The 72089-nt window shown below is 43.3% G+C and overlaps 1 protein-coding gene across 2 annotated transcripts; it reads right to left on the bottom strand.

Moving 5' to 3' along the window:
* Nucleotides 1-34574: 34574 nt before the first annotated feature.
* SLBP (stem-loop histone mRNA binding protein) lies at nt 34575-58596 on the bottom strand. Of its 2 annotated transcripts, none has more exons than XM_073610934.1 (8): nt 58208-58596; nt 50757-50885; nt 48021-48158; nt 45029-45091; nt 43903-44034; nt 40707-40856; nt 40035-40083; nt 34575-38811 (listed from the first exon to the last, which is right to left on the bottom strand). In XM_073610934.1, exons 1-8 carry the CDS (start codon nt 58243-58245, stop codon nt 38737-38739), a joined length of 774 nt encoding a protein of 257 aa, XP_073467035.1. In that variant the 5' UTR covers nt 58246-58596; the 3' UTR covers nt 34575-38736. The 2 variants fall into 2 exon arrangements, with proteins under 2 accessions (XP_073467035.1, XP_073467036.1); XM_073610935.1 differs by having other exon boundaries at nt 48021-48128; nt 58208-58592.
* Between the last annotated feature and the right edge of the window lie 13493 nt (nt 58597-72089).

Genomic DNA, 72089 nt, shown 5'->3' with positions numbered 1-72089 from the left:
CCTGACCTGGCCCCTTCTCTCCTGATTGACAGCCGCGGCAGCCAATGGCGCCGCTGCTGTGTCTCAGCCAATCAGAAGGAAGAGTCTAGGACAGCTAAGATACTTGTGGACATCGCTGGACAGAAAGGGACCTCAGGTAAGTATTAGGGGGGCTGAGGAGGGCTGCTGCTACCAACCAACAATAATTCTGGCTCCCACAGACTGGGTACAGTATGTACTCATGTGGTACACAGATTACTCCTGTCAATTGAAGAAGGTACTCCTAACGACAACTCATTATGTGTATAAAAGACACCGGTCCACAGAATCTCTTTCTTCCATTCAAACCTCACTATCATGGGCAAGACCAAAGAGCTGTCAAAGGACATTCGGGACAAAGTTGTAGACCTGCACAAGGCTGGAATGGGTTAAAAGACCATCAGCAAGAAGCTTGGTGAGAAGACAACTGTTGGAGCGATTTGCAAATGGAAGAAATATAAAATAACCAATCACCCTCAGTCTGGAGCTCCATGCTAGATTTTGCCTCATGGGGTAAGGAAGATCTTGAGAAAAGTGAGGGATCAGCCCAAAACTACAAGGGAGGAGCTTGTGAATGATCTCAAGGCAGTTGGGACCACAGTCACCAAACCTTTGACAACACAATGGAATGAAATCCTGCAGCGCCCACAAGGTCCCCCTCCTCAAGAAGGCGCATGTACAGGCCCACCCGAAGTTTGCAAATCAACATCTAAATGATTCAGAGAAGGATTGGGAGAAAGTGCTGTGGTCAGATAAGACCAAAATTGATCTCTTAACATTAAGAGGCATTAACTCGACTCACTGTGTTTGGAGGAAGAAAAATGCTGATTGTGACCCTAAGAACACCATCCCTACAATCAAGCTGCTAATGGTACTTTTCAGCATTGAGGGGCCAATGGACAGGGCCATGTATTGTAAAATCTTGGATGAGAACCTTCTTCCCTCAGCCAGAACACTGAAGATGGGTCGTGGATGGGTCTTCCAGCATGACAATGACCCAAAACCTACAGCCAAGGCAACAAAGGAGAGGCTCTAGAAGAAGCACATTAGGGTCATGGAGAGGCCTAGCTAATCTCCAGACCTTAAACCTATAGAAAATGTATGAAGGGAGCTGAAACTTCGAGTTGCCAAGCGACAGCCAAGAAACTTTAAGGATGTATAGAGGATCTGTAAAGAAGAGTGGGCCAAAATCCCTCCTGAGATGTGTGCAAACCTGGTAACAAACTACAAGAAATGTCTTACCGCTGTGCTTGCTAACAAGGGTTTCTCCACCAAGTACTAAGTCATGTTTTGCATGGGGATCAAATACTTATTTTACTCACTGAACTGCAACTCAATTTATATCATTTGTATCATGTGTTTTTATGCTGGATATTTGGTTGATATTCTATCTCTATCAATTAAAATACAGCTATGATAAACATTTAGACCCTTCATTTATTTGTAAGTGGTCAAACTCACAAAATCTGAAATAAATATACTGCTTTTTAATAACAGCAGAGTTCATTATTGGATGTGCCCTGTAGCTGGCTTTGGACTGATTTACAGACCCGCCGGGGAGAAAAAAATTCCTTCATCAAGAGGCAAATAAATTGAACCCTACAGCAATTTATTCTGTGAATTATAATTTGGCTTTGATATAAAATCTAGTCAACTACTTTATATTAAAGTTATTTTAAAGGACATAATAAAAGCCACCAGTTTGGAATGATGGAGTGACAGCAGCAGCACGCTGTGTGGATCGGGTGTCCTGGGAATTCCCGGAACAATTCTGAGAAGCTGTTTGTAGTTGGTTTATAGGCTGGTTTACAACATGGGAGAACAGAGGCCTCGGCTCCCCTGGCGTTGTCCTCCTCTAATACTTGTGTTTGTGTTCAGGCACGCCGTCCACTTGTTAGGATCCCGACTCAGCCCAGGATGTTTGGCGATGATGCTGCAAGGTTTTTCTTTAATCACAAGAAGGCTTGTTACACGTTAATCCTTTAATCCCCTGCTTGGTCTGTCAGGGCTGGGCAACATACTACGTTCCTGCAGCTCAGGGACCACTAGTCTCAGCATGCCTTGCCAACTTCTTTAAGTGCTGAATGTTCATATCAGGGCCTTCTTTGGCAGTTACTGCTTTCTGGAACCTTAACTGTTATTTTTTTAATTGCGCTGAGACATCAAAATATAATTTTTTCTAAATACAGTCCTAGTGAATACCATTTTAGCAAAACTAGAGAGCTTAAAAGTTTGATCAAAGACACCATTTGGGCTCTTATACCATATGATACACACCTGAAGTTTACACCTTGATTAAAAAACAAAAAACAAAAAAAAAAACCCCAACAACAATTTAAGCAGAACTAAAGGCAAAGCCTTTTTTCAGTTTGGATAGAATAAAGGAGGGTTATGACCCCTGTGATTTTTTTTTAGATTTTTGACAAATAGCTGGTTGCTAGGAAGCGGGCCGTGAAGCCGACCGCCACATCCGTAACAACGGATATATCATCAGCTGTCAGCAATTAAAAATGATAAAAAAAAAAAAAAAAAGAAATACAGCATGGGCATGCTACTAGAGATGGTAAGAGGCTATGGGCAAGCTAAGAGATGATCAAAAACTGCAGACTTGCTATAGGAGATGGTCAAAGACTAGGGTGGGTTTACAGAGAATGGTCCGAAAAAGAGAAAATATCCACTGAGTGGCAGTTGTGTGGAGGAAAATGCCTTGTTGATGTCAGAGGAGAATGGGCAGACTGGTTGGAGATGTTAGAAAGGCAACAGTAACCCAAATTACCACTTGTTACAACCAAGGTATGCAGAATACCATCTCTGAATGCACAACACATCGAACCAGATGGGCTACAGTAGCAGAAGACCCCACCGGGTGCCACTCCTGTCAGCTAAGAACAGGAAGCTGTGGCTACAATTCGCACAGGCTCACCAAAATTGGACAATAGAAGATTGGAAAAACATTGCCTGGTCTGATGAGTATTTCTGCTGCGACATTCAGATGGTGGGGTCAGAATTTGTCGTAAACAACATGAAAGCATGGATCCATCCTGCCTTGTATCAACGATTCAGGCTGGTGGTGTGAGCATCATTTAAACGCCACGGCCTACCTGAGTATTGTTGCTGACCATGTCCATCCCTTTAGGACTACAGTGTACCCATCTTTTTTTTTTTATTATTATTTATTTTTCATTTGCATCCATATACAAACCCACCAATGAAGTGCATAATGCAAGTAAATACAGTATACATTTTCCATCCCACTACTAAAACACATCATCACCCCCCCCCCCCTATTCCCATCCTTTGCTAAAACTAAGCTTCCTTATTTTGCCTGTTTCTCCTGGTTTAAACCATTTTTTCTTCCACTTACGACCTCCGCATATCTCCTGGTCTTCTTAAACACCTTCCAGTCTTACCATCTATCACCCCCTCTATTTCTTCCTCTCCACTATATCTCAAAAGTTCCATATTATATGTGACTTCTACCTTTCTAATCCAGTCTTTTATTGGAGGGCTTTCTATTTCTTCCCAATGTCTTGGGATCTGACTTTTAGCTGCATTTAATAGATGAGGTATCAAGGATTCCTTATAATGTTTTATTGAACCCATTGTCCCATGAAATAAGCACGTCCATGGATCTTCTGATATTTCCTTTTTAGTCATTTATTTTATTAGCTGTATTATTTCACTCCAATAATTTTTTTTATATTTTTGGGCCGTCCCACCATAAATGAGCCATTGTTCCTGCTATTTTACATCCCCTCCAACAAAATGGCGATCTCTCTATTTGATACCTGCTTACTTTGTCCGGGGTTCTACAACATCTCGATAAGCATTTATAGTTCATCTCTGCTGTGCTGGAATCTATTACAGAGGTGTGTGCCAATCTCATGATCTTTTCTAATTTAAGTTTTTTACTTCTAACTCCTAATTCTTTCTCCCATTTTTTCATATATGGCGGAGCCTCCAGCCCTTCCGAGGCCAGCAGGATTTTATAAATATGTGATATCCAATTTTTTTGTGCTTGGTGCTAAACTTAACCACTCCAGCGGTCTAAGATCTTCTCCTGATCTTATTGGTTGAGGTAACGTACTGACAAAATGTTTCAGCTGGAGGTACCGCCATTCATTAATCGTCACAATTTCTGTCTTATATTTTAATTCTTGAAATGTGTATATTTTCCCCCTTTTCCATTATATCCTTTAATTGTACATTATCGTGTTTAATCCACTCTCCAAATAGTTTCCCTTTACCAGGTAAAAAATAATTAGTTTCTTTCAGTGAAATTAGTGGTGAGTTATATGTCCATTTACTTTGTGTATTAAATCCCATATTCTAAGTACATTACATGTCATAACATGTGTATCTTCCCCCAGTGCTCTATATTATGGTGGGATCCAAATAATACTACTCAACCGTGTGTCGCTCATTGTGTTCTCAATTTGTACCCATATTTTCTCATTTGCTGCCTTAGACCATTCCATTACCCGTGAAATGAACACCGCATTGTAATATTTTTGTAGATCTGGTACTTTTAACCGCCCTTGCTCTTTATCTCTCTTTAATACCGAGAATGCAACTCTTGGTTTACTGTTCTGCCAAATAAACTTAGATATCATATTTTTTAGTATTTTAAAAAATGTCTAGGGTAGTGGGATAGGTAACATTTGGAATTTGTATATCATTTTCGGTACTGTTACCATCTTTATGGTGTTTATTCTACCTGTCCATGAGATAGACCTATTTGCCATTCTTTTTTATTTCCGTTTTTATTTCATTTAATAATGGGAGGTAGTTTGTCGGATATAGTTTCCCAGGGGACAATGTCAGTTTTATTCGTAAATATTTTATTTCTGTCCAACTAAATTGGAACTCCTGTTGTAAAAACATTTCTTCTTGGAGTGTACCCATCTTCTGATGGCTCCTTCCAGCAGGATAATGCACCATATCACAAAGCTCAAATCATCTCACCACTGGTTTCTTGAACATGACAATGAGGTCACTGTACTCCAATGGCCTACAGATCTCAATCCAGTAGAGCACCTTTGGGATGTGGTGGAAAGGGAGATTCACATCAAGGATGTGCAGCTGACAAATCTGCAGCATTTGTGTGATGCTATTGTAAGGTACCTGTGGTAGGTAGTGTCCAAAGTGGAGCTTGTATGCTGAGGATTCAGATGAAAACGTAGTCAGGCAGGTCAAGTCGGCAACAGATCAGGCAAAGCGGTACAAATTCAAAATCCAAAGAATGGTCAGACAGGCGGAGGTCATACATGGGCTGGCGGTGAAGTACCAAATCAGCAGGCTGGGGAATGGTCAAGAATTCAGGCAGAGGTTCAATACATGGTAGTCCAAATCACAGCGTTATTGTTATTATTATACAGTATTATACAGTATTTATATAGCGCCAACAGTTTACGTAGCGCTTATCAATACACCCAGGGAGCTAGTCCAAACAAACAGGCACTAAGTAACAGGAAGTGCTGCTATTTATGGTCTGCTTGATTGTACATTGTCCACAGCTGGCAGCAGGTGGGGCTAGTGAGTCCAAAGCAATGCATCAAGCTGGGAGAACATTGCAATATCTCCAGAGCTCCTCCGTGGCACAACAGGTAAGACTGCAGCTGTGGGACCAGGAACATCCCAGTTCGAAGACACCCAGGTACATGGCAGCTATCATGTCAATATGGACCAAAATCTGTGAAGAATGTTTCCAACACCTTGTTGAATCTATGCCATAAAGTATTTAGGCAGTTCTAAAGGCAAAAGGGGGTCCAATCCAGTACTAGCAAGGTGTACCTAATAAAGTGGCAGATGAGTATATATATATTTTGAATATACACAGACAAGTATAATATATGATACAATCTGTCAATAGCATTAAGCCCCCTTTCACACTTGTGCAACTTGGGAGTACAAAGTTGCATGACAAGTCATTCCCCATGATAACCAGTAATATATGTGCGACTTCAAGTTGCACCGACTTCAGAGTAGTCCCTGCACTACTTTGATGCAAGTTGAGGTCCATAGATCTCAAGTTTACACAGGCATTCCCTGAAATCGCGGTAAAATCGCCTGACTTTCAAGTCGCGGCAGTGTGAAAGGGGCCTAACACAGCAGTCATTGTATCTCTGACTCCCCCTGTTTTATTACCTGTTGATTTTGTTAGTAGGCTCTTTGATTCTCTACTACCTGTAATAAGTTGACAACGCTGTTTGCTCTGTAATTAAATCACTGCAGTGTTGTCACCTTGTGCGCATGGTAGTCTAAAATAGACATGCAGATTTAAATGGGGTTTAGGTAAGCAGCAAACAAATTACAGCCCAACTCCAGCTAACACATTTTCAGCAGTTACTGCAACACATTTTTCTATTCTTTTGAAAAAGAGGTCTTATGAATAAAAAAAATGACCATTGTAACCACCCCTAGCAATATTATATCATTTTTCCCAACCCCTGTGTACCTGAAATTATTGCTGAACAGATTGACTTGCTTTAACACTACATATATTAACCACCTAGAATTACCGGTACTAGAATACAAAAATGTTCACCTTTACGCCTTTAATCTAAATTGAACTGAAACAAAAACAAGCAGCTTTACATCATAGGGTAGTGCAATGGTCTTGATGTGATGTAGGATGAAATACGTCTTTCTCTCTTTGTGTTGAGGTCTACGTGTCATGTACATGTTAGTGGTCTCTAGACGATAAGGCCTGTGAGTTCTGCAGACCTCAGATAAGCAGACAGAACCAGCAGATTGCGCTGAATACCTAAAAATGCTTTCTCATGTCAGAAGACACCTTTTTACATATATATATTTTTATATATATGTAAATATATATATATCTATATAGATATATCTATATAGATATAGATATATAGATATATCTATATAGATATAGATATATCTATATATCTATATCTATATAGATATATATCTATATATCTATATATAGATATAGATATATATCTATATATATATAGATATATCTATATATATAGATATATCTATATATATAGATATATCTATATATATATATATATATATATTTTTTTTTTTTTTTTTGAGAGAACATGTTTTTTTTTAACCCCCAGACATTGAATAAACTGGGGAAAAGTTAAAATATCTGTCAGCATTTTCTTTTTGTCTGCAACCCCTCTAGGAAAATTTTGGCTTATTTGCTGTTGTGGCCAGGACAGGAAAGAGCAGACAGCAATAAAAACATAGAAGTATACTCACTTACTACTAAAAATGTGTGTCCCATTAAAGAGATTTCCAATTACTTCCAGGGTCACATACAGCAGTTAAAACCCCCTCTAACCCTTCTCTGCTTTATCAAAAAATACAAGAAATGTAATTTGACATTCAATTATATTTTATATTTCCCTTTAGGCTTTGTAAGATAATATTTATTGAAGTTCTCTGTTTTATGTACAAAAAACTGTTTTATAATTGTAGGAGTCCTGCTTTGTTGTATATGTGGATTGAGGTGCGATTAGCAATAAATAGCAAAGCTTCGCAACATACATCATATTACCATGCCTTGCTGTAACGTGCGCCATGACGTGGTATAGTGTAAAGGAGCCTTAAATAGCTAATACAACGAACTATGTGAGGAGTGAAGCACTAGGTCAGTGGTGTCCACTCTCTTAAAATTGTGAGCATCAAGTGAGGCCATGGCATCCCCAAAGGGCTGCATATAATATTTAGTAAAAGTAATGTTACGGAAAGATGTCAGAGACTGCAGACATGAAACAGGAGATGGCTAAAGACTATGGTTATGCTACAACAGGTGGCCAGAGACTGTGGGCATTCTACAAGAGATGGTCAGGGATTATGGGCCTGCCACAAGAAATGGTCATAGACCATGGGCATGCTACTAGAGATGGTAAGAGGCTATGGGCAAGCTAAGAGATGATGAAAAACTGCAGACTTAGGAGATGGTCAGAGGCTGTGGGCATGCTACAAGAGGTGGTCAGAGATTGTGGGAATGCTACAAGAAATGGTAAGAGGCCATGGGCATGTTAATATAGATGATCAAAGAGTGTAGACTTGCTATAGGAGATGATACGAGACTATGAGCACGGTACAAGAAGTGGTCAGAGACTTAGGGCAAACAAAAAGAGATGGTCAGAGACTGTGGGCATGCTATAAGAGGTGTTCAGAGACTGTGTGCATGCTATAAGAGGTGATCAGAGACTGTATGCATGCTACAAGAGATGGTAAGAGGCTTTTAAAGTGTTAAGAGAGATGATCAAAGACTGTAGACTTACTATAGGAGGTGATCAGAGACTATGAGCATAGTACAAGAGGTGATCATAGACTTGGGGCATACTACCAGAGATGGTCAGAGACCATTATATTTACTGTGGGCTTTGTAAGATAATATTTATTGAAGTTCACTGTTTTATGTACAAAAAAAAAAAAACTGTTTTATAATTGTAATGCCCTGTACACACGGGCGGGCTTTTCGGCAACAAAGGTCCGACAGTCTTTCCGATGGACTTTTGAACAAATGGACTTGGCTACACACGATCACACCAAAGTCCAACGGATTTGTACGTGATGACGTACGACCGGACTAAAATAAGGAAGTTGATAGCCAGTAGCCAATAGCTGCCCTAGCGTCGGTTTTCATCCCCCGGACTAGCATACAGACGAGCGGATTTTAAGATCGGACTCGAGTCCGTCGGACAAATTTGAAACATGTTCCATATCTAAAGTCCGTCAGATTTTCACACGAAAAAGTCTGCTGCAGGTCCGATGGAGCCTACACACGGTCGGATTATCCGCCGGATTTGGATTGGGGTGCGATTAGCAATGAATGTACTACAAGAGATAGTCAGAGACTGTGGGCATGCTACAAGAGGTGGTCAGAGATTGTGGGCATGCTACAAAAGATGGTAAGAGGCTATGGGCATGTTAAGAGAGATGATCAAAGAGTGTTGACTTGCTATAGGAGATGATCAGAGACTATGAGCATGGTACAAGAAGTGGTCAGAGACTGGGGGCATACAACAAGAGACGGTCAGAGACTGCGGGCATACTATAAGAAGTGATCAGAGACTGTGTGCATGCTACAAGAGCTGGTAGGAGGCTATTAGAATGTTAAGAGAGATGATCAAAGACTGTAGCCTTACTATAGGAGGTGATCAGACTATGAGCATAGTACAAGAGGTGATCATAGACTGGGGGCATTCCAAAAGAGATGGTCAGAGACTGTGTGCATGCTACAAGAGGTGATCAGAGACTGTGGGCATACTACAAGAGGTGATAAGAGACTAGGGGCATACTACAAGATGTGGTCAGAGACTGGGGGCATTCTACAAGATGTGGTCAGAGACTGTGGGCATACTACAAGAGGTGATAAGAGACTGGGGGCATACTACAAGATGTGGTCAGAGACTGTGGGCATACTACAAGAGGTGATAAGAGACTGGGGGCATACTACAAGAGGTGGTCAGAGACTGTGGGCATGCTACAAGAGATGGTAAAAGGCTATGGCCATGTTGAGAGATGATCAACGATTGTAGACTTGCTATAGGAGATGATCAAAGACTGGACACATGCTTCAGGAGACATGCATAATAGGCCTAGAGAAAGATTTCATACCTTCGCAAATCAATGCACACACATAAAGATTGGAAGAAAATGAAAACTGTTAAAAAAGTGACCATTAATAGTAAGGTAGTGTGAAAGAAGTTAACCAAACCATCTACTAGAAGCCAGTCTAAAAAATATTTTTCTTCACTTACATAATTAAACAACAAAACACAGACTACTGCCAAACAGCTGCAGTTGGCCACCTGGCCGCAAGTTGGTCACCAATGCTCTAAGTCAGGTGTCTCCAAACCCCAGCCCACAGACCAAATCCAACCCAATACTGGCTTGCATCCAGCCCACAGCTGGATTCAGGTTTCCCCTAGTGCTCTGTCACCACCTCATGACTTGGTTGCTAGGACTGCAGGTGTCCTAGCAATGGATGATGTGCTTGCTGCAGCAGGAGGATGGAGCTTCCTCCATCCATGCCTGCATCTCCTCTCCGGATCCTGTCAATACAACTTTCAGCCACAGAAGGTAAGGGCTGTAGTCATCTGATGTAAAAGGGGGACTTGGATGTAAGGGGGGACTACTAGGAAAGACTCTGATGCAAGGGGAGACTCTGATTTAAGAAGGAACTCTGATGGGGACCCTGATGTAAAAGGGGACTTTAAGTAAGGGGGACCCTGATGTAAGGAGGGGCTTTGATGGGGACTGTGATGTAAGAGGGGACTGTGATTTCGGGGGGGGGACTCTGATGGTTAAGCAAAATGTATTCATTTATTTTTTAATTCATTGATTTATAAAACTTTTAAAAAATGTTTTTCAGCCTCTGAATATTTGTAAAATATACAATGTAGTCCTTGTGCTAAAAAGTTTGGAGAGTCGTTTTCTATGAAACCCATAGGAATAGGTTCACATCTATGCGGTTTTCAGGCGCATTTTGCATATTTGAACCTGCGTTTTTGCTGAATTTTTGCATGCAGTTTTCATGCATTTTTTTTCTGTTTAACAAACTGTGAATAGCTGGTTGCTAAGGAATGGGCCAGAAAGCTGTCCGCTGCATCCTTAACAACTGATGAGTCATCAGCTCTCAGCAGGGTCACTGCTGAGAGCTGAATGTAAAAACAAGAATTGCCGGCAATAAAAAAAAAAAATCGGCAAAAAAAAATCTTGGGCCCCCCCCAATCCATACTAAGCCCCCCCCAATCCATACCAAGCCCGTCGCCCGCAGACCCCCACAAACACTAGCCAGGGTTGGGGTGAAGAGGTCCTTGTCCCCATCAGCATGGAACAAGGTACTTTGGGGGGGCAGAGGGCAAAGCAAAAAAGTCCCTGACTCTTTCCAAAAAACGCACCGGCTGAAAAACGCATAGAAGTGATCACGTACCATAGGAAACGATGTTTAATGGACTGTAGTGTGTTCCTGCAAACTGAAAAATGCACTAAAAAATGCATAGGGGTGAACCTAGACCATGGTAGACCATTCTAACTAATTTGCATGGATAATTATGGCACCTTGTTGCTTGTACTATTAACCACTTCAGCCCCGGAAGGTTTTACCCCCTTAATGACCAGGCCATTTTTTGCAATACGGCACTGCGTTACTTTAACTGACAATTCCGTGGTCGTGCGACACTGTACGCAAATAAAATTGGTGTCCTTTTTTTTCCCCAAAAATAGAGCTTTCTTTTTCTTTTTGATCACCTTTGCGGTTTTTATTTTTTGTGCAAAAAAAAAAGAGCCACAATTTTGAAAAAAAAAAAAATACTATATTTTTTACTTTCTGCTATAATGCATATCCAATAAAAAAAATGAAAAAAATCGAATTTTTTCATCATGTATTCAGCTACATGTTTTTGGTAAAAAAAATCCCAATAAGCGTATATTGATTGGTTTGCGCAAAAGTTATAGCGTCTACAAACGATGGGATTTTTTTTTTTAATTTGTTTTTTTACTAGTGGCGATCAGCGATTTTTAGCGGGACTGCAACATTGCAGTGCACAAATTGGACACTTAACTGACACTTTTTAGGGGACCAGTGACACTAATACAGTGATCAGTGCTAAAAATATGCACTGTTACTGTACTAATGACACTGGCAGGGAAGGGGTTAACATCAGGGGCGATCAAAGGGTTAACTTTGTCCCTAGGGGGTGCTTGCTAACTGTGTGGGGATTGCTCTGACTGGGTGAAGACAGAGGTTGGTGTTTCTGCTTAGCAGGAACACAAGATCTCCATCTTCTCCCCTGTCAGAACGATGATCTGCCTAGTTTACATCGCCATTCTGCCTATCTCGGGAACGATCGCAGGGGGCCGGCAGACATCGGGTCCACCAGACCCGCTGATTGGCATCCCCTGTGTCTAATCAGCACGCGATCTTGCCTCCAGTGACTATTGCACGAAATGACGTACAGGTTACATTGTTTCATACAAAAAGAGCCGACCTGCTGCAGTACATCTGTGGTAGGCAGTCGGCAAGTGTTTAACCACTTCCCTACCCGCGTATTGTAAGATGACGTCCACAGATGGGATCTCCCATCCTGGGTGGACGTCATATGACGGCCTGGACCTCCCGGCCGCCTAGGGGGCGTGCGCCCGCTGCATTGCTGGGGACCCGGTGCGTGTGCCCAGCGGCCGCGATGTCCGCCGGGCACCCGCGATTGCCTGTTAACCGGGCCGGACCGTGGATCTGTGTGTGTAAACACACAGATCCACGTCCTGTCAGTTGAGAGGAGACCGATCTGTGTTCCCAGTACAGCGGTCTCCTCCCCTTGTACATCCCCACCCCCTACAGTTAGAATCATTCCTTGGAAACATATTTAACCCCTTGTGTCCCCCTAGTGGTTAACCCCTTCACTGCCTGTCACATTTACACAGTAATCAATGCAATTTTATAGCATTGATCGCTGTATAAATGTGAATGGTCCCAAAAATGTGTCAAAAGTGTCTGATGCGTCCACCATAATGTCGCAGTCACGAAAAAAAAAATCACGATCGCCGCTATTACTAGTAAAAAAAAAATATATATATATATTTTTTTAAAAATGCCATAAATCTATCCCGTATTTTGTAGACGCTATAACTTTTCCGCAAACCAATCAATATACGCTTATTGCGATTTTTTTTTTACCAAAAATATGTAGAAGAATACGTATCGGCCGAAACTGAGGAAAAAATGTGTTTTTTTTTTTAAAAATTGGGATATTTATTATAGTAAAAAAATATTATGTTTTTTTCCAAATTGTCGCTCTTCTTTTGTTTATAGCGCAAATAATAAAAACCGCAGAAGTGATCAAATACCATCAAAAGAAAGCTCTATTTGTGGGGAAAAAAAGACGTAAATTTTTTTTGGGTACAACATCGCACGACCGCGCAATTGTCGTTTAAAGTGCGGGAAGGAAGGGGGTGAAAATGCCCTGTATTGAACCGGTTAATAAGAGTCATTGTATATAATCTAATGGAGGTGTTTTTTTCTGGAGTTTCTCGTTTATTCCCACTTTGTTTCTCACAATTGTCTATACACCAGAATTATTTCCATTTGGGGTCATCAACCAGTCAGCTGCAGACATGACCACTGCTCGGCAGGACATGTAAAGAGCCAGGCTGTATAAATAAATTGTGTCTACAATAATAGTCATGACATAGGAACTGGGCTTATGGATGAATCTCTTGCCGTGTTTGTTCTTACAACAACATTACATTATCAGATCCGGTTTCCAAATAGAGGAGAATATTATAATCCAGATTCACAAACAGGCCCACAAAGCAGAACTTTCTTCTGCCATAAAGCCTCGCCCTGTATGCAAAATGCTGTGTATTCCTTTACAGGAAAATACTTCTGGGAGTGACAAAATGAATCCAGGTTATTCAAAGTCAAATCACAATGTATGTAGAGGCATACATGCAAATACAGTAGTACCTTGGATTACGAGCATAATCCGTTCCAGAAGAATGCCTGTAATCCAAAGCACTCGTATTTCAAAGCGAGTTTCCCCATAGGAATCAATGGAAACTCAGCTAATTCATTCCACAGCCACTGCTTGTCTATGCAGTACCGCATGTGGCCAGATGTGGGGTGGCGCCGGAGATGCTTGGAAACAGAGCAGCTCCGAGTGTTTCCGAGCAGCTCCGAGTGTCTCTGAGCGTCACCAGCGCCCCCGCACCTCTGGCCAAATGCGGTACTGCACACCCCAGAGGCTTCAATCTTGCTTGTCTTGCGAGACAACGCTCGCAAACCGAGTCAGGATTGTTTTTAAAAAAAACAGCTCGTATTGCGAAACGCTCGTAAACTGCATTACTCTCAATCCAAGGTTTTACTGTATTCCAGCAGCTCTAGTCATCTACACGCTGACACAGGTAAAAAAAAGAACAACGGGTGAGCTGGACATTAACAGCACCATACAGTATATCACAAAAAACCCAATACATCAAATAAACAGAGCTTTAATATTGTCAGATTAAAAACATAGAATACACAGGCCTTATAGTGATAAACAGGTTCTCTTTATCATCCCGTGTATGTAGATGTCTGTGTCAGCGTGTAAATTTACAAAATGCAGCAGTGTGATTTGAAACTACAGCATGCATGGTGCCAACATCCCAATATTGACAAAGGTTAAAAGAGGTTGTCAACAAAGACATGAGCTCAGTTGAAAGTCAACACCACATCCCCAAAATATGAACAGACAAAACTAGAAAAAGAATCGGGACTTTTCAAGTGCTGAAACCTCCTCTCAGAATAATACTCCATACACAATCATACATTTAAAAAGTTAATTTTATTGTACAATTCATTAAAAATGTGTCTAATATTAAGAGTAGACACCCCTTAAAAAACATAAAAGTTCCTCACAACTCAATATAATACCTAGATCCCCACCCGAAGATAGTAATTCCTCCCCCAGGAAGTGTAAATATGACACTCATACATTTGAGATCACCCTGTGTTTACACAGAACACTTGGTTTGTCATATGAGGGAGAGAAAACAAAAACACTCAGCCCGACGGGTTTCGCCATGTCGGCTTCTTCAGGGACTTTAGAGGGGGGATGGTGGAATGAAGTTGAGTGAGTACACATTAATCTTAGGAGGGCCAAAAAGGCATTTCACATTTCTCCCAGAGCAGTCAGACACAACATAGGCACACAATAGTGTGTACCAGATGGACCCACAAGCCAAAAGGAGCCCCACTTGGGGGCCACCGACTCGGTCTAAAGCATAGGGATAGGCATCTCAGGTTATTGAGTCCCAGCATAGGAGTAGAAGGCACTAGATCACTTGTTCAGGATATAGAGGTCCTAATAACAATGGTGGCATACAGAATGCCTAAGTCTTATGATACCTATTGATATAGACTCCACTGCTCCACTGTTCTTCTATGACAGATATCCCACAGTCCCAAACTGGACAAATAGCTGCTGCGCACCTGTCACGTACTTTACAGCGGAGCCCGAAATGATGAGGGTGGCCTCTTGCACGGTTCCAGTCCAAGCACCCCTGGTGGTGGGTACAGGGAGTGTGAGGGCAACGAAAGGGAAAGGGTGCAGGTGCCTGCAGGCAGGAGGCTGGAACTTGGAGATACAGGAACCTCTGCTGAGGAGATGTGGAAACTGATCACTAGACTTGTTCAGCGGGAGCCAGATCAGGATCAACTGCAGAATCAGGAACAGGCAGGAATCGGCAACAGGCTGGCAGCGGGGTACAGAATCAGAAGGCAAAACCGTAGTCAGGAACAGGCAGAGGTTGGCAACAGACTGGCAGCGGGGTACAGAATCAGAAGGCAGAGCCGTAATCATAAGTCCAAGCCAAGGTCAGTATTGCAGGTAGAGGCAGGTTCAGCAGGCAGGGGAAATCCAAGAAAATGGTCAGAAGATAGCCAGGTTTTCAGGAACAAGGTCAGTCAGGCAGAGTAACAACAGGAACACAGGGACAAGCTGAAAACGATCCAGCACTGATGCTAGGCAGACTCTCTGTTTATATAAGGTGCCGTGTGCCAGGATTCGCAGCAGCGTACGTGCGTGTGCAAGTGCGCGCGTGCGCATTAGCGCATTGGCACTTGCGGGTGCGCGTTAACGCACACGCGCATTCGCATGGAGGTGCCATTGTGCATGCCTACTCTGGATCTCATTTGTCTCTAGCTAAGGTTCCGTGCATGCACATTGGCATTAGCAGAACGAGGGTTGGCAGCTGCTGCACGGAGACGGGTGCTTGCTGTGTGAGTTCTCTGACAGCACCAACGTACCTTTAACATGGCCCACAGGGCATGACAATTTTGACAAAGGTAAAAAGAGAACAGGTGAGGGGGGCTTTAACAGCGACATACTGTATATTTCACATAACCCAATACATAAAATAAACAGAGCTGTATTATCAGATTACATATTATATCATAGTGATAAACATCCTATATTGTGTGCACATGTGTGGCATAGAATGTACCAACATATTCATCCAATGCAAAGCAAGTGCTATGCCCACGAGTCCAACGCGTTTCGAGACTTGCTCTTTCTCAAGGGAAACAACGTTGGACCTGCATATTGAAAATCAGAATACAGTGAAACATAAAAAAGAAAAGAACATTTTCTATCAATGCCACACTACATTGAATATAATTGCATGGAGAATGAATAGTCCATACCACTTACAGAAATGATGGAAACTATTTTTTTTAAATAAAAAGCCTGCAAAAAAGTAAATAAAAACACAGCAATCTGTTTGTTCCTCTAACGGCCAAAGAGGGGGATTGCCTGTACACTATGCCAAAGTAACTTAGAAGAGAGTTCTGTACTATTAGACTGGAATTAACACATAAATCAGCAAAGTCAGCAATAAGCAGTGCATATAAGCAATAACTGCAATGTGAATAACAACATTGTAATTAGTCTAGAGTGCACTCTGAAAGGATGGCTAGTATATGGTGCAATTTCCCTTTAGAGGTACCTCATAGCATAAGCAATAGGTAAAGGTATCTGTGTAGCAGCTGTAAAAGGAGAAGTCTTTATTCCTAACTCTTCAGCCAGCTAGCGTTGGGGCCCAGTTGTATCGTTGGCACACATGATAACAGTCCCAGTCAAGCCTGCTGGCAGCAATAAGGCTACTAGATGGCTGTATGGTCAGTTTATAAAGGGCTCAGTCTCTCTATCTAACAGCAGTTAGTAAATATCCACAGCGGCATCTTACCAGTCCCAGCAATATTGAAGTTTACCATTCGGTCACACACAGCTATTAGTTCACTCTCTGCTCTGCACCTAAGTGATTCTGGCTGTCGCCACATCTGGACTCAGCACTCCATATCCTGCTCAGGCCGCCAATATGTAGCAGTGGTGGTGCACACTGGACAGCATCTGCACTCTCCAGGCTCCCTCATGGCAAGAGGAAGCAGTCTCCTGTACAGCCTGAGAAAATGCAGCTCTTTCCCCTCCTCCCAGCAATCTCTGGGAATGTAGTTCAAAACCTCTTGATTACACAATAGAGTCTCTCCTTGGGACTACAGTTCCCACAGTGCACTGCTGCCTGAGTTAGTCTATTGAACTCTTGCTGCTCAGTACTATGAATCATTCATGGCTGTATTACTTTGAAGAATGTGAACATACAAGCGGGAAGTAGCCTTCATGGGGCTGCTTCTCCTATATTTTCCAATCACAGGTGGAGGACAGATTGTTGACCAAACTGTGCTACTTAACTGCAGTAGAGAAAAGTTCAAGCAGTGACCTGATTATGCCATTTGGCAGGGGTGCCTGGATTACAAAACTGAATGAACATGATTATAAATCCTTAGGTGGTTTACATATATATTTAACGCTGAACTCCAGCCTTATATATTTTCCAACATGTGTGGCAAGTCTTTTCCTGTATTGAAACAGTTCCTTGTAAACATGAATCCCCACAATATAACCCTTGTGCTTGCCTTCATTTCCTGTCTGAACGACTTCAATCATCATCTCTCCTCCTGATCTTTACTGTTGTTACTGCTTCTCACAGCTATTAGCTTTCTCTGCCAGCAATCATCTTATTCCTGAGCATTATATGAAAGAACACACACTTGGCTCCTTTTAGAAGTACATGCTCCCTGGGTGGTGCAGACGTTAGCGGTGCAAACTGCTGATCAGTTGCTTGAATCAGCCGATTTGCAATTGAGCAACAGATTGCACAGCTAAAGTCTGCTGCACCCAGGGCCAGCAGGGAAGACCATGTATGTCTAAAGGGATGCTAGGGATGTGTTCTTTCATATAATGCTCTTGAAGGAAGATCGGAGGCAGGGTGCTATGACATTTACAAGACCCTGCCAGCCCCCCAGTTCACCCAGAATCAAGATTCATGTGATGTAAATACATTTGTTAATCTATTCACTCTAGCCCATGTTAAGGCAACAAAGGGATGGGATTTGTCCGACATTGTCATGACATTTTAGTAGCTGGGGAGGATTTTGGATACATCATCCTGTCACTTTACTTGAACTTGGTGGACTGTCTAGTGGACAATGTACAAAGGAGCTGAACGTTGGCCCATCTCACAGAATTGCTGCTTTCCCTGTATATGAGCGACAGGCACACTTAAAACAGAAATACTCTAAGATGACAGAATAAGGTTTTTTTGTGAATTGTAAGTAATTTGAACATTCTGTTACAAGTAGGAGTGAAAACTGTTTATAGAGGTTGATCTGAAGGTCACAAAAGCTGGAATATTCTGTTGTAGGACTGTGTAGGAGGAATCCAGAGAAGGCTAGCCTTACACAGGTCTTTTACTGCCCCCTGTAGATTGACTTTGGTATTTTACTCTATCCCAATTAAAGACATGAGGAACCTTTTGAAATAAAAATGTATTCAGTATCTCACAAAAGTGAGTACACCCCTCACATATTTGTAAATATTTTATTCTATCTTTTCATGTGACAACACTGAAGAAATGACACTTTGCTACAATGTAAAGTAGTGAGTGTACAGCTTGTATAACAGTGTAAATTTGCTGTCCCCTCAAAAAAACTCAACACACAGTCATTAATGTCTAAACCGCTTGCAATAAAAGTGAGTACACCCCTTAAGTGAAAATGTCCAAATTGGGCCCAATTAGCCATTTTCCCTCCCCGGTGTCATGTGACTCGTTAGTGTTACAAGGTCTCAGGTGTGAATGGGGAGCAGGTGTGTTAAATTTGGTGTTATCGCTCTCACTCTCTAATACTGATCACTGGAAGTTCAACATGGCGCTCATGGCAAAGAACTCTCTAAGGATCTGAAAAATTGTTTATCTACATAAAGATGACCTAAGCTATAAAAAGATTGCAAAGACCCTAAAACCGAGCTGCAGCACAGTGGCCAAGATCATACAGCAGTTTAACAGGACAGGTTCCACTCAGAACAGGCCTCGCCATGGTCGACCAAAGAAGTTGAGTGCACGTGCTCAGCGTCATATCCAGAGGTTGTCTTTGGGAAATAGATGTATGAGTGCTGCCAGCATTGCTGCAGAGGTTAAAAGAGTGGGGGGGTCAGCCTGTCAGTGCTCAGATCATACGCTGCACACTGCATTAAATTGGTCTAAATGGCTGTTGTTTAAGAAGGAAGCCTCTTCTAAAGATGATGCACAAGAAAGCCCACAAACAGTTTGCTAAAGACAAGCAGACTAAGGACATGGATTACTGGAACCATGTCCTGTGGTCTGATGACACCAAGATAAAATTATTTGGTTCAGATGGTGTCAAGCGTGTGTGGCGGCAGTCAGGTGAGGAGTACAAAGACAAGTGTGTCTTGCCTACAGTCAAGCATGGTGGTGGGAGTGCCATGGTCTGGGGCTGCATGAGTGCTGCCGGCACTGGGGGGCTACAGTTCATTGAGGGAACCATGAATGCCAACATGTACTGTGATATACTGAAGCAGAGAATGATCCTCCCCTTTGGAGACTGGGCCACAGGGCAGTATTCCAACATGATAATGACCCCAAACACACCTCCAAGACGACCATTGCCTTGCTAAAGAAGCTGAGGGTAAAGGTGATGGACTGGCCAAGCATGTCTCCAGACCTAAACCCTATTGAGCATCTGTGGGACATCCTCAAATGGAAGGTGGAGAAGCACAATGTCTCTAACATCCACCAGCTCTGTGATGTCGTCATGGAGGAGTGGAAGAGGACTCCAGTGGCAACCTGTGAAGCTCTGGTGAACTCCATGCCCAAGAGGGTTAAAGCAGTGCTGGAAAATAATGGTGGCCCACACAAAATATTGACACTTTGGGCCCAATTTGGACATTTTCCCTTAGGGGTGTACTCACTTTTGTTGCCAGCGGTTTAGACATTAATGGCTGTGTGTTGAGTTATTTTGAGGGGACAGAAAATTTACACTGTTATACAAGCTGTACACTCACTACTTTACATTGTAGCAAAGTGTCATTTCTTCAGTGTTGTCACATGAAAAGATAGAAGAAAATATTTACAAAAATGTGAGATACTGTAAATGTACCCACATTAATAAAATAAAGTGCATTTATTAAATAATTGCATTGAAGCCTGTTGAGCTTTGCAACTGCACTCAGTACATTGTGGGTGCAATGTTCAGGCTCCTGCATTGTTTATATCCTAGCCCTAGACTCCTTTGCATGTACAGACCTACCGTTATGGGGCTGGAGGAAGTAATCAATGGACTACAAGTGTGGTGACATCACAGCACTTGTGCTTCATTGAGATCTGTGAGTCCCTTTGCCATGGTGGCCAATAGGTCTTGAAGTCTTTCCATTTACAGAACAGAAAAATCAGAAAGTTAAATTAAAACATCAAAAAGGAAAACGGTACACAACCCCTTCATGCCGACGTAACCCAAATATGCTTAGCTGTTGTCCCAAGCAGCGGGAGGGGACGCGCCCCTTCCTCCCACCACTTTCTGCTCGTTAGGGCTCTCCCATCCCACCGGGAGGCCCGAGCGACCAGCCGGCACATCCGCCGGCTGGCTGGAGACCCCAACAAAGCCAGAATCAGCTTTGATCGGGTCTCGGATGTAGTAACGCGGAAGCGATTTCATGACATCACTTCTGGTTTACTGAAAACTTAAAGGCGCCAAATTTAAAAAAAAATAACAGTATGACAGGATGCATTTGATTCCCTTTTTAGGCTTTCTTTCTTCTATTTTCTATTTAGTAAGTCTGTTGTTTTTCCATGTATCAGTTTACACTGGCAGGCGTGCTTACACTAATCATCTTTTATTTATATAAAACATTTATCCTAAAAGGAAAAAAGCTGTTTTCTGTAACTGATTATAAAGTATTACCTGGGGTTTGGCTTCAATTTGCTTCTAAATATGCTAGTCTAGTACATTTACTACTCTCCCTCCTCCAGACTGACTAATGTTTTATTTTTTAGGCTTTTTCTCCTCTGTTTTCACCTTGTAACACCTCCCGTATTAGAATGCTCCCACTCTGTAGGAAGAACCACAGTATGCACAGTAGACAGCAACCACCCCATCTAATGATTGGTAAGCTGCAATATATTAAATTTTTAGTTTTGGGTTTAATACCGCTTTAAGGGAATAAGTGGGCTGCCATTGATAAGTTCTCCTTCAGGAAATACTGGTTGCCCGGTTGTCATACTGATTTAATATTTTCAGGACTTTCTGATTTACTGACCTCAAACAAGGAGCTGTCATGTTACTTGAAGCATGTTTGTCCCATGTGAGGTTCAAACTTATAAAGAACTAAAGCCAGTGGTGGCCAAGCATCTAGCATTTTCAAAAGTAGATCAGCAATGGTAGTCCTTATATTTGTCTCAGGACAAGTCTACTTAAATAAGACAGTGTACAGAGCTAAATTGATGGAGAAATGGGAAACGATAGCAGCCAAATATATTTAAATTAGATTTATATATATTATAAACATTGTATAAGATATGCACCAGATTATGCACTCTCCAGTTTTAGTAAATCAACCCCATAAAGTTGCATGACAAGTCAAAAACATTTCATTTCAATGGGTGCCGTCTTAATCAATGCGACTCAATTCGCAGCGACAAGAAAAAAAAGGTTCCTGCACTACTTTTCTGTGACTTTGAGGCAATTTGAGTGTCATAGATTGCAGTGTTAAATCACAAAAGATCAGCAAGTGGCAAGGAAATCGCAAGGGAATTGCAAACAAGGTGCAAGGAAGTCACCAGCAAGTCCAACAATTTTGGAGTCGCAGCAATGTGAACCGAGCCTTACGGTCCCACAGTAGGACCCTTTTTTTTTTTTAACAGAAATTATTTTATCAAAGGTTTATCCAAGAAACAGATGCAGCTCATGGCAGTATAAAATAATGTCTAAAACAGAATACAGACAATATATACAAAAGGCACAAGGATACAGCATATACTAAACAGATTTCTCATACAAGACGGTCAGCTCTGGCCAATGCAGCCAACACAAATACAAGATAGAATCCTTAAAGAAGACAAAGGTCCACCATCAAAAACACTCAAAACAGGAGGACCATTATTGAGTAACATCAAACAAATACTTTTTATTATAGTTTGAGAAGCGAGGGAAAGAGGAGGAAGGGGGCTCAAAGGGAAAGAATGGGTAAAGAGGGGAAGGGCCTGAAGAGGTAGTGGGGGGGAGAGAGCAGGTGGGGAAAGAAGGAGCACGGAAAACAACAGGTTCTCAAACTCAAGCCAAATCATTTTGTCCACACTGTAGGCATCTATCCAAGTAGACCACACCTTGTCGAATTTCTGGGGACAATTCTTACTTTCATAGGTAATTTTTATAAAGATGGAGTACCGAACTAATGGTCTTCCTCCATGCATCAATCGTTGGAGGTGCGGGAGACTTCCACCACAGTGGGTCAGGGCGCAAAGGGATATCATATTGTCGACTAAGGGCCTTGGTCACCGATTCCCAGAAGGGGCTGAGTACATGACAGGACCATACCATGTGGAGTTGACATAGGTAGAAACACAATTCTCCCAGTCCCCCTCCGAAAGCTCAGGGATATCGGTATGGCAGCGCTGAAATATACGAGTGGATTTAGTATCATGAGCCAGGGAGAGATGGAGATATAGGGAGGATAGGGGCTTCCTCATCACTCGGGAGGTAAGAAGGCGTTCAGTCGGATCAGGTGGGCCTCTAAAAACGGCATTACTCAGGGTCGCATATAAACCTAGTATAGCCACCTCCAGCACAGTCAATTTGGCTAGTTGGGGGTCCACCCGACCCAGACAAAGGACACCACCGACCTGTCTAATTTCCAAAATAGCGTCTGAGGGATGACTGTGGTGTTGCAAAAAAAGTATAGACATTTTGTCAAAAAGATCATTTTTAGTAAATTACCGACCAACAGGGGTCAGGGGGAGAGTCTTTCAGGAGTTGCATTTGCACGCAAACTGAGAGACACTAGGGGAAATGTTCTTTTAGAAATAAACAGTTCTATTAACCCCTACTTGGATCCCCAGGTAGGTAAATTCATCCACCCAAGGAAGCTGCGTATGGGTATCAACAGAAGGGACAGAGGGATGCAGCGTAAAAAGTACCGACTTAGCCCAGTTGATTAGAATCCCTGAGAAATTACTAAAACGGTCAATAACAGCAAGGGCTGCACATAGAGACAAAAGCTGCATCTGCCAGATACAACAGAGCATCATCAGCATATAAGGAGAGCTTCTCCACTTTGGAGCCCACAGGGATACCCAGCACCATGGGATCCGCACGAAGTAGGATAGCCAATGGTTCTATCGCCAGGGCGAATAGGCCTGGCGATAGAGGGCAACCCTGGCGTGCTCCTTTGCCCAAAGGAAAAGAGTGGAATAAGGTGCCATTGGTCCTAACCCTGGCTCTAGGGCGAGCATATAGTAATCTCAACAAGGACCGAAGTCAAAACCGGACAGAACTGCCCAGAGGTAGTCCCATTTAACTGAATCAAAGGCTTTCTCGGCATCCAGGGACGCCATTACCGCCAAGCAGTCTGGAGCAGTTAAGGCCATGTGCATATGGAGACGTCTAATATTAATATCTGTCCCCCTACCGGGCATAAATCCCGATTGGTCCGGATGTACCAGTGCTGTAATAACTGTGTTTAGACGATTGGCCAAAATTTTTGCAAATAGCTTTGTATCCGCGTTCAACAATACGAAAAGATGAACATAGATCAAGGTCCTTTCCCGACTTTGGGATCACCACTATAACCGCTTCACTCAGTCAGGAAGCAAAGCACTCCTGCAAACAAGGAATGGAAGGAAGTTCCTCATGAAAGACAAAAACAGAACATTCCATAGCTCAACTCACCAACCAGTCTGCCAACTGACCAAATTAGCCTGTCCAACAGTCTGCGTTAAAAACAGGGGTTTAGTTAGCACGCATTTGCAAACGCATGCATAAGCTGCAAGGCCTCTTCACGGCACCCTGTGTATGCTTGCAGTCCTAACGCTACTGAATTTATAAGCGTCTCCACAATGGAAGCACATGCATTAAATGGATAGATGAAGGGCAGGTGGGCCTGGAGGCAGCCCAATCCCCCTAAAGGAACAGGAGCACACTGGACACCCAGCAAGAGCACAATGGCAGCAAAGTTGTACAGTGTGTCCCCAGGCCATATTTACACCACTAACAGATGGCCCCTGCCCCCACCTATAACTGGACTTCACAGCAAGGAGCACATGGAAGGGCTTTCACATGAAAGACAAAAACAGAACATTCAATAGCTCAACTCACCAACCAGTCTGCCAATTGACCAAATTAACCTGTCCAACAGTCTGTGTTAAAACAGGGGTTTAGTTAGCACGCATTTGCAAACGCATACATAAGCTGCAAGGCCTTTTCACGGCACCCTGTGTATGCTTGCAGTCCTAACGCTACTGAATTTTTAAGCGTCTCCACAATGGAAGCACATGCATTAAATGGATAGATGAAGGGCAGGTGGGCCTGGAGGCAGCCCAATCCCCTTAAAGGAACAGGAGCACACTGGACACCCAGCAAGAACAGATTTATTTGTTAAGGAAGTTCCTCAGCATAGTTTTTGTAAAATTCTACAGGAAGCCTGTCAGGTCCAGGAGTCTTACCCGACTGAAGAGTGCCCAACGCCCTTTGCACCTCCTCCAGGGCAATAGGAGAGTCTAACTTGTCACGATAGGTAGAGGCTAAGGACGGGAAGATCTATCTCAGCCAAGTATAGCTGGAGATTGTCAGCATCATAGGTCATCCAAGAGCCAACCAGGCCAAAAGCTTCCTGTTTCTCTCACCCTGCTCGAAAATTCTTTTTTTTTACCGATGTAAGAGTCTCCTTTTGGTCAGGGAAGTGTGAAGCAATTTTGCCTCTCTACTAAGGGACTGTCATTTCTGATAGTCTTGTGGGTTTCTGCTCGGTAGCGGCGGCTTCCACCCGACCAATTTGCTTTCCTCTACAGGTCCGACTAATAAGTGAGTTATACTGTACGGTGCAGAGGCCTTAAAAGCGTCCCACACGGTGGGGGTCAGATGCAGATCCTGGATTAGTGGTCCAAAAATCAGCAAGATGCACCCTAAACACAGAGTCAGTGGCAGTATCAGTGATCCAAAACCTTGGGAGTCTCCACAGGCCAACTGGGGAATGCTCCGTCACTCAAAGTTGTAACAATAGGGGAGCGTGATCGGATATCCCCCATGGCAGTATGGAGACCTCCCCAACCCTAGGCAGGGCAGGACAACCCCCCATCTCCCCCCCCCCCCGCTCCCGCAAAGACCACATCTAGAAAACATTTTGGTGAGAGGCCGAGTGACAGGTGTAAGCACGAATACTGGAGTACTCCACCTCCAAACATCATTTCTGCCCACATCGATAGATCATTAATAGATTGGCCCCCTGAGGACGGCCTATCCATACCGGGGTAATGGACCAAATTAAAATTACCCATAATAAGTCTGTGACATATTCAGCCACCAACCTGTGCAATAACCTGAGACTGGAGGAGGCAGATAGATGCCCACTAAAGTGGTCTCAAAATACTCAATTTGTGCATACATAATGACATATAGTCCATCCGGGTCCAAGACAAGGAGCAGTAATTTGAATGGTAGGGACTTCCTGACTAAGATACTCACTCCTGGGGCAAAGTTGGAATATTTTGAATGATTACGGTAGACAACCCATGGCTTTTTAAGGCTCAGAGTTTTACCGCCAAGGAGATGTGTCTCCTGGAGGATACGTGGAGTGTAGGCTAATAACTACGGGTTAGGGATTTGCCTTTGTTCCTCTGCAAAGCCATGCACCAGTAGCTCAGTGATGACACAGTGATTATACGAAAACAAAGTTAAGTGCTTTTTTTCCAAGCCAATTTTGCCCAAGCAGTCCATATCGGTGGTATGACAATAGCCCTCCAAGTTGCCATGAATGATGAATTGAATTATATAGAAAATTACAGCAGCTGCAGACTGAAATGTAAAGATAATTTAAAATAACATGAAATTACAATATGGCTCGTGTAGCAATTATATACGCTGTATTATTTTTATTAGCTATATTTTTTTTCCTTATAAAATTAGAGTACAACTTCAAGTTGGAAATTGTAAGGTGTGCTGTCACCATAGCTATCAGCTATTTAGGAGGTTCATCCCCTCACACAGTTCTGAGGTCTTTTGGCTGATTTTTGACATGCAAGACTACCTAGTCCACCACAGGAGGGCGCCAAATACACAACATTAAATATGAGACATCCTTTTCCCTGCACTGGCTGATTATAATACTTGTGTATTATGGTGGCCATACACAGAGCAATTGTATGCAGGATTCTATTGTCAATCAATTTTCTTTGATTGTAAGATTTAGGCAGCAATTAAAATTGTTCAATAAGATCAGACCATATATTTGAAATCAAAAACAATTTTGGAATATTATAATAAAGGAGAAATATAGCCAAACCTCTTTTGGCCAGACTTCTCATGTGGGTCACTTAGTCCTGTGACCCCCATATTCAGCTGACAGAGGGCTAAAGTCTGCTGTCAGTTGATGTTGTAGAGTTGGCCCAGTCTTTGCAGGAAACCCAACAATAATGTTGGGATTTGCCCAGATGCCCAACAAGCAGCTGGCTCAGTCTCTCAGCACACTAATGGCACGTACACACAAGCAGATTTTCCGTTGGAAAAAACTTGGAATTCCGCACAAGCTTGCCTTGCATACACACGGTCACACAAAAGTTCTCTGAACTTTTGATCGTCAAGAACGCGGTAACGTACAACACTACGACAAGCTGAGAAAATGAAGTTCAATGCTTCCGAGTATGAGTCGAATTGTTTCCGAGCATGCGTAAGAATTTTGCGCGTCTGAATTTGTAGACGATCACATTTTCGGATAGGAACTTTTTCCAACCGAAAAATTAAGAACCTGCTCTCAATCTTTTGCTGGCGGGAATTCCGCCAGCAAAAGTCCGATGGAGCATACACACACAGTCGCATTTTCCGACCAAAAGCTCTCATCGGTCTTTTGCTGACCGAATTTCCGATCATGTGTACGCGGCATTAAAACCACAGCCCAGTGCTCCAGTGAGTGCTGGAAGAGCAGAGAGCCGCTGACTGACAGTCACTGCTCTCTGTTAAGTGAAGACCGAGAACTGAGTGGTCTTGGAGCCGATGGGGGGGCTAATGCTGCATCCACATAGGTGAGCACCCTGTTTTCCCGAAAATAAGACCTAGCGTGATTGTCGGTGATGGCTGCAATATAAGCCCTACCCCCCAAATAAGCCCTAGTTAAAGTCCTTATAGGTCTTATTTTCAGGGTAGGGCTTATTTTCGGGGAAACAGGGTAGGGCTTATTTGGGGGGTAAGGCTTATATTGCAGCCATCACCGACAATCACGCTAGGTCTTATTTTCGGGGAAACGGTATGTATGCTTTGCTTGTTCGTGGTGGTTTTTTTTTGTTTTTTTTAATCCCACACTTCTCTTTTAAGAGCCAACTGACCCATTCCAATCCTATGTGATATATTGTAATCCACCAGAAAAAACAAAGACACTATATAATTTTGTAAATGTACCCTAGTACTTTAATTTTGGTACAAATTAACTAAAACCTATTAGTACCAATGGCTCCCACTGCTCTTAGCCTGTCCTGTGACATCGGGAGAAGACAGAGCTGCTGCAGACACAAACACTGGATTAAGTGAGGACTGTAGGTAAGTATAACAAGGGAGGAAGGGTGGGGTTGATACTGATGTCTAAAATATGTTTTATCTTTAACCACTTGCCCTCCAGAAGGTTTTTATCCCTTCATGACCAGGGCTTTTTTTTGCTATTCCGCACTGCGCTATTTTAACTGGCAATTGCGCCATCATGCAAAGCTGTACACAAACGAACTTGATACCTTTTTTCCACACAAATAGTGCTTGATTTTGTTGGCATTTGATCACCACTGCATTTTTTTTACTATATATAAAAAAAATAAAATCTCAACATTACTTTGTTATACAACATATCCAATAAAAAAAAATGACTTTAGGCCAAAATGTATTATTTTACATGTCTTTGGGGGGAAAAAAAAAATTCCAATAAGTGTATTTTAACTGGTTAGTGTGAAAGTTATAGCATCTAAAAATTATGGTATATAGGGAATTTACATAGCTATATATGTTATACTGGTAATGGCGGTGATCAGGAACTTCTAGTGGGACTGTGATAGGGCGGCGGGCAATCTGATGCTTACACACTGGCTGGGAGGGCCACTGACGTCGTTAGCGACACTAATTCAGTGATAATACTGTAGTAATGACACTGGCTGGAAAGGGGTTAACGTCAAGGGACAAAGGGTTAACCAAGTGCCTAACAATGTGTAATACAGGGGTCTCAAACTGATGTCCCTCCAGCTGTTGCGAAACTACAAGTCCCATCATGCCTCTGCATGTGGGAGTCATGCTTGTACCTGTCAGCCTTGCAATGCCTCATGGGACTTGTAGTTTTGCAACAGCTGGACACTGCCAATTTGAGACCCCCTGGTGTAATGGGTGCTGCTTTTACTCACATCTGGCTGTTTTTTCTCCCTGCTTTTTAGGGAGAACAAACAGCCAGAGCGCTGTTCACTGCAGAGTTCTGTGTGCTTGTAAACATAGAATCGATAATCTGTTTGCTCTGTCTTATTCATTTTGACAACAATAAAGCACCTTTATTTTGTTAAAACATAGAACCGATAAGCAGGTTTAAACCAAAATCAGCTTCCAAACTTGTGCTGTGTCCAATCACAGCACAGGTCAGCAAGGAGTGCACTCTAAAATCGGAAGCCAGGTGAGGACATACAGGTAGAATGTCCGGCCTGCATGTTCCGCCTGTCTGCAGTATATCTGTGTGTGGGTAAGCGGCAAGTGGTTAACATGATAGGTAGCCAAAACAGAATAGGAGAGATGCCATTACAAAGCCATCTGCAAGACCTTTTGTCCAAAAACGGCATCTACAGAGGCGAAAGTCTACCTGCCTTACAAACTGGAACAGAAGCATGACACCGAGTCATGCAGGAAGTACAGACTCCTGGTGGAATGGGCTTTGACCAGGAAAAGAGGAACCTTGATACCTTAGGCCTGAAAAATTAGCTGCAAATCCACCTTGAAATAGTGGATCGAAAAAGCAGTCTAACTCTTGCTGGAACCCTGATGATAACAGACAGATCCAACCTTCATCCGTCATGGCGGGTAATGTTGTGCCAACCTTCAGGGATCTGGGTTCCTACTCACAGGATCCTCTTCCCTGGAAGACTCTGCCAGATAAACTTTACGTGCAACTTAATTTTTGTGCATCAAAGCGCTGGATCCCAGAGCCCAGTCCTCAAAGAGAGACATTACAGGCAAAAACCTTGTTTATTCTTTCACGAGGCCCAGGGACCATCCATCTTAGGCGTATTGGCCCGAGTCATGGATCCAGTTGTATAGCTCCTAGGCCCCCGCAGAGACCATCAAACAGAGCTTTCTTCTTAGCACATCTTTAACGTGACCAACCACCTTAGACACTGGCAAAAAAAACTGAGGTACTCTCCATATGGGAGGGGTGATTATAGGGGAGGAACCTGTCTGGTAATTAGGGTTGCCAGTATCCAATCATCTGATGGTGACTATCTAACCCACTAAGTAATTATCAAAGGCTCTGTGTCCCGTGATGTATGAACAAGAAATGCTGTTTCAGCATTTGCACTTTCAAGTGCACCTGCTGTGCAAAGTGGATTTGCCTTTAGTAAATAACCCCCAATGTCCTGATTGAGATGGAACGAAGAAACTACCATAGGTTATAAAAAAAAAAAAAAATAATGAAGGCATTGATACCACCTTGTCTTTGTAAAGAACCAGGAAAGGTTCCCTTGCAGGAAACTAGTACCCTGAAAGGGTAACAAAAAAACTTGAGTGTAAAAAGCAACAAGGTAATCGCTCCTAGAGGCTGTAAAAGCAAAGTCTGCGAAACTGACAGGACCCCTAAAGTCTCATACACACGGTACGATTGTTGGCCAACTGAGCGTATGATTTTTGTCAAAAGGGAGTGTGCCAGGATCTTGTCTTGCATACTAACGTTACACAAATTGTCGTGCCACAAACACAAACGTAGTGACATACTACAAAGAATTTCAGCTCTTGAGCGCCACCCTTTGGGCCCCTTCTGCTAATGTTGTGTTTGGTGAGCATTGATTCCGAGCATGCGTGTTTGTACTTTCGACTTTTGTGTGCCGGATTTGTGTACTCGCCATATGAAAATCAGAGGTGGAGCCGTTGTCCGCCGAAAAGTTACTAGCCTGTCATCCAACATTTGTTGGCCGAAAATTGGAAAACAATTGTCTAAAGGAGCGTACTAACAGTAATAATTTAGGACAACAGTTTGTCAACAGACAATCCCCTTCCAACAATCGAACTGTGTGTACAAGGCTTTAGAAACAAAGGGGGACACACAAGCAGGTCAATCCATGTGACACCCCACACAAAGATGCGATGCAATAGGTTTCTGAAACAGAATTGTCAAGGTTAAGAAATGCCCTTTGATGGTACTTACAGCCAGAGACATCTCTACAACAGACTGGAGAAATGCCAGATTGTGATCAATTACATACTGTTGAGATGAAATTTACAAGCCTTCTACGGACAATGGTAAACTTTCCCAGAGAAGGGGAGTAATAACAGAAACATCCCTATCCTGGGATTCCCTCCACCTTTATCATGCACAACAGGCAAGAAAGGAGTTGCAGTGCAGGGAAGACATACGTAGATCAGGAAAAACTGATCTCACCGAATCACCTGGGCATCCTCTGCCAACGTCCATTTCCTAGTCCAGGACACAAATCTGTCCAGTGTTGTGTTGAATCTGGATACCAAGAAATCCACAACTGGCATTCCCAACTACAGGCTAATCTCTGCAAAACTATCAACAATCTTTTGACACTTGTTCCTAACTGACAAGATAATGAGTTGAAGAGCTCTGAAATGAAACTGTGCATATCGGACAGCACTTTCAATTTGTATGCAATCAGGCAGGGCCTTGCACTACATGGTTAAAAGGTAAATCTAAAGGAAATTGCATAAGAAAATTGTGTATGGCCAGCTTAAAAGCGGAGTTCATCACCTGCAAACAAAACAATGTCAGCAGCTACAAAAAAAAAAAAAAAAAAAACTAGCTGCTCACCTGTCCCACGATCCAGCCTTGTGCTCACCCCAGTCGGTTTCACCAGCTGTCTTCATGCATGTTGCATGATCACCCAGCTGTTACAGCTTGTGGCTTCACAGCCGGGTACCCACTGCGCAGGTTGCGCTGCACATGGTGGATGCAGTCTTCTGGGACCTGTCAGTGTCCCAGAAGACTGCAGGAGGGAGAAGAACTTCAGTTTCCGAGCACCAAAAGAACGAAAATTTGGAAAAAAAAAAAATCCAATAAACTCAATTTTAGTCATACATTTAGGCCAAAACATATTCAGCCACATCTCCGCTTAAAAAAAAAAAGTCAATTAGCGTATATTTAATAGTTTGCGCAAAAGTTATAGCGCTTAAACTAGGGTACATTTTCTGAATTTAATGCAGCTTTTAGTTTATGACTGCCCATCTCATTTCTTGAGGTGCTAAAATGGCAGGGCAGTACAAACCGATTTCACTTCCTCACTACCTATGACAGTTTCAGAGGCCATGAAATGTCAAGATAGCACAACCAACTCTCTCCCCCCCCCCCCCCCCAAGACCCCTTTTTGGAAAAGACACTTCAAGCTGAGAGGCATGTTGAGTCCATGGAATATTTTATATTTTGCCATAAGTTCCGGGGGGGGGGGGAATATATATATTATATACACACATACATACAGTATATATTTATTATACACACATGAAATGACCAGATAGCACAAATCCCCACCCCCACCCCCCAAATGACCCCATTTTGGAAAGTAGACACCCCAAGGTATTTGCTGAGAGGCATGGTGAGTATTTTGCAGATCTCACTTTATCACAAAGTTTTGAAAATTAAAAAAAAAAAAAAAAAAATGCTCTTCATTTTCAAAAACAAATGAGCTGCAAAATGATCACCATGCCTCTTAGCAAATACCTTGGAGTGTCTACTTTCCAAAAATCGGGTCATGGGGGGGGGATGGCTATCTGCACATTTCAGAGCCTCCATAACTGAAGTGGTTTACAAGGGGCCAAATTTTGTAGAGCCGATTGTATTCAGGGTCACTCAGGAGGATGACAGAGTTCATTGTCATTGAAATGCATGAACCGCAAGATCTGCTCGTATCGTGCCCTGGTCATGGAGGCAGAGAACACGGGCATATGGTGAATTGGGTCAGTGGACCAATATGATTGCAACTCTTTTTTTTAACTATGCCCATGAGAAAGGATAGGCCCAGGCAGGTCTTAAATACAGAGACCGTAATAGATCTCCAATCTCTGGCAAGGGCCAACTGGGGATTAGCGGCGATGAATTGACCAGCATACAAATTGCTTTGGTCCACAACAGATCTAGAGAGATCTTCCGTGAAAAACAGCAAATAAAAATCAAGTGATGTAAAATCAACTCTTTCCACCTGAATTCCAGATTGGCCAGTGAATGGGGGGGGGAAGTACAGGTGCTGCAGAAATGGTGGGCTCCCAATTTCGATTAGCAAATGCAGCAGGAAGGACACTATGGGCTTGATGGGCCTGTGTTTGTCTTCTTGGTGGCTGCAGGGACACTACTTGTGCTTGCCACCTCACCAGCTTGAACTGCACTTATGGGACTCGCCACGTCACCAAGTGTTACTGCAGTGCTGGATGTACGACCAAATATGTACTAGGCCGCTGGTGCTTGCCATCATCCAGAATTTATATAGGTAAAGAGGGGGAGGGTAGGAGCATGAGGACAGTTGCTGAGGTTGTCAAAACACTCTAATCCAAACCGCACAATCCCCTGTGTTTTCCGCAGGGAGGAACCTTTGAGTAGCTGGGTCTTGTACCTGGTGTTGGACCTGTTTTGTAAGCAACTTCACAGTGATACTGCTGCGTTTTATGTACCAATATGCTTTTGCATGTTTTGCTTTGTACCTTATTACATTTGTTTTATAGATTCCTTCCAACTAAGCAGTCTGTGTACCATGAAACTAGTAGGACTGGTTAATCTATGGAAAAAAAAACTCCATCAGATACTCAAAAGGTTTCCCCAAGAAGTATTTGTATACTGTTATTGAAATCTATTTTTTATATGAAATTTAATTTTTACCAAAAAATATATTAGTGTATCAGTATTGAGATGGTTCACAATCAAAAAAAAAAAAAATAACTTGTTGGGTTACAGTGTATGTTTGGATAACCTCAGCAACTGTCCTCACGCTCTGACCCTCTTTTCCAGTTCACCAGAAGGATGAGCAGCACTAGTACTGGCTCTGCTCCATACGAGAGCCCTGCGGTTCTTGCACCTCAACAGCAGAACGGGGTCAGGTAAGCCTGACCTTGGCAGGGACCCCTACTCCATCATTGGATATTTGTCAGGGTGCTGCTGCTGTCTACTGGTTTGTATTCTGAGCCCGAATCTGACAGATGGGCAACTTGCTCTTCACTCATCTGTCAGGCTCAGAAACGTGTAGACCTCTTCACTAGTGTACCTTGGACATTTTGGCATCTAAATTTACTGATACACTAGTACGACTCAGGGGAGAGGGGAAAAAAAAAAAAAAAAAAAACTGCTAGCATTCGCAAGGATAAGGCCCGACTCTGCGAATGCTGCAGTTGTGTTTAGTAAGCATCAGTGATCGATAGATACTGCACTTTGGTGGGTTGGGTGGAAGGGTTAAACATAGGTGCTAGCAGGTATCTGGGCTGATCCCGCTAACACTGCGTTTTTGGGAACCCCAATATAGTTTTGATCAGATCAAAGATATCGATTTTTAAGACACTGTACCACTAAGGGAGGTGTATGGTGCGTGGGTGTTAGCACTAATCTGACGCTGCCTGGGGAGACAGACCCTGTCTGGCGCTAAAACCTGACTTATGTCACCCGCCGGGTGATCAGGGGGTTATTCTGACAGCAGGGTCATCCCCACTATCAGCACGGCCAGCTAAAGCCTAGTACACACGGACCGAATGCCGGGCAGCATTGGCTGGTATAATAAAATCCACCCAACATGTGGGCCCGTGTGTACTGCAGGCAGTCGGACGGAAGTCGGCTGGCTTCTGTCGATGGAGCATGACCAAAAAAGATCTGCCTATTGACTCCCGATCAGCGCTCTCAGCCAATGGGGAGGTGGGTGCTCCGCCCCCTGTCAGAACACAATAGCAATTGCTTAGCCTTGCTGGGCTGAACAAAAAACTCAAAACTAAGTGTGTACTAGGGCTTTAAGTGCTGCAAAAACTGTTGGCGCCATTTAAATCAATAATAAGGCAGGCATAATTTCTATTTTATTAGAAGGTTATGGAATCACTGTACAATCTTTTGCCAGATTCAATTTTTCATGTGCCGCTAGTGTACATATTGTATACACACACATATTTCACTTAGAATCCCAAGGGCTGCAATAACACCAAGCAAATCCCATTCTCATAAGGAAAGTTGGTCAAAGCCAGCCTATAAATTACCTTCAGTACAGTGCATTAGCACAAAAGAAATGCAGATATTTGTAAGAACAAAAAAAAAAGGACAGCAATTGTTTTATTTATCAAAATTTGTTACAGATGAATTGGTAAACATTAAGTATACAACTGCCATGTACAAAAATGAACATTTACAATGTTTGTACATTGATGATTACAAGATTTAAAAAATTCTGTCTAGCTATAATGCATTGCCAGCTTACAGTGAGAAAATATATACACAATGCTGCCAACTATGTACAATGAGGTTTGGTTACAGAATCGCATTTAAAAGTAATCATGCAGAGTACTCGTATGTTATGAAGTACTCATTTAATGGACCTGGCACAGGGTTAATTTTAGAACGTTTCTTATTTAGGCACCAATTGTGCAGATTTAACAGGGTGTAACATTTCAACTAAAGGCTGGACAAGTCCCTGGAGCCATGCAGACAAATGCACAAGATGAAAAACTGGTTCGGAAAGAAAACCAAGTAAAATGTTCCCTTACTCTATATACTGCACTAATATAGATATCGGGGCCAATATATTACTGCTGTATAGATCCAACATCAGATAGCTGAGATAATCACAGCAGGTGGGGTTTTTGATGGGTGTAAGAAAGTCTAAAATGTTTGCGCCCCCCAGTAGTTTCACCTTCCTTCAATCCCCGGGCACTGTTCAGCTGCCAGGATTGAAGTCAAATGTCCAGTATGGGCGAGCATGTGACATACAGCTTATTTTTATAGTATTGCAAATGCTGGCGAAATCGCTTACAGTACACTGCTCCTTTTTGCAGTAAACTGTTACCTTCTAAACGAGCTGGTGCCCCGATATCTGCTTTTAGACTCGGTTCACACTGAGGCAGCACGACTTCATCACACGACTTGAACACGACTGCAGCGGCGACTTGCAAAACAACTTCTATATAAAAGTCTATGCAAGTCGCACCCAAAGTAGAACAGGAAACTTTTTCTAAATCTGAGCGACGCAATTAGAACGGTTCCATTGTACAGAATGGGACGCTACTTGGCAGGCGGCTAAGTCGCCTGACAAGTCGTCCTAGTGTGAACCGGCTCTTAGAGTGGCTTCATTCATTGCCTTGCCTGCCTTCACAGGGCTGCAGCTGTACACTAAAGGCCCTTTCACACTTATGTTTTTCCTGCGTTATACCATGCGGGGGGGGGGGGGGGGGGACCATTCACAATGCGTTTTGAAAAGTCCTGCATGCTGTGGCTTTGAAAACCGCACCAAGAATGCAGGCTTCCATTGACATGTGGTGCAATTTTACCACAATTTCCATTCGAGTCACATGTCCATTTTCACAGGTGCAGACAACTCAAAAGCACATCTGAAAGAGCAAAATCATGGTAAAAATGCATATGCCAGCAGCACTAATCATGTATTTTGATGGCAGAAAGTCCCCACCATCAGGACACAATAGCTCAGCAGGGAGGATTCCCCCATCCACATCAAGTAAGGATGGGGGGAATTGGGTCAATTTTTGTTCAACACCCTAGTTAAAATGGAACAAAAAAAAAAAAAATTATGCACAGTGCTTGCTCCAACTGGAGTCACAGCAGGGATCATCTTTGGATAAGGCAAAAAGGTTTTGTGAGAAAAACGCACACAAACAACAAGCAGCCAATATTAATTGACTGGGAAGCCAGGAAGAGGTCAGTGATGAATACATTGAATAGCGAATACAGAGTTATCTGATGCCTGCAGTGCAGTCACAAGAGGAATCATGTGCATGTTTATGCCACAATCGTTACACGGGACAATCATGTGGCAAGTCTTTAGCTACCACCTTTCGAGCCACAAGTCATTTTAGAGTGGTGAACTTGTGGGGGTCTACAGAACCACACTACTCAGTCAAAACGTTTTCTTAACCACAATTAGGAACTACAAAGGAATGTAATGAGTTCCTGTGTGGTGCAATTTCAGCCCATTCATTTTGGCTAGGTGAAAATGGCACCGCAATAGTGCATGCACTATTTTGGATACACCTCAAGCAGATTGCATGGTTCTTTACCATGAGATCAGTCGCAGGCAAAAACCCATAACGGTTTGAAAGGGCGTTGTGTTATGAAGGCAGTGCAGGAAACCAACACAAAAAATGTAGGCTTCCCACGCAGCATTCTCGTGTAAACAGGCCCATAATGGATAGGAGTTTCGAAGAGACAGGCGGAGTGATAATTAAAAAAAAAAAAAAAAAAAAAAAAAACGACATTTAGAACATCTCTGCATTTCCTAAAATGTTGAAAGCTAAACAGGTTTACACAGAATGCAATCCAAAAAATGCTGTGTGCCTTGCTGTATACAGTTTTAATCAAATAATTTGTGAATCTTACAAAGTTTCTTACCTAGAGATCCTGCCATAAACAGCAATTCCTGTTTCAAGCCAACAATGAGCCACTGCCTCACAATTAGCAGCAGTGTTGCATAGTTGCTTAGTTGGCCACTGGGCTCCACATCTAAAATAGCCCAATGGCCAACTGAACTAGAAAGTATGGAAGGCTGGCAACATTGCCTTGCAAAGGCAGAGACTTGCTGGCAGCAACAGAAGTGCCGTTACTGGCAGGATCTCCAGGTAAGCTTTGCAACAGATTAAGAAACTTGTCTAAAGCCCAATTCCAAGCAAGATTACCTTCACAGGTTTTTAACATGCAAACCACCCTGTTACTTGAGAGGACTTCACAATCATGCAGTCACACTTTATTCAACAAATTGTTTATATGCCAGAGGAAATCCAGCTCCTGTTGTACTTTGACTACTCTGGCTGCAAGCAGAAAAGGAGAGCCGGCAACACTAGTACTTTTTCCTAAAGTTTATTGGCTACATCAGATCACCATAAAAGAGCCGACACATTTCTGCGAGAGCCTTAGTAGTAGCACTAAGGCTCTCGCCCAAATGTATCAGCCGTTTTATGATGCTCTGATGTAGCCAATAAACTTTTGCAATAAGGACTACAGTGTTGCCGGGTCATTTTCTGCATCCAGTGTGGAAAAGACACTGAACCTCAGCACTGGTGTTGGACTGCACACCAAGATTAGGTTGTGTCCCGTCGTGAGCGCTACATTTCCCTTACCTTCACTTCGGCTGTAAGTTCTCCAGGTCTCAGACCTCAGAGCTATGATTGCATTTCTGCCCCCCTGACCAGTCACAAAACACAGCCAAGTTCAGTTTCATGAACGAAGGAGAGAGGGTGGAGTTGCAACCATAGCGCCTGGGTCTAAGGACCCTCCTCTGGCCTCACCTTGTATAGGAGCAGTAAGCTATGACAAAGCATTTGCAGAGCTTCCAGCAAGCTGTGTCGGAGCTTTTCAAGTACCAATCAGTAAATGTTATACACAGATCCCAATGGGAGAGCCGATTGCCACTTTAAAACAAGCTAGCAGGATTCAGCACTTCTTGAAGCTTGTTGAACAAGCTGCTAGCAGGCTTTCAATGTGGCAAACAGCTAACCCATTAGGATCTGTGTTCAAATTTTACAAAAACAGGAGCCGAATGGTACTTTAAAAGCTTCAAAGCTTGCTGAAAGCTCTGCGAATGCTTTGTCAAAGCTTGCTGTTCACACTGCTCTTATACAAGCTGAAACTTGTGTAAAACAAGCCGAAGACCTAAATATCTTACAGCCGCAAGTAAGATCAGCTGGACTTCCATGCTGTGCAAATGTATTTTTATTGCCACAAAAAATATGCCTGCATGGCAGTGATGCCCCCCTGAGGAATGAGAGAATGTTTGCCAGCTGGTAAAGGAGTTTGGCTTTAATTGTATAGAGAAAAAACAACAAACATTCTGAAAGACAGGTTTTACATTTACAAAAATTTCAAGGCCAACAGAGAAGACTCAAGCTGAAATCTGTCCGCACAACACTAAATACCATTTAGAACCATAACTCAAAAAAATTATTAAACAGAATAAAAGTCCAAGTAAAACCAAAAACTTAAATGCCATTTTCATGAGCTCCAGGAACTGTGCCGCCAGTGAATCCAGCACAATAGTACAATGTTTCCAGTAAATAATTGGCCAGGCACAGCTCTGCTGTTCCAAGATCAAGTGCTTCTATAATATGTAGCTGCCAGTATTACGTATATATTATATGTGGCCAACAAGTCCATGAGTTTGCAGAACAGCGGGGAAACCTCCTGCCTTCTCAGAGCAGATAAAAAGATCCCATGTACAGTGCATGTTACCCGCTGGGAGGAAAGCTGAAATAACTCAATCGCACATGATTTCCAGGTCCAAGCCGTTGTCTGCTTCAACCTTCCTGATCTTCGTTGGGGTGCCTTCAAACTGAACAGTACACAAAGTGTCAAAACACAGATCAAACATTATATCCAGCATCACAGCAGAACTTTTCACCTTCTTCCATTACCTGCCATTTTGCATCGCTTTTTTTTTTTTTAGATTAAAAGCTTCTTCAAAAATGCAGACAGGTTTATTTAACCAGTTCCTGCCCACCCATAGTAGATTTACTATGGGTAGGCCACACGGGCATGCTGGATCACGTGTAAATCGCCAGGTGATCCCACGACAGCCGTGTCCTCTGGACACAGCGGATTGCAGGGCCTGAGTATTACATGATCGCAACATACACACAACTTATTATGAATGGGTTTCATTCATAATAGCGGCGCTTAGAATTTGTGATGCAGTGATTGACCCACAATGGTAATCACAGCTATAATGAAAGTAACCCATTCGTGACAGTTCAAAACATTGGCTTTACAGTAATCACTAACAGCAATCGCAGTGTAAAAACAAATTCCTGATCACTCTCCCCAGAGTAGTAGAGTCACTATGTTGAACTACACAAAAAAAAAGAAAATTGAACCCATTTTTTATTTTCAACCACTTCAGCCCCAGAAGGATTTGCCCCCTTAATGAACTGGTGACCGTATGGAGGGAAGGAAACTTGCCATGTCTCTAAATACTTCAGACTGTCTACTTCCCTAAAAATGGGTCATTTGGGGGGTGTTTCTACTGTCCTGGAATTTTAAAGCTTTGTTCATATATGCGAATCGAATGAGTTTTGAAATGCATCTGACTCACATAACATGTGAACTGGACAGGCTTTCAATGGAGCTGGTTCACACATATGCAAGCTGGCTGTGGTGTATTCACACACACTATAGTTTGTAGATGCTATAACTCCCATAAACCAATATACACTTATTTTTTTAGCCAAAGACACGTAGCAGAATACATTTTGGCCTAAATTTGAAGAAATCATTCTAAAACAGAAAGGAATTTTTATTTAAATGTTTGGTCTTTTGTTTATATAGCAAAAATAAACCCACTCATCAAATACCATCAAAAGAAAGCTTTATATGTAAAAATTACTGCACAACTGCCAGTTAAAGTAGCACAGCGCTGAATAGCAAAAAATGGCAAGGTCATGAAAGGGGTACAACTTTCTGGTGGCCAAGTTGTTAAACCAAGCATATAACCATGCCCTGTTCAAGGAACATGGGAAACAATGACAGGTAAGGGTGGGGAGAATCTGCAGTACTTACCAAATGGTCTTCAGCTATACCTTCTGCGGACCCCATGTCCTCCTCATTACTGTAAAGATACAAAACAATCTTTCAGAGGCCGGTCAACATGTATTTGTTAAAGTAGCTCCGTGAGCCTCCCTCCTGTGCCGACATGTAGCCACGTGAGCCTCCCTCCTGTGCCGACATGTAGCCACGTGAGCCTCCCTCCTGTGCCGACATGTAGCCACGTGGCTTGCCTTGCTGTATAAAATTATCAGTTGCCAATGCTAGACTCACAGCTACACCAGCTAGAACAGTTTGGCTCAGGCTTGCTGCATCTAACCATTCTAAGTTTGGATAGAGAGAAGGGCTAAATCTGCTAAGATACCAGAAGCAACATGAAACGTCTCTTGCTATAAAATAGACCTATCTGCTTGCTAAGTGTTTAGAAGGTTTACATTCTGGCACAGATCAATGCACTGGATGACTCCTGCGAAAGCCATGTCAACCCGCACCGGCCAATGAGGGCTGACTCAGCCTGACACCCAGAAGAAGCCAGGTAAAAGATGCCATTAGTTACTCTATAAATGCAATGTCCAAACTATCACAACTTGTTCCCCCTTTCACAGCAAACTAGGCTTGATGCCATCACCGCATGGTTATAAGTGATCACCCACAAAGCATAGAAACCTGTACAGCGATTGGACTTACAAGGGCTGCAGATCATCGCCTTCTTCAGTAGGAGGGTCCCATGCATGTAGAGCAATTCGCCAAATCTTGATTTGTTGGTCCCATGACCTGCGGCTGTATTTCTTGAATTTGTTAGGGGTACGAGGATGAACACCTGGCTGCCTCATGTGTCTAAAGAAAAATACCAGAGTCATTTAAAAAGATGCCACATATGACCATAACATTAGAAAAAAAAAAAAAAAAAAAAAACTTTACAAACATGTTATACTAACATGCCCTGTGTAATTTTGCACAGAGCAGCCCTGATCCTCTTCTCGGGTCCCTCTTTGCTGCTCCTGGCCCCTCCCTCTTTTTGAGTGCCCCCACAGCAAGCAGCTTGCTATGAGGGCACCTGAGCCAAGCTGCAGCACCGTGTGTCCATTCAGACACGAGTTGCCGTTCAGCCCCACCCTGATTGGCTCCCGCTGCTGTCAGTTAGCCAATGGCACATCTGTTGTGTCTCAGCCAATTAGGAGGGAGAGTCCCGGACAGCTGAGGGACTTGTGGACATCAATGAGCAGATGGGGCTCAGGTAAGTATTAGGGAGGCTGCACAGAAGGTTTTTTAATTTCTTATTGCATAGAATGCATTAAGATAAAAACTGACTTAAAACTCCTTTAATACAAAAAAAGAATCAAAAAGGTTGTATAGTCTGGACACAAAGACCTTTCACACTAGCAGCGTCCAGCTGTTCGCTCTAAAGAACGGCTTGTTTGAGCTCTGCTTTTCAGCCGCTAGCAGGGTGCTTTTTTTTGCGCAAAAGTGTCCAGTTGAGGCACTTTCAAAACACTCCAAGCACTTTGGAAGCACTGCCCATTCATTCCAATGGGCAGGACGTTTTGGGAGTGCCATTTACAGCGCTCCCAAGCAACCCCAAAGATGCTTACAGGACTTTTAAAGGTCCTGCAAGCACACCGCCCCAGTGTGAAAAGACCCTGCAATGAATGGGAGGCGTTTTCCAGAGGCTATTTCCAGCGCTAAAGTGTCTGAAAAGCGCCTCAGTGTGAAAGTGATCCCTTCCACACTGAGGCGCTTGAAAACCCCATAAAACAGCAAGCGCTTTTGAGATGTTAACGGTGCGCTTTTTTGAAGGACACCTGACTTAAAAACTGCTTCAAGGACCATTTTGAGTGCTTTTGAAGAGCTTTTCAGGCTCTTCCCATTCATTTAAATGGAGGGTGCTCCAACCAAGCTGCTTGCAGGTTCTCACCTTCCCAGTGTGAAAGCATTCATTGATTTTAATGGAAATGGGTTTTCGTGAGCTTCTCAGGTGCTTTTTTTTAGCACCCCCAAGCGCTTGAAAATCACCTGTGTGAAAGGGCTCTTAAAGTAAATACGCCCAAACTATAAATTTCTTCGAGCCTTAAGGTGGTGCTCTACCTCATCTAGGTTGCGGATGCAACAATGAAAGAAACCTTTACAAAACTCACAGCAGTGACAGTCTTTTAGAAGGCCAATTTCTTGGTTTCCATCATACCAACCAAGCTCTGCAGCACTGTCTTTTTAGATATCTTCTAGCACTGTTGGACTCTTAGCAGGGCTGCTGTCAGAAATCATGGGGCCCATGTACAGCCTTGCATTCCACAGGATGTGAACCAAGCCTAAAAAGGCAGCTCCAGCTGCATAAACAAACCACTCATCCATGCAACCAGAATACCTGCAAGATTGACCCCTTTTTTTTTATTTTATTTTTTTTAAAATTAGCTCTGTGGATGTAGGTGAAATCAGGGGCTTAGACACCCAACGTCTCACTTGTGACAAAGAATGTGGACACAAATTCCTCAATTCTCTGTAGCCTCAGCTGTAGAGTGAATAGACAGAACGTGCTCTAAAGAGGCTCCCTGTTAATTCACAAACTGAAGAATTGTAAACACGAGGGCCACGGGAGGATTGGTTCCAGTAATTGCACCCACTCCTGCTGCTCTGAACCCCCCTATTGAACTTATGGACCCTGTACAAGAGGGCAGGTGCTACCCCTTTAGCATTCCTGACTATGTATACTTAAACACAAATTACATACATCTAGCGTAAACAATTTTAAAAACTAATAAAATTGACCCTATACTAGAGCTGCATGATTAATTGTTAAGAATCAAAATCGTGATCCCCCACCCCCCCGATCCTCAAACTAGGATTTCAGGATTCTTTAGTGCAGAAAGTTCACAGCTGGAAGAAAAAATCCAGGCAGCCTGCCAAGTTTTATCACAACATTGCAGATAAATATAAACAAAGTAACATTTCTACTTAAATTAACTTCTGCCTGTAGATGAGGGAAGTTAGGCATCATTCCCACGAGGCGGATCAGCTGCCTCGGAGTCTGCCAGCTCAGAAGGAGATCTCTCCGTTGATCTCCGCTGAGCCGGCGGATGACAGGTCCCCCTCTGCTCACTGAGCAGGGAGGGGCCTGTCGAGCGCCGCTGCTTTCTATGGAGAGATCTCACCCGATCCGATAGGGACGGATGCGAACGTAGGGGCAACCATCTGCTTTTAGCGGACCGGGTCAGATGTCAGCGGACATGTCACCGCTGACATTCGTCGCTCCATAGACTAACATGGAGCGCCCGTTCAGGTCCGCCGGCGAAACTGACAGGCGGACCTGAATGGTCCAACAGTGTGAAAGGGGCCTAACCACTTATAAAGACTAAACCTTTCTGGCACTTGCTGCTTTCAAGTTACAAATCAATATTTATTGCTAGAATGGTGGTTGTTGCAATACTTTATGTCACTGTATTTGCGCAGCGGTCTTTCAAAACACAATGTTTGAAAAAATACACGAATTAAAAAAAAAAAAAAAAAAAAAAAAAAAAAAATGTATAATGTGAAAGATGTTATGCCGCAAGAATAGTGATCTTAATTCTGAGCAAAAGAATTGGGATTCATATTTTCACCAAAATCGTGCATCTCTACCCTATACCATTATAGCTTTTATTTTAGCTTGCCAAAAGTTAAGATTAAAAATTAGTATGAAGGATTATAAAGAATCCTTTCAATTTATATCCCACATCATAGGACACCGTAATAAAACACGAGAAAAAAAAAAAAAAAGTTTAGTTATTGGGTTTATACCCATTAACTGCTAGCAGTGCTAAATATTTGATATAGTTAATATTTTAGAGACAAGGAAGTTTATATAAAACTACTCGTGTATTGTATTAGGTTGATATAAATCAAGTCATACCTTGGAACTTCTGTTGTGTATCTGTCATAGGCGATTGTGTTTTTTCCATAGTTTATCTGCTTCTGTCTTCTGGCAAGAACAGACGAGTCTGTTTCCATTTCACCATGAGTGGAGGAATCTTTGGAATCAGAGCTGTGAATAGAGGAAACCTTATAGTAAAAAGGTATGTACGAAGCAGTTTTTAAAGCCCCATTGTAGTTAGTCATTGCTCTCCCATTTGCAGCAGGCTGTGTGGTCAGTGAGCGTGCATGATGACATAGCATCATAGCAACGTCCCAGCGCTTTTCGTCAGAGAGATGACGTAAGGGGACTGGCAGAGTCCACGGTACCCACAGCTGGGCTCCTGCTGGGTGATGAGATGACATACTAGGTACGTGATCTGGTGCAGAGCGATCGCACTGCCATTGTAAATGGTCATGAAACTTTTTAATCAAAGCAGATGGTATGTTTTGTGATGTTTAAAAACAGGCAACCAAATTAGAAAGTGCAGAAGACAGACTAGAGAACAGCTCAATTATACATTCCTGCAAGACGACCAAGTTCAGATATGCAACCTCAACTACAAAACCTGAGAGAACCATGGAGTAACCTACACCTTCTTGAAGAAATGCTTGTGGTGTGATCGTCTCCCCGCTGTCACAATTTGAAAACATATCGGCTATGCGGGGCTCCACCCACATCATCCATTCAGTTTCCTGTGAATGAATGCCTACAAATATTGTCAGCCATTGCAGCCGACGGCTTGTAGTTCTCAAACTACAAAGGCTCTAGTAATTCAGCAATTCTTCCTGGCCATATGATGTACGGGCAGATAGCCATCCCGAGAGTCTGCAGGAACCAGAGATTGCACCTGCGATCTGCTTATCGAGGGTGCAATGCTCTGCAGGCTCCAGGAGAGAAAAAAAAAAATAAGAAGTGTATCCCCCCCCCCCAAGGTGAACTTGACCTTTAAAAGGTTTCTCTACAGATCCAAAAATGTATGCCAATATACACCTACAACCAAGCCAGCCATTTTTTTCTTACAGAAAGTATAACCATTTTGCAGGACCAAGACGGAGATGTTTATTCCACACAGTGGAAAACTCCAAATAGTTTACCATATCACTTATAACAGTCTTTGAATTACCTTCCAGAAGATGATCTTCTTTCCCTTGGCCCAAAGTCATTAATAAGCAGCTTTCTCCTGTACCTGAAAAGAAAGCAACACTTTAATACCAAAAATATTAAAAAGCCCCACACACAACCAGGCAAACACCTACTAAGTGTTGTGCCAAGATCTGTTCACTGCTGGGGAGTTCATTTAAACAGCACTGCTCACAGTATACTATAGATTAGATTGCAAGTTCTAGTGAGCAGGGCCCTCTGATTCCTACTGTATTAAAGTGGTTGTAAACCCTTACACACTTTTTGCTACAGGTAAGCCTATAAGGCTTACCTGTAGCTACCCTGGATATCTCCTAAACCAATATCCCCTGTATTTGCATGTGCGGTTCCCACATCGCATACAACTCACATTGCCATATGTGAACTGCTGGGAGTGTCAATGGAAAGCCAACGACACCCCGCAAATCAGTTCACATATTGCAGTGCAAACTGTCAATTCGGACAGGAATTGGATTGCATAGGTGGGAGCGTAAAATACATCCGAAGCACTGCGCATGCGCAGTGATGACGTAGCTACAGCCGATCGGGAGACCAGCTTGAGGGATGTTACGTACTGCGCATGCGTGGATCGTCTGAGGCATTATTTGACTACCTGCACAGTGCGGAGGCAAAATATGACAGTTAATTTGTGCCCCGCTCTGTCCACACCTGTGTAAGGAAGCCCTAAAAGGGGAGGGGGAAGTCTTGGGGGCCATATTATAGCCTAACATTCCACTTTGATCAGAAGTTAAATCTGCAATAAACTGCAGCAAGAATTCACCTCACACACAAAGGAGTTTTGCAGGGAGAGGGCAGAATATACAATATGCACAGTGTGAGCGGACATACTCTGCCAGTGCCATGCCGTACAGAAAAACTGTCGGCCTTGTAATATCCCAGGCGGATAAGTTACTGATCGCTGCCATTACTAGTTTAAAAAAAAAAAAAAAAGAAAAAATGGATGTATACACCATTGTTTGTAGATGGTAATATTACAGAAAACAATATACGATTTTTTTTGGATGTGAATAAAAACGCATGCAGTGCATTTGGCAATTGTGAATGAATATATAACAGATAAAGAAAAAATGTTTATATACCAAGTTCATTAATATATATGGGGTTTTTTTTGGGTAGCAATATCATAAAGTTAACGTTAATAGTACATTTGCCTGTCAACATTTCTTGGGGTACATTTGGGGCTATTCCCTGCCTGATCCGACTTCTATTACTTTCCTCTCCTGTCCTCTGACAGGTTCCTATAGCAATAGGGCGGGAACTTATGCCGACGCCAACATTGCTATGGCAACTTGTCAGGAAGAAGTACGGCCTCGCTGAGGCATTACTGAGCATGTGCAAGATCTGGAGGTGCATGCTGGGTAGTCCAGCTGTACAGAAATCCAGAAAATGAACACAGGAGGGCTTCAGTTGCCCACAGCTAAAACGGAACCTGCCTCTGAGATCTGTAACAAACTATTTTCAAGGAACGTAAAAAGCATAAAAAAATATGACGTTAGAAATGTGCATGCACAGGTTTGGACAATTACAGAGCAATATATGTTTAAGGGAATGAAACTCTTTAAAGAGCCAAGTGTCAGAGGCCAGGTAATTGTTTTATATTCGGGGCAATCATTGTTTAAAATATGGCTTGCAAAACGTGAATCCTCTGTTTGGCATGGCAGGGCTACATTCAGAGTTAAGCACGTTTTAGTAAGTAAATTTTTTGCAAAAAGTATTGCACCCAAGCTTCCTCCAGCTGTTTATACCTCTGTATAGGCTTTCAGTTACTGAGCTGTATAATGTGTCAATGGACCTGTGCTGATCAGCACATGCTTTATATCAGATTTTTCAAGAAATTAGGCAATTTTACATAATCCAAAAAAAACCTCTTACATCAAGAACTACAAGTCCATTTGTCACAGTGGCAGACAGCTTGTAGTTGACTCACAGATCTCTATGGGATACAGTGTGTGTGGGTTGGGGTACTTGGCTACACACATGATGCTAAATGTGGAGATAGCCTTGAAGGACTTATTGACACTAGGAACTGCATGTTGCACAGAAATGCACTGTGTGTTTGTGCCATTTTGCATGCAGTTCTGTGCAGTGTGATTTCAGCACATTCATTTTGCATGAGCCAAAATTGCACTGCACCAAAAGTAGCACATGTCCTGCAACCGCAGCACATGGTACTTTTGTTCCATGCAATCAGGAGTGGGTAAGGTGACCTGCATTTGGGGTGTCGTTCACTTTGCAGACACCAGCTGCAGGTTGCAAGCGCCATGCGATGTCAATATAGTGCGGGGAAATTGGCATGAAAAACATGAGTTTCCTGCATGGCATTCTGGTTTGAATGGGACCTAAAGAAATACCAATAATGAGCACTCCTTTAGGCTGGGTTCACACTAGTGTGCATTGTATTCTGGTTTCCCCGCATCCAATTTGCATGACAAGAGCCAGTTCACACATCTCCAGGCGGCTGTGGAGTGGATTGCACAGAGGTCCTGTGCGTCTTTTCCTCCATTTCAGGGCTAAATTCAGGCAAAAATGCAGCCCTGATTCGTCCCTGAAAACAGACGCTCTGGACCCCCTGCTGCAAGACGCATGCGGTTTAGATGCAAACCCAACCTTAAACTTGTCCTCTACTACCTTCCAATTAGTTTAAAGGAAAAACATGACAGTTTCATCAAGAAGGTTGCCTAGAGGAGGCAAGTGTAGACCATGGGGGCAGAGCTTTCACACTAAACCAACAAAATGGAAACAGAAGATGAACCTCAACCCACTTTCCAGTTTAATTACATTAACTGGATAATCAACACAAAATGCCTTGACAGCCAACTAAAAAGTATTGTTGAACAAACTGATTTAGCATAACTTTCCATCTGTACAGGAAAGGAATGTTTTGTTAAAATACCATATTTATAACCAGACATACCCGACACTATCAGAGTCTTTAGATGTTTTTTTCTCCTTACCTGACCAAATCTTTTTCTACAGTTTCTTTCAAGATTTCTTCTTCCTCCACCGCTGACCCCCAGTCTTTACATCTTGACACAGGCCTATGGCTTTCTGGGGTGGTGAAGCTGGTAGGAAAGGAACGTCGAGAGGTCAGCCTAGCAGATCAAGCAAATAAGGGAGTAATGTACCCCAATCTGTGCTACACTTCAAGCAGATGCTGAAAAACAGCAAACAGTCAGTTGTAGCATTTTGTGCAATATTTGAAGAAAACCAACAAAATCGGAAAGTCTTTTAGCCCTCGTTAGCATTGAATGCGACTTTGAAATTGTGCAACTTCATAGGAAATTACATGATTTTAAAGCTGCATGCATGTCAGTGTGATTTTGGTTGCGATTTTGAAGACATCTGTGTACCTTCATGTACAGATGTCTATGCAAGTCACACCCAAAAATCGCCAAAAATAGTTCAGGAACTTTCTTCAAATCAATGTGGCACCCCAAAGTCAGCGACAAAGGATTTGAACAGTGCCATTGCTGACAATAGGGTGCGACTTGTCAATCAGAAGCAAGCCCTAAAATTCAACCATCAAGGCTTGCTAAATTTTTGATTTACAAATCTTATTTAACTTGATGATTTTACCATTTTGAATGATCATAGTGACACATGCAGGGTCACCTGTATTCAGCTGAAGAGAATTCTATGCCTACCAACCATTTCAGTGTTCCTGCAGTCAACTTACAAAGTGGACTGAACTATCCCAGGTTTGTATTTGTTTTTCACGACTGAAGACCAATGAGGGCTTAAAATGGAGCTTCACTATCCCATCCAACATTGATTATTTTTAATCCTTAACCCTCTAGCATTTAACTTTTTTTATATTTCTTCAGTTACTCCCTAGGCCAATGATATACATCCCAGGAGTCTTCAGGAGAGAAGAGGCTTTCACAGCCAAGCACACCCACCTGCCTGCATGCCTGAGCTAAGGGCAGATGGATCCCTGAACGTAAATGCTACATGAATCGTTTGCCATTATTCAAGATGGCCATAACCAGAAATGCTAGCTGGTGTTTTCTAAAGTGATTTCTCAACAAAATAAAGCAGACATGGATGGATGGGAGAGTTTGCTTTGAATATTAAAAATGAATTGAATTGTGTTTTTGGTGCTCAGATGTAGTGAAGATCTGCTTTAATCTTCGTATTAAAATAAGATAACACAGTAAAAGTCTCTGGGGTGTTACATTCATCAAAAACATTTTTGGAAGGACAGATCAGACTGAAGAGGATTCAGGGACTCCATAGATCATTGCTTCCAGGACCTTCCACAGTGTTCCTCAGGTATCTTGTTCTTGCCAATTATTATACTACCAGTATGCAAGATAAACCCTTTTTCTTTATTAGGCTCAGATCAAGGTGGAGTCGGCCTTTAGACAGTTACTTCTACATACTCATATAGCACTGGACATTTTCTGTTAGACCCCTTTCACACTGGGGCCATTATCAGCCATTTTAGCACTAGAAATAGCACCTGTAAAGTGCCTGAAAACTGACTCCCATTCATTTGCAATGAGTGCTTTCACACACGGGCAACACGCTTGTGGGACATTAGAAAAAGTCCTGCAAGCAGCACCTGTGGGGCGGTTTGGGAGAACTCTATGCTCCCAAAATGCCCCTGCTCATTGCAATGAATGGGCAGCACTTCCAAAAGCACCTGAAAAGCGTTTCGGAAGTGCTGCAACACGGGAGTTTTTAACCTCTTTTTGGGGTAAAAAGCACCTCGCTTGCGTCCGAAAAGCGCCGCTTAAAGAGCGGTAAAGTGCCACTAAAACGAGCAGCGCTTTACCACAAACACACAGGCGGCCCCAGTGTGAAAGGGGTCTTACAGCCAACTCAGAACTGGCAACATCCAAGCCATACTGTTGCCAGGCATGATAGACTGTATGGTTCTCCGATACACATCTTGTGCAGTCTGCACCAGACATCGCTGGTCCTTACTCCTATATCAGCAGCACCAGGTGCAGAGGTCTCAATAGGTTTTTCCACTCTGTAGTCAGTGAAAAGTACTGCTCTGTCCTGTGGTTTGTGAATATCAATTTGGAGCTCCCTATTGGGATATTTCCTATGAACTGCTGTCCGAGAACTTCTGCATCAAGTCTTCGTGGCTGTTTCAAGCAGATGCATCTTCCTAGCCAGCTGGTTATAAGCCTTTTTTTGACTTGGGCAGCATAAGCCTTTCCAAGTCAACAACATCTGGTAAGCCTCCTTATGATCACTGGTGGTGGCGTGCCTACTTCAACTTTCTTCCAAGTGATGTCTGTCAAACATGTCTCTGGATTTGTGGGATCATCCTTTATAACCTTTGGACTCCATTTTCTTATTTACTGACATCCTCTTGGATGTTTGTACGATTTTTTTGTGTCCTTCAGTGTGACACTCTTCCATATTCATATGATTTTTATTTAGAATATCTTTCATGTATTTGTTCCCTTTTTGGTTTAGGATATTAGAGTCACTTACTGTGTAAGTGTGTATTGATATAAGGCCAGACATTCTACTCCTTTTGGGCACGTTTGAGTCTTTACACCATTTGTAATTTAATGGTTAATTTATTGATGTATAACGCTACACTTTAACTTTCACATTTATTGCTTTGGTCTACAGCTGTGTTGGCTGCTATATATAAACATAATTTTTTACACAGCGCTGTAATTTCCTTTTTTTTATACTGTTGCCAGGCATGATAGACTGTATGGTACCTGTCAGAACGCTTGTCTTGGGGAGGTTTTTCATCAAATACAGTGGAGTCTTCATCTTCATTACGTCTTCTAAGGTTACCATCAGAGCGGCGTTTGCGTCCCTGAGACCAGCGAGATGGTGGTTGAGGTCTAAAAAAATAAAACAAGATATTAAAACAAAGCAAAACATCTGACGCTTAGCAAAAGCAAGTCAAGTCACCAGGGAACCCACAGGATGCTTATCCCAGCATGTGCCGGTTTCAAATCTAGCACGGTGGTGTGGTCTTTGGCTGCCTCATCCATTGATAGGATCTGTGATTGGCAAGACTACAAGTCCCATCTTCCACTACAACAGAGGGCCTTGGATCTGCTCAGGCACAAGATCAGCGACACACGCTTGTCTTCCATTGTTTACTTCCTCCAGCCATATTGGTCAGTCCATGCCTGTATACAGACCAGAGGCTGGGATGTAAACGATGCAGGAGACCATGCACAGCACAATACACTGTCTGCATTGAATGCAAAGGAAATATGTAATAAACGTAAAAAAAAAAAAAAAAAAAAAAAGTATTCATGCGAGTATTGAACACACAGAATGCTAAAACTTTCTAATGTGTAAGTGTAAAAGCTCAGGGATCAGCCATACCTGCTCATACACTCATGTGCTACGCATCGAGTTTAGAGATTTTACAATGGTTTCTATTCCCCTCATCAGTCCTCTGCAGGACAGCCCTCTGCTATACCGAAATAAACCTCTGGGTGGCTTATCCTGTAACCCAATATGTCTAGTTAAAGATGGATGCTTCCCACGAAGGAGTGCAGATTTCACTGCACAGAGTGTGAACTCCTAATACAATGCAGGTTACACTAAAGCTGGCCATAAAACAGGCCGAAAAACAAAAAAATCACATTGAAACAACAATGGTTCGATCTTCAAAGCAGTGTGCCAACAGCAATAGCAGATTTTTGAGCAGCTATCCAAAGTATTGGAAATCAGAACAAACAATTTTCTAATCATGCATAGGATTATCGCTCAAAGGAAAATAAAACTAAAATGTGCATGAGCAAAAGCATTCTCTGCCACATCTTATTTTGGATGACCATAGTATAGTGTGTGTTTTTCTACTATAGGAAATAAAGTTTCCTGCAACTAGAGCCGGTGTTCCATACAAATTAGCGACCCGTCAGAATAGGTAATGGAAGTGACGTTCCGTCACTTGACCGCAGCAGTCATCTTGCTACACCCCGCACTCAGCCGCAGTAAGCCTGCAGTGGGAAGCGGATAACTTTACACCCAGCCAAGTCCTGCATTTCACTTATTTTTACCAGTAAACTGAGCTTATATAGTGAAATACATTTTGGAATTCATGACATTGCTGCTACTTTTAAAGATCAACATCAAAAACAAGCAAGCCTGTTGATCTCGCATCTGACAAAAATCAAAAACAGTCTGATGGATTTCAAAATACTGTATTTCATTAAAAGCTCAGTTTATTGGTAAAAATAAGTATAAAACGCAAGACATGGCTGGGTGTAAAAGATGTCCGCTGTCACCTTCTGACTGCAGGCTTACAGCAGCCAAATGCGGGGTGTACCAAGATGGCCGTCGCAAGGGAGTGACAGAACGTCACTTCCGTTACCTAATCTGACGGGTTGCCCATTCTGACGGAAGACCGGCTGTTAGGGCCAGTTCCCATTAGCGTGATGTGAATTGCACTGCTAATCACATGCGATCTATGTGCAATGCAATTTCAGCCATACAGATAGTATGACTGAATTTGCATTGCATTCAGACCAAACTCACACAGGACCCTTTTTTGGTCCGCAGTAGAATCAGATCGCATGGGTGTTCACACTCATGCAATCCGATTCCTGGCCGAATTTTCAGTTCGCACTGCGACATGCGAACTGATTTGGGGGCCTCATTAACTTTCAATTGACACTCTCAGCAGTTTGCAAAGGGCGGCGTGAACTGCCACAGGGAGACATGCGATGCGGAAACTTGCATTGGATTCGCAGGGTTCCCGCATCGCTGCACTGTGAACCAAGCCTAATGGCCCATACACACGATCCGAATATCGTACAAAAACGGTCGTCCGAAGGATCGTATGTATACTACTTTGGACAGCCAATCACGACCGTTCATCTGATCTTATTCGATCGGACATGCACGAAAATTTTCCTCGTACGAGTCCAGTTAATACGATTTTCAGGTGAGGTTAGTCAGTACAGTTGTCGTCCAAAAATTCAATACAAATACATTACAACATATGACATCACTTGCGATTTTTGTTGTACGAGAATTTGTGACTTTAGCTATTCAATTTCTACTTGCAACTATTAAGCAAAAACGGTCATATGATATTCGGATCGTGTGTACGGGCCATAAGAGACAAGAGAAACAAACATTTCATACATTGCAGCCTTGTAATCACAATAAGGAATCCAGAGAGATGAAGCTGGAAGTGTGTGGAGCAAAGCTATTGATAATAAATCCACTATTTTGATCCAATAAGTCAAAACACATTACATCAATAGTTGGTCAGGTTGTAATAATAATATAAAAAAAAAAAAAAAAAAAACACAAAAAAACAAACCACACACTAGTCAATCCAGTTCAACCTGGAGATGAAGAAAAAAATGGTTTTCACGGGGAAATAAAAAATTGATGGCACAATAGTATAAAGAAAAAAAAAATTTTTTTAAATTTTCGTTCAATGGATCATTTGTTTTTCTCATCTATGGCCTGCCTAATAGTAGCAGTCGCTGCAGAAAATAACTAAGTGTCCATCTATCCACTGCAGGTTGGACAGATGCAGCAATTCTCAGTTTGGTGGTAAATTCGGGGTTTAGCTTGTTTGCAGTGACAACAAACCCCTTAGAAGAGGCCAGCACTGTAAAATCTACACAACAGTACATGAGGCTTACAACGGTGTGTACACGATTGTGAGATCCACATTTCCAGCCAGCATTCAATAATATCACCGACTCAAGACAATCCACCAGCATTTCACACTGCAGACAGAAGCAGCCTTTAGGAGGTGGTCTCCATGTCTACTCTGAAGAAATGTTTAAAATCAATTTAAATGCGTCTAGTATTGTCTGCCATCTGGCCACACCGAGATAGCCATAGACATCAATGTGCACAGAAATCTACAAGATCTTTTTTTTTTAAAAAAGACAAGATCTTTGGCTGAAGCGTGTGTACAGTGATGGCCTCCTTTTCTCTGGAAGGGGAGGTTCAGAGATTCTCAGACAAAAGATGCCCCCAAATCAGAGGACAACGTACAGGAAATGAGCAGCTGGCTAAAGGAGACGTCAGCTATGGGGGACAGCATGGCTTGGGGGAGGGGAGGCCTAAAAGCTTTAGACAGGCCCCCCACCCCCAAAACAATCCTCCAAAGTATGACATACAAAAGGAAAACTCAGGACGGATCAAGCGCCTTGAGGCGATTCAGTTTGCATTTGTAGGGTTATACAAATTCTTCATTCATTAAGCAATTTTCTTTCCTGCAACCAAAATCGCTCAATTCCTTTTATCAACACACTCAGTGTTGATGAAGAAATCCCTCCCGCAGAGCTATTGTGTTCTCCTGGCAGAATGCCCCATCCTTGCCGGAAGAACACAATGATTACTGCTGAGGGGCTACAGCCGGTATCAATCGAATGCTAAAAACCGACATGCTGGTTGTACCCGAATCAATCAAGGCATCAGCTTGGGTACAGCCTGCCCATCTGTCTATGGCCAGCTTAAAGCTTACTTTCCTACAGGCAGGAAAAGTAACGGGTTCACACGGTTGGCAGCTCCTCCAGTTGCACATTTACTGTACGCACCTTTGGGGTGATGGTAGATATCGATTACTACCAAGTACAGGGAGGACAGCTCCACCCTTCTATACAACAGCACTGGTACTTGGCAAGGTGCTGTCACATGGGGCAGAAGTTCACAGCCCTTTGGGCCATCATGGGAGCTGGAGACCCAAGACCTTTGTCCTAGGAGTAGTCCACAGCCACATGGCAGGGAGTCAACCGCTACCTGGCTCAGCACATGGGGAAGCATGGAGTCCTGAGCCCTTTGGTCTAGAGCAGGGGTATGCAACCTGGGGCCCTCCAGCACTACAAGTCCCATCATGCCTCTGGGAGTAATTTTAACTGCCAGCTTTGCAATGCCTCATGGGAAATGTAGTTCAACAGCTGGAGGGCCCCAGGTTGCCTACCCCTAGCCTACATGGGAAAGGAGCTGGGTCAAGGAGAGAGGGCCAGTGTCCTCAGCCTAGCGCTGGCCAATTGGGGAGGAATTACGTTTGGCAGTTGAGTCCTCAGCAATTGGATCTGCACAATCATGTCGGCAAGTTTTCAGCACTTAAGCTTTTTGGGCTTGCTCACACATGTGGCTATTATTGCCGTCCTCAGAGGATGTTTGACATTATTGCCTCCTCAACACCTGTTGTATCCCTCAAAAAAAAAAAAAAAAAAAAGCCCTATTCACTTTAAATGGGTTGTCCTCAGTGGTGATCTCGCTTGGCAAACAACGTGCCATGCGTACAGCACCAAGCAGCTGCATTTTTACAGCATGTGGTAAAACAGCAACTGTCATTGACCCCCTATGTGAAGGAGCTCTTAGGAAGCCCAGTGTAACCGTTGCCTATCTACACTCCCGGCAGGGGAGAAAGGGGGAAACAACTATGTGCAACTGGTGAGGCTGCCATTAAGGTGGATGCATGAGGACGGGAGCTGGTTACCTTAAGACACTAAAGGGGCCTTGCTATTCTAAAAACACCAATTTTGGGAGAGTTTGCTTTTACAAAAACAAGTGAGGATATAGTTATGACAACATTGGGGGGAAGCAATAGTTCTCACAGGAGAACACTAGGAGAGAACCTAATTATCAATGTCACAAGGGGGATCTAGTAGTGATTACAGGAGGATGCAAGGAGAGGATGTAGTTATCATTGCAAGACGGGGGGGGGGGGGGGGGGGGTGAGCTACTTATGAAAGGATGGCACAAGGGGGAATCGAATTATGCTAGGGGGGGGGGAATCTAGTTAAGAGGAGAGGGGAGGGAGGGGGAGAGAATCTAGTTATTAGAGGGGAGGAGGAGGGGGGAATCTAGTTATTAGAGGGGAGGAGGAGGGGGGAATCTAGTTATGAGAGGGGAGGGAGGGGGAGAGAATCTAGTTATTAGAGGGGAGGGAGGGGGAGAGAATCTAGTTATTAGAGGGGAGGAGGAGGGGGGAATCTAGTTATTAGAGGGGAGGAGGAGGGGGGAATCTAGTTATTAGAGGGGAGGAGGAGGGGGGAATCTAGTTATTAGAGGGGAGGAGGAGGGGGGAATCTAGTTATTAGAGGGGAGGAGGAGGGGGGAATCTAGTTATTAGAGGGGAGGAGGAGGGGGGAATCTAGTTATTAGAGGGGAGGAGGAGGGGGGAATCTAGTTATTAGAGGGGAGGAGGAGGGGGGAATCTAGTTATTAGAGGGGAGGAGGAGGGGGGAATCTAGTTATTAGAGGGGAGGAGGAGGGGGGAATCTAGTTATTAGAGGGGAGGAGGAGGGGGGAATCTAGTTATTAGAGGGGAGGAGGAGGGGGGAATCTAGTTATTAGAGGGGAGGAGGAGGGGGGAATCTAGTTATTAGAGGGGAGGAGGAGGGGGGAATCTAGTTATTAGAGGGGAGGAGGAGGGGGGAATCTAGTTATTAGAGGGGAGGAGGAGGGGGGAATCTAGTTATTAGAGGGGAGGAGGAGGGGGGAATCTAGTTATTAGAGGGGAGGAGGAGGGGGGAATCTAGTTATTAGAGGGGAGGAGGAGGGGGGAATCTAGTTATTAGAGGGGAGGAGGAGGGGGGAATCTAGTTATTAGAGGGGAGGAGGAGGGGGGAATCTAGTTATTAGAGGGGAGGAGGAGGGGGGAATCTAGTTATTAGAGGGGAGGAGGAGGGGGGAATCTAGTTATTAGAGGGGAGGAGGAGGGGGGAATCTAGTTATTAGAGGGGAGGAGGAGGGGGGAATCTAGTTATTAGAGGGGAGGAGGAGGGGGGAATCTAGTTATTAGAGGGGAGGAGGAGGGGGGAATCTAGTTATTAGAGGGGAGGAGGAGGGGGGAATCTAGTTATTAGAGGGGAGGAGGAGGGGGGAATCTAGTTATTAGAGGGGAGGAGGAGGGGGGAATCTAGTTATTAGAGGGGAGGAGGAGGGGGGAATCTAGTTATTAGAGGGGAGGAGGAGGGGGGAATCTAGTTATTAGAGGGGAGGAGGAGGGGGGAATCTAGTTATTAGAGGGGAGGAGGAGGGGGGAATCTAGTTATTAGAGGGGAGGAGGAGGGGGGAATCTAGTTATTAGAGGGGAGGAGGAGGGGGGAATCTAGTTATTAGAGGGGAGGAGGAGGGGGGAATCTAGTTATTAGAGGGGAGGAGGAGGGGGGAATCTAGTTATTAGAGGGGAGGAGGAGGGGGGAATCTAGTTATTAGAGGGGAGGAGGAGGGGGGAATCTAGTTATTAGAGGGGAGGAGGAGGGGGGAATCTAGTTATTAGAGGGGAGGAGGAGGGGGGAATCTAGTTATTAGAGGGGAGGAGGAGGGGGGAATCTAGTTATTAGAGGGGAGGAGGAGGGGGGAATCTAGTTATTAGAGGGGAGGAGGAGGGGGGAATCTAGTTATTAGAGAGGAGGAGGAGGGGGGAATCTAGTTATTAGAGAGGAGGAGGAGGGGGGAATCTAGTTATTAGAGAGGAGGAGGAGGGGGGAATCTAGTTATTAGAGAGGAGGAGGGGGGAATCTAGTTATACTAAAAGACGAGGGGGAACTGATCTGGTTATGCTAGAAGGGGGAGAATCTAGTGATCACAACATCAGAAGGGGGTCTAGTTCTGGCAAAACACAAAAGGGAACCTAGTTATAATAGCCCAAGCAGAGGGGGACTAGTTATCACAAGAGGACACTAGAAGATGTTATCACAACTGCACAAGGGGGACTCTAGTTCTGGCAGTATATACAAGGGGGGGTGAGATCCATTTATCATAGGACACTAGGAGAGAGCCTGGTTATCGTGGTAGGACACAAGAGGGGGGGGGACTAGTTATCACACCAGCCCTAGAAGATGGGAACTAGTAACCATAGTAGTACAGAAGAGGGGGGTGATCTTGCAATGGATCTTCAGACATGGAGGGGGGGGGGGGTATCCTTTGATTGGACTATTCTCAGCACCCAGAGATGACATTATATACAGAGAATATAGAGTCCATCTATCAGGAGGAGATGATGTTCAGTAGACACCCCCCATACACACTATAGAAGGGATAAGATCCGGCCTGGAACCTTCTAGAACAGATCAGATATCAGTGAGGAGGGATTGTTGGGCCCCTCAGATCTCACACTAATAATACAGACCCGTGTTCCTCCTCCAGTGTCAGGCGCCTCTCCCTATATCAGGCCCCGGTCTGCTCCCCCCGGTGATGTGGGGCGGTATGTAGGACTCACCTTGGCTCCTCAGTACGGCTGCTCCAGTGATGAGACATGATGACACTCGGGCTCCTCTCTTCTCCCGCCGCCGCTCTTCTCCTCCCACTGAGCGCAGCGCGCCACAACCTAACCCCTTATCCCGGGCTCCCGCCACCGGACCGACCCACAGCCCTCAAAAAAGGGGTGGCCAAATTCACGACAAAACACACCCGTCGGCCCGCCTCCACCAACTGCGCCCCCGCCTCTCCGCTGTCCGTATAATTCCCGCTCTCGTGCGGCATACAGAACTCGCCGCAAAAACCGCTTTAGATAAACGGTAGAATTTTTCTCCCGATTTTAAATGCTTCCCCCCCGGAGGTGGCTGTCTGTGGTACCTTCCACGGTGCCCCCGAGGATGGGTCACAGGCGATCAGGCGATTGGCGGATTGGAGGTGTCAGTCAGAGGCGGGGGGCGGGGTCTCTATGCGCAGCTCGTGCATGTGATTGGCCGCCGGCTGTCCGGACTTCCGAGATGCTTTGAATAGAAATTCCGCGCCAAAGTTTCTCCCCCCCTCACACGGAGAGGAGGGGGTGTTTTGGCGGAAAATGAAGGGAGGGAAAGGTGAGGGGCGTGTCCTCATCTACTCTACCATGAAATCCTGAGTGACGAGCTCACTTCTTATTAGCCAATAGAATTGGGAGAGGAAATAAAATGGCATCCCTCATCAGAGATAACCAAGGGTCGTCATTTAAGTATAACCAAAGGCAAAAACTTTCCTGTTTTTGTAGCTTTGGATAGAGTGGAGATGGATTAGAACCCATGTCAGGCTTGTATTGCTGTCTGTGTCCCCCATCAGAGAGAATCACCCTCTCTATTTGTACTGTTTATCAGCAAAAGTGAAAGAAAATCCCAAATTTCGGGTTGTCACCAGAAAAGGAAAAGAGGGGAAATATTCCAATGGTGACACCACGGCTTTCCTGCAGGTGGAAGGAAAGAAAATCACTCGATTCCAATGAAGGAAAAAAAATCCCTCCCCCAGCGCTATTGTCAGCAGAACACAATAAGTGCTGGCTATAACCGGTGACACTGATTGTTCTGCAAAAACCCGACAGGCTGGTTGTACAGAAGCCGATCAAAAGATTGAATTGTGTACAACCAGGGTTCTCAAAACTGGATCAAAATTCAGTCATTCCCTGCTGAACCGACTGAATTTCGATCCGTGTGTGGCTGGCTTAAGATCCCTAAATCCTATACACACATACAGTGGGGGAAATCATTATTTGACCCCCTGCAGGTTTTGTAAGTTTGCCCACTCACAAATAAATGAAGGGTCTATAATTATTGTTGTAGGTGTATTTTAAAAGATAGAGACAGAATATCAACCAAAAATCCAGAGAAAACACATGATACAAATGTTATAAATTAAGTTGCAGTTCAGTGAGTAAAATAAGTATTTGACCCCCCCCCCCCAAGCAAAATATGACTTAGTACTTGGTGGAGAAACCCTTGTTGGCAATCACAGAGGTAAGATGTTTCTTGCAGTTGGTGACCAGGTTTGCACACATCTCAGGAGGGATTTTGGCCCACTCTTCTTTACAGATCTTCTCTAAATCCTTAAGGTTTCTTGGCTGCCGCTTGACAACTCAAAGTTTCAGCTTCCTCCATACATTTTCTATAGGATTAAGGTCTGGAGACAGGCTAGGCCACGCCATGTGCTTAATGTGCTTCTTCTTGAGCCACTCCTTTGTTGCCTTGGCAGTATGATTTGGGTCATCGTCATGCATGGAAGACCCATCCACGAACCATCTTCAGTGTTCTGGCTGAGGGAAGGAGGTTCTCATCCAAGATTTTACAATATATGGCCCCGTCCATTGGCCTCTCAATGCGGCAAAGTCGACATGTACTTTTAGCAGAAAAACAGCCCCAAAGCATCATGTTTCCGCCCCTGTGCTTGACTGTAGGGATGGTGTTCTTAGGGTCATAGTCAGCATTTTTCTTCCTCCAAACACAGCGAGTCGAGGTTAATGCCAAAGAGCTCAATTTTGGTCTCAGCTGATCACAGCACTTTCACCCAATCCTTCTCTGAATCAAAATTGAGCTCTTTGGCATTAACTTGACTTGCCGCGTTTGGAGGAAGAAAAATGCTGACCCTAAGAACAACCATTCTTACAGTCAAGCACGGAAGTGGAAACATTATGCTTTGGGGATGTTTCTCTGCTAAAAGTACTAACCGACTTTGCCACATTACCATGCCATGTATTGTAAAATCTTGGATGAGAACCTTCTTCCCTCTGCCAGAACACTGAAGATGGGTCATGGATGGGTCTCCCAGCATGACAATGAACCAAAACATACCACCAAGGCAACAAAGGAGTGGCTGTCAGGAACCATGAATCAGACTGAGAGATGTGCAATAAAAATCAAACTTTTCAATAAAATGGTACAAACAGTGCAAACATAGTCAAAACATAGCCAAGGTTCGGTAACCAGAGCAGGTATTCAGAACGAGCCAGTAAAACAGGAATCCAGAGATCAGCGTTGTCAGAGGCAGCAAACAGAATCAGGAACCAGAAGAGAAGTCAGCCAGGCAAAAGTCTTTAACAGGAAAACGCAGCAGAGAGTATCCGGATATGTTGACCAAGGCGAAGGCACAGGAGATTTGATGCAAGCAGCTTAAATAGCCAGCAGGCTGATTGACGAGCAAGATATGATCAGGTGAGTCACTGTGGAATGAGTATTGGCAATTAACCCACAGCTGAGCAGCCTGAGGTCTGAGAAGGGAGGGCTGTGCCCAGCCCTGACAGTGGCTCAAGAAGAAGCACATTAAAGTCATGGAGTGGCCTAGTCTGTCTCAAGACCTTAATCCTTTAAATCATATAGAGGGAGCTAAAACTTCGAGTTGCCAAGCGACAGCCAAGAAACTTTAAGGATTTAGAGAAGATCTGTAAAGAAGAGTTGACCAAAATCCCTCCTGAGATGTGTGCATACCTGGCGACCAACTACAAGAAACGTCTTACCTCTGTGCTTGCCAATGAGGGTTTCTCCACCAAGTACTAAGTCATGTTTTGCTTGGGGATCAAATACTTATTTTACTCACTGAATTGCAACTCAATTTATAACATTTGTACCAGGTGTTTTTTCTGGATTTTTGGTTGATATACTGTCTCTATCATTTAAAATACACCTATGATGATAAAAATGATAGACCTTTCAAGTGGGCAAACTTACAAAATCTGCTGGGGGATTAAATAATTATTTTCCCCACTGAGGCTAGTTTTTAGACAGGAACGAGGCAATCAGACATCTACTGACAGGACCCTAAGCACAAACGGTTGCCCAAGGTGTTTGCAGAGGGGAGCAATTGGTTATGGTCTCTATAGCAGCGACGGACTGCACTTAAATGAGCAGGATGCAGCTCCGTTGGCAAAGAAAATAGCCAAATGTTGGAAAAATGTAAATCCACCAGAACGGGACAATCACGTTAAGGCTCTGCCAAAATGTGGCGTTTGCATTAAAACTCTACCAGAATGGGATGTTCATATTGACACTCCACCAGAATGTGACGTTCACATTGAGACTCCACCAAAAAGTGATGTTAACAATGAGTCTCCATCAGCATGTGCTCCCTCTGCGGAAGAATCCCCAGTCATCCCAGGCAAAAGCAAACAAAACAGAAAAAGAAACACACCACAACAAGGCAAAAGACAGCTTAAGACCCCACCAGAATGTGACATTCATATTGACACTCTACCAGAATGTGACGCCCACATTGAGACTTCACCAGCATGTGATGTTCACTTTGAGACTCCATCAGAATGTGATGTTCACATTGAGACTCCACCAAAAGTAACATTTACATTAAGCCTCCACTAGCATGTGCTCCCTCTGCATAAGAATCCCCAGTCATCCCAGGCAAGAGAAAATGAAACAGAAAAAGGAGCACACCACAACAAGACAAAAGACAGCTTGAGATGCCACCAAAATCTGACATTCACATTGAGACTCACCAGAATGTGACATTAACATTGACACTCCACCAGAATGTAATGTCCACATTGACACTCCACCAGAATGTGACATCCACATTAACACTCCACCAGAATATGTTCACAGTGAGACTCCACTAGAATGTGACGTTCCCATTGAGACCACATCAGAATGTGACATTCACATTGAGACGCCGCCAGAATGTGATGTTCACATTAAGACTCCTCCAGAATGTGATGTTTACATTAACACTCCACCAGAATGTGATGTTTACATTAACACTCCACCAGAATGTGATGTTTACATTGACACTCCACTAGAATGTGATGTTTACATTGACACTCCACCAGAATGTGACGTCCACATTGACACTCCACCAGAATATGTTCACAGTGAGACTCCACTAGAATGTGACGTTCCCATTGAGACCACATCAGAATGTGACATTCACATTGAGACGCCACCAGAATGTGATGTTCACATTAAGACTCCACCAGAATGTGATGTTTACATTGATACTCCAGCAGAATGTGAAGTCCATGTTAAGACTCCACCAGAATGTGACGTTCACATTGAGACTCCACCAGAATGTAAAGTTCACATTAAGGCTCCACAAGCATGTGACAATCACATTGAGAGTCCACCAGAATGTGATGTTCACATTGAGACTACACCAGAATGTAACATTGACATTGAGACTACTACAGAATGCGACGTTCACATTGCAACTCCACCAGAATGTGATGTTTACATTAAGACTCCACCAGCATGTGACGTGCACATTGAGACACCACCAGAATGTGACATTCGAATTGAGACTCCACCAAAAGTCACATTTACATTGACCCCCCAACAAGAATGTGATGATCACAATAATACTTCACTAGAATATGATGTCCACATTGAGACCACACCAGAATGTGATGATCACATTGAGACTTCACCAAAATGCCAGGGGAACCATGTAAACACCTCCTCCAGTGAAGTTGGGCCAGGTTACAGAAAAGGATAGGCAGAAACTAGTGGGAGGGAATTCAATTATTAGAGGAACAAATAGGGCAATCTGTCACAAGGACTGTGATTGATGAACAGCATGTTGTTTCCCTGATGCTTGGGTTCGGGACATTGCAGATTGAATGGACAGCTTGTTGGAGTGGGCTGGGGAGGACCCAGCTGTCATGGTACATATTGGTACCAATGACAAAGTTATGGAAGAAGATGGAGCACCCTACAAAATGAATTCAGGGACTTAGGAGCTATATTAAAGAAAAGAGAAAAGGACCTCCAAGCCAGTATTTTCAGAAATACTGCCTGTACCTGAAGCCATACCAAGGAGGCAGAAGGATCTTTGGGAGCTTAACAAGTGGCTGAAGAACTGGTGCAGGAAGGAGGGGTTTGGCTTCATGGAGAAATTGACTGACTTTTCGATCAGATACTGGCTCTATAGCAAGGACGGACTGCACTTAAATGAGCAGGGTGCAGCTCTGAAATGTCCAAAATGTTGGAAAAAAATTGAAATCCACCAGAATCTGACGTTCACATTCAGACACCACAAGAATGTGATGATCACGTCGAGACTCCACCAAAAATCACATTCACATTGAGGCTCCACCAGAATGTGCTCCCTCTGCAGAAGAACCCCCAGTTATCCCAGGCAAAAAACACACCAGAAAAAGGCAGCTTGAGACTCCACCAGAATGTGACGTTCACATTGAGATTTTATAAGAATGTATCGTTCATATTGAAACTCTACCAGAATGTGACTTTTACATTTAGACTACACCAGAATGTGACAGTCACATAGAGACTCCACCAAAGTGACATTCACATTAAGTCTCCACCAGAATGTGATGATCACGTTGGGACTGCACCAGAATGTGACGTTCACATTGAAACTCCACCAGAATGTAACTTTCACATTTAGACCCACCAGAATGTGATGTTCACATGAAGACTCCACCAAAAAGTGACATTCACACTGAGTCTCCACCAGAATGTGCTCCCTCTGCAGAAGAATTTCCAGTCATCTCAGGCAAAAGAAAAATGAAACAGAAAAAGAAACACAGCAGAAAAAGGCAAAAGACAGCTTAAGACCCCACCAGAATGTGACATTAATATTGACACTCTACCAGAATGTGACGCCCACATTGAAACTTCACCAGCATGTGACGTTCATATTGAGACTCCACCAGGGTGTGACATTCACATTGAGACTTCACCAGAATGTGAAGTTCACATTGAGACACCACAGAAATGCCAGGGGAACCATCTCTTCCAGTGAAGATGGGGGCAAGGTTACAGAAAAGGATAGACAGATACTGGTGGTAGATGGAAGATGGAGCACCCTACAAAATGAATTCAGGGACTTAGGAGCTATATTGAAGATATAAACCTCCAAGGCAGTGTTTTCAGAAATACTGCCTGTACCTCAAACTAACTGGCTTGAGAACTGGACTGACTTCATGATTGAATACTGGCTTTATAGTGGGGGGGCAGACTGCACTTAAATGAGCAGGGTCCAACCAACTGTGTCGTGAAAGGACAAAAAGTTGGTAGTCTGATTTTGCAGGCATGCATTGGAACCGGCTATGAGGGGAGGTTGGAGGATGGTAGTCTTTTTTGCAGGCGTGCATTGAACCAGTTAGGGGAGGTTGGAGGCCAGTAGTCTTTTCTGCAGGTGTGCGTTGAATCGGCTATGAGGGGAAGTTGGAGGCCGGTAGTCTTTTCTGCAGGTGTGTGTTGGACTGGCTGGGAGGGGAGGTTGGAGGCTGGTAGTCTTTTTTTGCAGGTGTGTATTGGACTGGCTATGAGGGGAAGTTGGAGGCTGGTAGTCTTTTTTCCAGGCATGCGTTGGATGGCTATAAGTGAAGGTTGGAGGCCAGTAGTCTTCTCTGCAGGCGTACATTGGACCAGCTATGAGGGGAGGTTGGAACTCTTTTTCAGGCATGTGTTGAACCGGCTATTGGGGAAGGATGAAGGCCGGTAGTCTTTTTTGCAGACGTGTGTTGAACCGGCTATAAGGGAAGGCTGGATGACAGTACTTTTTTTCAGGAGTGTGTTGGACCGGCTATTTGGGAAGTTGGTGGCTGGTATTTTTGTGGACTCTTCACATGTGGGCTCTTCACAGCAATGTCTCTATGGCTCAAATAGGATGGCTGAATAACACAATCTCTATGAGACTCTATAAATACAGAGAGAGTCTGGCTTACAGAAGTGAACTGATGAAGGAAACCAAGTATAAAGTGTCATCCTACTGCAATAAGTACTCTGGTAGCAATTGGGGTGCCCCACATAAGTTGTGTCTTTTGGAGAAGCTGAAGATCACTTACCCAGCTACTTCTGCTTTATGGGGTATGGCCTTTCTGAGATTCTAAGTGAAGGAGGCTAAATAAATTAGTACTGCAATGAAAATGGTATGTGAGAGGGGCAGGTTAAAATGGCTAATCCAGCTCTATACCAAAAGGCCATCAACCTGATACATATGGTCAAAAATAGGAAACGTGAAGAGAAATGGGTGTTTGATGGTGGCCCCGTGGTATGTCTTATTTAACCAAATACAAAGAACGTTCTAAAAATTCATAACTTTATTACAAAATGTCAAAAAACATTGGGTAGACAGTATGAAACCCCCATGTATAAAACCAGAAAGATGGCAGCCAGAATGGCGACTGGTGCTCCATTTTTTGGAGGGGCAGCAAACAAACCCCCCACATGTCCCCCTCTCGCTCACCAGCCCCGCTTGCAAGCCCTGCACTTACCCCATCCAGGGTGCGGGTGGCTTCTCCTCCTGGCCAATCCGGTCTTAGGACATGCTTCCTGTCCTGATTGGCTGGGAGGAAAAGCAGGAAGAGAATAGCGAATCAACATTCGCTAATATCACAAGTGAGTGGGCTCGGGGCACAGTATTCTGTGCCCTGAGCCCACCCTTTTTGAAGCCAATTAGAGCGTCCGGCTGTAATCATGTGCTTCACAAAAAATAATAATTGTGGAACTCTATGCGTCCGGTGCCCCGCATGGAGATTAGGGGCCAGCGCATAGAGATTGGGGGGCGGTGCCCCTGTGTCCCTTATGGACAGACCGCCGCTGGGCAGCAGTCAGATTCTTTAGAGAGCTCCTATGCATTTTGCGGTCACAGACGCTTCTTCAGGGCTTCAGTCTCTCATCATCTGACTCAATGCCTAATATAAATAATCAAATAGATGCAATAAGTACAAGTACATACATGAATCCATACCTATTTATGAATATATTCAAACAACCCTCTATCCCATCCCATTGAAAAAGGAGAAAAACATAACAATACCAGGTATATGTTGTATTATTATTTTTTGAATAGGGGGTGTTTGAATATATTTATAAATATGCATGGATTCATGTATGTACTTTGACTTATTGCATCTATTTGATTATTTATATTAGGCATTGGGTCAGATGATGAGAGGCTGACGCCCTGAAGAAGTGGCTGTGAAATGGGTGGGAAGCTCTCCAAACAGTCTGACTGCTGCCATCTTTCTAGTTTTATACATGGGGGGGTTTCATACAGCCCGCCCAATGTAAAATGTTTTTAAACGTTTTGTAATAAAGTTATGAATTTTTAGAATGTTTTTTGTATTTGGTTATATAAGACATACCAAGGGGTCATCGTCAAACACCCATTTCTCTTCACTTTTCCTAGGCTGAAGAACTTACCTTCCCTGAACACTTCCAGGAACCCAGGGTGTTGTCGGAAAAGGAGTTAAAGGGGCCTGCACTTTTATATGAGCATTGGAGATCAATGGGGACTCCGCTAGATCACCTTTACAAATAATGCTCTGTATCTCCAAATACTACAGCTACAGAGCTACCCAAGGAGTAATAATATTGTGGCAGAGAGGGAACTGCTTCTGGGCTCCTGAGAGCAGAACCATGACTACTCCTCTACCTTATCATAAACTGTATGCTCATTACATTGTACACTTAAAGATGATGGATCCATGATTTCCTGTTTTCAGGAACTGATTCAGTGTTTTCAAGTTGCAGCAGTCCACAGAAAAAATGTGTTTGCATGTACATAAAGGGAACCATATTTGTGCATAACAAATGCAGGCTGCCTCCTGCTTAGCAATGTGACTGTAATTGCATGTCACACACAGGGCAGCCCATTCATTCAAAGGCCTGGCCTATGTGCGTTTGTCGCCCAAAAGAGGATCCTGCTCCTTTTTGGGTGAGACGCTTAGCGTGATTTTTAAACTTGCTTTTTACTGCGTTTGCCATGCGATTCTATCGTAATAAAAACATGGCAGAATCGCACTGCATTTGGGGTGCCAATAAAGAATAATGGCACCCAAACATGTATCTCGTGGGTTCTGCCACCATTAGTGTGACTGTGTTTTATTGTTCCTTTGTGTCATTGTGAGTTTAAGGCCCCTATCAGAACTCGTGCAGGGGAAACAAGCATTCCCACACGCAATTTTAAAGTGCAATTTTCATGAGATTTCATGTGTCAAGCATAGGGCAGAACATTCACTTCAATGGGCTGCCCTATTTGTGTTTGTCACCCAAAAGAAGCTCCTGCTCCTTTGACTAGTGATTTTTAAACTCACGTTTTGCTGCGATTGCCACGCGATTCTGTCATGCAAAAATCATGGCAGAATCGCACTGCGTTTGGGGCGTCAATAAAGAATAATGGAACCCAAACATGCCTCCCATGTGTTCTGCCACAACTACTGTTCATCTGTGTCATTGTGAGTTTGAAGACCCTGTTCAGACCTCGTGCAGCGAGTATTCCCGCACACGATTTTCAAAGCGTGATTTTTATACAATTTTGTGTGTCGTGCATAGGGCATTCATTTCAATGGGCTGCCCTATGTGAATTTGTCGCCCAAAAACAAGCTTCTGCTCTTTTTTTGGTGACAAGCTTAGCGTGATTATTTTTCACTTCAATGGACTGCCCTATGCGTATTTGTTGTCTAAAAGAAGCTCCTGCTCCTTTTTGAGTGACAAGCTTAGCGCAATTTTCAAACTCATGTTTTGCTGCAATATTCTGTTGTGCAACAATTGTGGCAGAATCTAACTGTGTTTGGAGTGCCAATAAAGAATAGTGGCACCCAAACACGAGTCTTGCTAGTTCTACCGCGATCTGAAATCCTGAAAACAGATATTTAGGCCTTGTTCAGGTGCAATTTACAGTCATGGGCACAATCGCCATGCATCTGCCTATGATTCCAAATCGCAACATCTTAACGAGGGCTAAGGCTGAAGGCTGCATTCACATCTGAGCGTAGCATCTTTGAGTGTTTTTGTGTTTGTTTTTTTGTGCGATTTTGGTGTGTTTTCATGCACGATTTTGAGCTTTAGAATTTTTTTTATTAGCCAATAGAGAAAACTATAATTTGTTGCAAGGAATTTTGGCTTTTTTAGCTTTTCAATCAGCTGTTATTTGTTTATTTAATATTATTATTTTTATTCATTTATTATTATATTCTTTTTCTGTTAGGGTTAGGAGTTAAGGGTTAGGATTAGGAGTTGGGGTTAGGGTTATTTATTTATTTATTTTTATTTTGTTTGGGTCTAATTAATACTACTACTACTACTACTACTACTACTAATAATAATAATAATATTAATAATAAATGAATAAATAAATACATGTAAAATAAATACACAAATAAATACAAATAATCATAAATAAGTAATAAATACATTCAATAAATGAATACTAGGTAATAATAAATAAACAATTAACTCCTAACCCTTAAAAAAAATAAAAAAATAATAATAAGTAACTAAACACCCTAACCCTAACACAAACTAAAATTAAATACATTATTATTATAATAATTTTTTTTTCCCAGTTTGGGTGTTTATTTATTATTATTTTATTATTGTTATTTTTAATAATTTAATATTTTTTTTTAAGGTTTGGGTTAATTATTTTTTATTTATGTATTATTACACAATACTCATTTATTTTATTTATTTATGATGATTTTTATTTTTTTTTTAGTTTAGTTTTTACATTTTTTCATTTGAGCAGAAAATCGTGCAGAAACGCACGTCACAAAATGCACAAATGACTCGTTTCCATTCATTTCGATGGGAATTAAAACACGCCAAAACCAAATCAAATCTGCCCAATTTGAGCTACAAAAAAGCTCCAGGACTTTTCTGAGCTCCAGGCTTCAGGTGACTTGGAGTGGAGATGTGAATATTAGATTTTTTCTCCTCCAGTGTTTTGGAGCTTTGAGCTACAAAACGCTGAGGTGTGAATGTGGCCTAGCTGTCTGTTTCAGGATGCTTGCCAGGCTGTCTGCTATACAGTGATGGTCGGTGCTCAAAATTTTTGGGGGGGCACAAACAAACTGAAAAATTCTGAAAAAAAACCCCATCAATTGCAGCCTCACTGTGCCCATCAAACGCAGCCACTGTGTCCATTAATTGCCCCCTCTGTGCCCATCAAACGCTGCCACTGTGCCCATCAAATGCTCCCACTATGCCCATCAAATGCTGCGACTGTGCTATCAAATGCTCCCACTGTGCCCATCAAATTCTCCTACTGTGCCATCAAATGCTGCCACTGTGCCCATTGAATGCAGCCACTGTGCCCATAAAACGCAGCCACTGTGCCCATCAAACGCAGTCAATGCGCCCTTCAAATGCCGCCAGTGTGCCCATCAAATGCTGCCACTGTGCCCATCAAGCACTACCACTGTGCCCATCAAATGCTCCCACTGTGCCCATCAAATGCTGCCACTGTGCCATCAAATGCTCCCACTGTGCCAATCAAATGCTGCCACTGTGCCATGAAATGCTCCCACTGTGCCCATCAAATGCTGCCACTGTGCTCATTAAATGCTCCCACTGTGCTATCAAATGCTCCCACTGTGCCATCAAATGCTGCCACTGTGACCCCCCTGCCCGCCCGCCCGCTCTCGGTGAGGCAGCGGGTGATGGCGGCGGGCGGCGAGCGGTGTCCTCCATGTCCTCAATGTCTTCTCCCTTCCTCTCCTCCCATCCTCCCCTTATGATTGGACGCCTTATAGACAGACCCAAGCACCTGATTGGTGGAGAGGCGGTTCAGTATTAGGAAAGTGAATATTCATTTGCTTTTCTAACACACCTGGGTGAACTGCGAGTGCCAAGCATGGCGCTCGCGGGTCACCTTTTTTGATGCCTATTAGAGCCTATGGCTCTAATCAGGTGCTTCAAAAACACCCCCGTCGCTGTAATTCAGGCGCCTGGCTCCCGAAAGGGCGCTTGAATAGGGGGTGCAGTGGCAGCTGTGGATAGATTCATGCAATGCATGAATCTATCTATTAGTAATGGGGGGGGGGGGCTGGAGAGAGGGGGCAGCGCGTACCCTTATGGACGCACTGTCACTGCGATATACCTACTAGAAGAATAATCTTCATTCATCAAATCTGAAATACAGTAATAAAAAATATGGCACAGCAAGTGTACCAACATTTGAAATGACATATAAATGTAAATTCAGTTAAAGGTTATCATAACAATTACAGGGTTTATAGTTTCCATTTAAACTTTTCAGGAAGTTATCACGTAAAGGTGTAAACACCACCTGTTTATTAGCATCTCATCTAACTTTATTCATGGGCTCCCATTACAAAACATCAGTGGAATTTATAGCTCAGCCTTTGTATTCACACTCAGTTGCAAACTATGCCTTGCAGTCCTCCTTTTGGCCATTTCAATGCTAATGAAGACCCATTATTATACAAGTGATGGGGTTTACTTATGCTGGCCATACGCTATACGAAAAATCATCCAAAATTCGGTCATTTCCACATTTCGCTAGTTTTTCGGACAGTTAATGGGCACAAAATCGATAATCATTAGGACGTTTTTGAGCCGAAAAAATGAAGGACTAGTTTGGAAATTTTCTGCCGTAATAGGGCGTACACACGGTCGGACTTTGTTCGGACATTCCGACAACAAAATCCTAGGATTTTTTCTGACGGATGTTGGCTCAAACTTGTCTTGCATACACACGGTCACACAAAGTTGTCGGAAAATCCGATCGTTCTAAACGCGGTGGCGTAAAACATGTACGTCGGGACTATAAACGGGGCAGTGGCCAATAGCTTTCATCTCTTTATTTATTCTGAGCATGCGTGGCACTTTGTCCGTCGGATTTGTGTACACACGATCGGAATTTCCGACAACGGATTTTGTTGTCGGAAAATTTTATCTCCTGCTCTCCAACTTTGTGTGTCGGAAAATCCGATAGAAAATGTCCGATGGAGCCCACACACGGTCGGAATTTCCGACAACACGCTCCGATCGGACATTTTCCATCGGAAAATCCGACCGTGTGTACGGGGCATAAGAATGATAAATTGAAAGGTTAATGTGTTTCCTGTCCGAACTGTTTGCACAATAGGTATATGTAAAAAAACAAACAAAAAATGCATTCATTTATGCATTCATTTATGTCCACTGAACGATTTATCGGTCATTACACGACGGCACTATCGTTTGCGCTCACGGCCGAATGTTCGGTTTTCAAAAATGGGTTCGGACGATTTTTCGTATAGTGTATGGCCAGCATTATTGGCGGAGAATGCACAGTAACTCATGGCAACCAAGAAACAATTTGATCTGTTCTATACTAGTTAAGGTAACCATACAGTACAGTAACCACAGGGGGTTGTTCGCTTGGTTACCGCCCTTATTAATTTTACAGTGAATACAAGGCAATCTCTGATTGGGCAGGGTGGAGGAGAGTCGTGGTGATATCGTCTGTCCAATCAGAGAAAACCTTGTATTTATTTGAAATGAAATACTAGGTGTTCTTTGAATGGTGAAGATGTCCAGCAAGAGACCCTCTGTAGATAGTGTGCAATAAAAATAATTCCTGGGGTTGAGTTTTACCAGTTTGTAAATATTAAAGAAGGTAAAGCGGAGCTATACAGTGCCTTGAAAAAGTATTCATAC

Source organism: Aquarana catesbeiana, linkage group LG01 (assembly GCF_042186555.1).
Source record: "Aquarana catesbeiana isolate 2022-GZ linkage group LG01, ASM4218655v1, whole genome shotgun sequence".
Taxonomy (NCBI): Eukaryota; Metazoa; Chordata; class Amphibia; order Anura; family Ranidae; genus Aquarana; species Aquarana catesbeiana.
The sequence above is the reverse complement of the archived record's forward strand: the minus strand, read 5'-3'. Positions and strand labels throughout refer to the sequence as shown.

Coding starts and splice junctions, on each gene's coding strand:
- SLBP (XM_073610934.1), bottom strand. CDS start 58,245: ATGTCTCATCACTGGAGCAGCCGTACTGAGGAGCCAAG. Junction 44,035..45,028: donor AGAAGATCATCTTCTGGAAG/GTAATTCAAAGA, acceptor CTCTATTCACAG/CTCTGATTCCAAAGATTCCT. Junction 40,857..43,902: donor TACACAACAGAAGTTCCAAG/GTATGACTTGAT, acceptor ATTTTTCTTTAG/ACACATGAGGCAGCCAGGTG.